This window comes from Populus euphratica, unplaced genomic scaffold, assembly GCF_000495115.2.
Source record: "Populus euphratica unplaced genomic scaffold, PopEup_1.0 scaffold241.1, whole genome shotgun sequence".
NCBI lineage: Eukaryota > Viridiplantae > Streptophyta > Magnoliopsida > Malpighiales > Salicaceae > Populus > Populus euphratica.
In genome coordinates this window covers 210,801-282,889 of record NW_011500067.1, presented here as the reverse complement: position 1 = coordinate 282,889, position 72,089 = coordinate 210,801, and the positions used below count along the sequence as shown (strand labels likewise).

The 72,089-nt window shown below is 31.3% G+C and overlaps 3 protein-coding genes and 2 non-coding genes across 13 annotated transcripts in view; 1 reads left to right on the top strand and 4 right to left on the bottom strand.

The window, feature by feature from the left end:
* The window catches only part of LOC105108270 (uncharacterized), a 5,856-nt gene extending 3,580 nt beyond the window's left edge, over nt 1–2,276 (bottom strand). For all 8 annotated transcript variants that reach the window (XR_839013.1, XR_839015.1, XR_839014.1 and 5 more), the window contains exons 1-3: nt 1,368–2,276; nt 734–836; nt 1–637 (exon numbers count right to left, since the gene is read on the bottom strand). The exon at nt 1–637 is cut by the window's left edge and continues 381 nt beyond it. Coding sequence is in view for 1 of the 8 variants with exons in the window: in XM_011002519.1 (XP_011000821.1) it covers nt 1–637; nt 734–836; nt 1,368–1,879 (1,252 nt within the window). In the remaining 7 variants the exon portion in view is untranslated. The remainder of the gene's footprint in view (nt 638–733; nt 837–1,367) is intronic.
* Nucleotides 2,277–8,662: 6,386 nt separating this feature from the next.
* TRNAR-CCU (transfer RNA arginine (anticodon CCU)) lies at nt 8,663–8,735 on the bottom strand. The gene has a single exon. It is a non-coding gene; the product is annotated as a tRNA-Arg (tRNA).
* A 10,732-nt stretch (nt 8,736–19,467) lies between these two features.
* On the bottom strand, nt 19,468–25,887 carry LOC105108269 (uncharacterized). Of its 2 annotated transcripts, none has more exons than XM_011002517.1 (12): nt 25,642–25,887; nt 25,035–25,240; nt 24,819–24,907; nt 24,634–24,736; nt 24,308–24,513; nt 23,454–24,223; nt 23,161–23,373; nt 22,985–23,072; nt 21,921–22,030; nt 20,765–20,873; nt 20,544–20,651; nt 19,468–19,947 (listed from the first exon to the last, which is right to left on the bottom strand). In XM_011002517.1, exons 1-12 carry the CDS (start codon nt 25,771–25,773, stop codon nt 19,820–19,822), a joined length of 2,262 nt encoding a protein of 753 aa, XP_011000819.1. In that variant the 5' UTR covers nt 25,774–25,887; the 3' UTR covers nt 19,468–19,819. The 2 variants fall into 2 exon arrangements, with proteins under 2 accessions (XP_011000819.1, XP_011000820.1); XM_011002518.1 differs by having other exon boundaries at nt 24,335–24,513; nt 25,642–25,886.
* Nucleotides 25,888–25,992: 105 nt separating this feature from the next.
* Nucleotides 25,993–26,074, bottom strand: TRNAS-AGA (transfer RNA serine (anticodon AGA)). Its single transcript has one exon. It is a non-coding gene; the product is annotated as a tRNA-Ser (tRNA).
* Nucleotides 26,075–40,571: 14,497 nt separating this feature from the next.
* Nucleotides 40,572–54,109, top strand: LOC105108268 (N-alpha-acetyltransferase 16, NatA auxiliary subunit-like). Its single transcript, XM_011002516.1, has 26 exons — nt 40,572–40,951; nt 41,760–41,838; nt 42,695–42,777; nt 42,876–43,025; nt 44,248–44,363; nt 44,626–44,731; nt 45,269–45,340; nt 45,430–45,545; nt 46,721–46,850; nt 47,449–47,526; nt 47,610–47,663; nt 47,774–47,844; nt 48,487–48,541; nt 48,632–48,727; nt 49,209–49,337; nt 49,448–49,530; nt 49,619–49,849; nt 50,835–50,967; nt 51,052–51,159; nt 51,303–51,434; nt 51,776–51,832; nt 52,001–52,098; nt 52,207–52,265; nt 52,347–52,458; nt 52,607–52,707; nt 53,340–54,109. Exons 1-26 carry the CDS (start codon nt 40,901–40,903, stop codon nt 53,540–53,542), a joined length of 2,703 nt encoding a protein of 900 aa, XP_011000818.1. The 5' UTR covers nt 40,572–40,900; the 3' UTR covers nt 53,543–54,109.
* Nucleotides 54,110–72,089: the final 17,980 nt, after the last annotated feature.

Genomic DNA, 72,089 nt, shown 5'->3' with positions numbered 1-72,089 from the left:
TCATCTGGCTTGACATAGCTGCACTCCTTCCTTGAGCCCTAGATTGTGAAGATGTAATAGAATTGACCACAGAAGATCCAGAAGGTGGCATTTGCATATTGCTCAAAGGCTTTCCTGCTGTCGGAGTGATGGAATCATCAATATAAAGCTTGTCAATTGAAACAGAGTTGGCTATATTCTTCCCCCGCACCAATGCACTGTGTTGTTGCGTAGGAAAATTCTCATCCATAACAGGAGTGCGAAGATTCTTGCTTGTGCTTGCACCGTGTATATCCCTTTTTTGACTTGAAGTGATGTCTTTATTTGAAGATCCGGAAGGATAAAAGGGAGGAGAAGCAGAGCTCAAGCTTGAATGTTTTCTAGCGGGCAATTCATCAGATTCTGTATTTGAACTACCATGTGAATGTTTCTCAAGGGGTTTCCCAGGCTGTTTGTTTTGCACTGGAGGCCTCTCTCTGCGACTCTTGAAAGTAGATTCAAACTTTCTGGGTCCTCTCCCTCTCACAACTTTTGGTGCCTGGTTCTGATTGTTACCATCGCTGAATGATTTAGACCTGTTGCGTCTGGCATATCCCCATTCTGGACCTCGACTTTTACCACCACGGGCCCGAAAATTACCTTTAGCAGTCCTCCTTCCCTGAATTATTATTAGTATAGTTTCAGTAAGGAACAACAGAGAAAAAAGAAGAAAACAGATGCTCTCATAAAATACATTTTTGTATAAAATGATCACCTGTTCATAATGCCTTTCCTGCAATGTCATCTCTTCAAACTTGTCATGCCCCCATTTCCTATCATCTTTGGACTCCCATAAATTCCTTCCACCAAAGGTTCGCCTAAACCAAGTACAGGTTAATCTTAGAATTACTTATTTTAGCAAGTGAAAGGAGGCGGCACACTTTCATTCAGAAATGCACAGTAACATGACGTATTGGAAATGCTGCCATATGGATATAAAAGGCAAAAAGAAAAGGTGCAGAAAGCTAGATGTGAAAAACAACTCCTTATCCAACATTTTTCCTGGTTTTTCTGTATAAACCAGGTAAGGCTAATCTACCTGAACAGTGGTCTAGAATTATAAAGCAAAAGGAATTGCACACCAGGATATAAGAACAATGGATCCCTAGTTAAAGGAAATATAGATACGTGTTTAAGCATACACTACAAAACCACAAAGAAGAAAAGGAACTGACTATTAAAGTTTAGAGGCTTTTGCATGCCAGCATATAATACTACTCTGAACAAGCTCTACACTAGAAATTAAGCAAAGCTACCATTAATCAACTACAGCTGAATAAAAGAAAAACAAAGGTGTTTAAACAAAACAAATATCTTGTACCGTAAAACTACACCAATGTCAGTTATACCTGTGCCGACCACCAGCACTGTCCCTAAACCTGTCGTCGTGCATGTAAAAAGCCCCAGCAGTAGGCACCGCAAAAGGCTGGTTCCCCTTCTTCCCCTCTTCCCCTTCCTCCCCCTCCACTTTCTCCTCTCCTCCCACCTGCTCCTTCCTCCCCTCGATTTCCTTCTCCCTAACCTCAACCCCAGCATTGCCGTTGCCTCCTACTCCCTCCTTATTCCCTTCTTTCCCTTCGTCTTCCTCATAAACCTCTTCTTCCTCTTCATCTTCAAAAACACCATCTTCATCTTCCTCTTCATTTAATGCCTCTTCTTCGTCTTCGTCATAGTCTGCAGCGCCACCCTGATCGTCAGATTCATCGGAGTGAATTGGAGCCCTCCGATTATTTCTAGGCTTCTCTTCTCCTTCACCTTCCTCGTCGTCGCTCGCAGCTTCTCTTCTTCTCCTTACAAGCAATCGCTTCTCTTCCTCGGGATCACTCTCATATACAATTTCCTCCTCGCCAACCTTAGTCATTATAACAAAAAACTAAAATTTCAAATTTTCACGATGTAGTCCGTCAATCAAAAACACGACAACAAAAAGATACTCTCAGTTGAATCAAATCCCTAAACGCCGCAAAGAAAACAGAAAATCTTTCCAGAGAAGAAAAAAACTTCCGAATTAAGGAATTGAGAGTCAAACAGAACAAGCGAAGCCCTAATCTGCGAACCAAAAGCAAATTCGTGGAATATCAAAGGAAACCGCAACTCTTAGAACCCTAAATTTTGAAAGGGGGGCTAGAGTTTTACTGGATTTGGATCCAGGTGCTCTGAATTTGAAAACCCTAGATTCTGAGAAAAGAGGGATTTGGGGGATTCATTAGTGTAATTTGGGTAATAAATAAATATAAATTCAATAAACAGAGGGAGTGGAGGGACTATCACACCAGTTATGGCCCAGCCTAGCGACTTAGGCCCCTTCGCAGCAGATCAAGTAGTTTTTCTTTAAATTTTGATTTTTTTTAATAATTTTTTTTTTAGTTTTTTTTAGAATATTTTAATTGACTAATATAAAAAATATATTATTTTAATATATTTTAAAATAAAAAATATTTTCAAAACCAACATCAACCCCACTTTTAAATATGTTTTGAAAATATAGTTTGTTAAATAATTAATTTATGATCCTTTAAACTTTTTCTACTTGTTTTCTAAACTTTATAATAACTTCAACAATATATTCCAATGCTTTATAAAAATAACTACAAGCCTTTCAAATATTCAAATTACATGATGATAGTAAAATACATTTAACTATTCTATATTTTTCAATTTAACAAAGACTCTATAATAGATAATAATATATTATACTAAACCATTATTTATAGTAATGACTTTAAAGTATAAGAAAATTTTACATGGTATTAAAGTCGCTCATAAGACCACAGTCCCCTTTTTTTTTTTTTTTTTTTCTGATCCACAATAGTCTCTTCATCCAAAAATTTTCAATCTTTTCATTACCATTAATGTCAAACTTAATTCTTTAAATTATCTTGTTTGGAAATCACAAGGTTCTACCCTATTTCAAAGGTCAAGATATTTTTGGCTACCTCAATAGTATTATACCACCATTACCTTATGAATCTATTATTTCTTTTTCTATTGACAATACTATTTTTACCACTCATAACTCTTTTTGTAATTAATGGTTGCACCAAGTTTTTGTGATTCTAGCTACCATTAACTATTTTCTCACTAAAGATGTCCTCATTAAAATTTTATCCTGTACAACTTCTTGCGAGGTATGATTTGCCTTTAAATATTATTTCTCCTCTTTTTTCTATCTTGCAAAAACCATCTAAGTTCATATACAACTTGCTAATATAAAGAAATGTGTAATGTATGTTTACTCTTATTTTCTTCATATCAAATGTTTGTTAGATAAACTTGCTTTCGCTGGATAACCCTTTACCTGTGATGATATCTTCATTTATTTCCTTGCTAGCCTTAATCAGGAATATGATTCCTTAGCTTTAACGATCTCCTTTTGTCTTGATCCTATTACATTGGAGGAATTTTATTCCTTGCTTCTTCTTTGTGAGTCATGTATCACTCATAATAATCAACCTGTAACATTTAATGCCTCAGTCCATCTTGTTTCTAGACAACCTTTAGTGTATTCTCCATCTCAATTTTAATCATCTTTTGCTATGCATATTCATAACCATATCTTTATTGTGGTCAAGAATGAGGTGCTCGACTTTCCTACAGAGATATTCGTTCATTTTTATTTTCTATTATGTATGTTTTATACAAGGCCATATTGCCAGTAAATATTATCATCATTTTAATTTATATCAATATCAGTAACCTCGTCAACCTCAAGCCATAATTGCTGCTTAATTTCCATTTAATGAAAAATATTGGTATCCCGACACATGAGCCACCCATTACCTTACCAATGATGATAACAATCTTTATATTTCCATGAATAACTATGATGACTAGGATTATATTCAGGTGTCTAATAGTGCAAATCTAAAAATAGTAAGGAATGTCACTTCCATTCTTTCTTATCTTTCCAAATCTTTTGTTCTTAATCAGCAACTTTTTGTGCCTAAAATTCATAAAATATTATTTTTGTTGATCGTTTTTATCTTGAAAATAATGTTTTTTTTAATGTCATGTTTTTTTTCTTCCTTGTAAAGTATTACTTGAGGAATATCCCTATCATTAACCACTTAGTAATGATCTTTATAACTTTTCTACTTTCCTTGCATATCTTCAGCCACAAGATTTATCTAGTGTTCGTGTGTTTGTTTCTTTTTAGCTTTACTATCTTAGTCATGTCTCTTTTCCTGTCATCAATAAAGCTATTTATTTATCTATAAGAAATAATATTTCTTCCATTTGTTTTTATTGTCAATTGGCCAAGAGTCATGCTTTGCCTTTTAAACTTATGCACAAGTCTATTTCAAAACATTTGAAGTTAATTTATTCTGATGTTTGGGGATCAATCCCTTTCTTATTTACTTTTAGTGCATGTTATTAAATTAACATTTTAGATGTTGTTACTAAATTTCTATGGTTGTTTAATTTAAAACTCAAATTTGATGCTTATTAGATATTTAATTTTTTTTCAATTAGCTGTGGAAAATCAATTTAATAGCAAAATTAAAGCACTCTAATTTGATTGGGGTGATGAGTTTCGCAATCTTAACACATATTTACACCATCAGGGCATTCAACATAGAATCATTTATCATTATATGCATCAACATGCTGATGTCATTAAAAGAGGTCACAAGCAAATTATTGAGATAGATCTTACATCACTTGTTCATTCTCATCTACCCTAATTTTTTTGAGAAGATGCATTTCACTCTGCTATTTTTATTATTAACAGACTACCAACCCTAATGCTTCATGATAAATCCCTTTATGAAATGGTCCATCATTATAAACCATATTACATTTTTTAAAAACTTTTGGATGTGCCTGCTAGTTTTATTTACATCTTTATAATTAACACAAAATGAATATTTGTTCAAAAAGTTGCATATTTATTGGTTATAGCATTGACCATTATTGTTACAAATGTTTTAAAGTTTCTATTGATAAAATGTATGTCTCTTGTCATGTCATCTTTGATGAATATATTTTTCCTTACCAAACTCCTACATTAGTCCAATATCCTCATCAGACTCCTTCTATTACTCTTCCTTATCAGTTAAATATATCTTGGTAGTGCACTTTTTATAGGTATTACACCTTCCTCGACATATTCATGCCCTCTCTTTATGAATTCATTATCATGTCTAAATAATTCTATTCATATTATTATGTTTTCCCCTATTAGAGATGTTGCTACTGCAATACAATTCAAAGATCAACGTTCACTTTCATTATCCTTCTCCTAAATTTAAATGACTCGCAATGTCTATTTTATGATAATTCACAGCAAAAACAACATTCACAAACCTAAATTGATTTCTAACTTCTACATTCGCTATCTTATTCTCAAAGTTCTTATGTCTATATTTTAGTCTAATGACCTAAAACCTTTTTGCCACTCTGAAGCTGTCAAACATCCATATTGACTAGAGACCATGGACAAGGATTGTGATGCCTTATTATCCAATGGCACTTGGATTTTGGTTCTTAAACCATATAATGCCAATATCATTGACTGTAAGTGAGTGTACAAATTAAATGCAAAATTGATGGAACAATTGACAAGCACAAGACCAAGTTGGTTGCTAAAGAGTTTCATCAATAAAAGGGCATTGATTTTAGCGAGAATTTCAGCCTTATTGTCAAACCAACAACAATCTAATTGATTCTTTCCTTGGCAATCTCATGTGGTTGGCATATAATGCAAACTGATGAGCAAAATACCTCTTGCATGGTATTCTCAATAAAATTATCTACATGGCTCAATCTTTAGGTTTCATTGAGCCTTAGTTGCCTAATCATGTTTGCAAATTAAATAAGTCCTTATATGGACTTTGTTAGGCCCAAGGGCTTGGTTCTCTAGGTTAACTAGTAAACTGCAAGCCATTGGCTTTACTGGCACAAAGACTGATTATTCACTTTATGTCTATCATTATAGATCTATCACTATTTATTTATTAATTTATGTTGATGACATGTGTTAACTGACTCTAGTGTTTATTCTATTAACAATGTTATTTTTTTATTATAGCAAAATTTTGTTGTAAAAGATATAGGTGTGTTGAGTTTCTTCCCAGATATTGAAGCCATATAAGAGGATCATGGCATGTTTATATCTAAAAAATATTATTTATTGGATCTTTTTTTCCGCAATAAAATGGACAAGGAAAGCCATGCATTACCCCAATATCCCCATCATAGTCTGACATCAGTTTTGCTAACAATTCATTTTCATAACTTACAGTTGTATTGCAATGATGTTCATGGCCTATAGTACTTGTCATTTACCTGACTTGATCTTACATTTACTATCCATAAAGTGAGAAAATATATGCATCATCCTATGAAGATGCATTGGGCCACATTCAAATCAATTATGTTTTATTTAAAGCACATTATGCATCATGTTTTGTTGATCTAACCATCATTTACTCTTTAGCTTTAGGCTTTTAATAATATCGATTCAATATTAGATCGTAACAACAGATGATCCATTGGAGCTTATTGTATCCATCTAAGCTCTAACTTGATTTCTTAAAGTTGAAAACAGCAACACCTAATTGTTTGATGTAGCACAAAGACAGAACACAAAGCTCTTGTTAAAACTATTCTAAAAATTCAATGGCTAAAGTTTGTGTTAATTGATCTTCATGTTTCAATTCCTCCCTCTTTGATTCTATGATGTGAAAATTATTCAATGACTAAAGTCTCTAATTTTATAATCTTTAAGGAAGGGAAAGATTCATTAGAAAAATTATTCAGATAGAAAGCTTTGAGTGGTTGGATTTTAGAAACTAGTGACTTTAATCTCGATATCTATAAATTTATTTTTGAGAAAGGAACTTAGTAGAGGAGATTTGCACCTTGAATGATGTCAAAAAATAGACCATAACTCAATATTTTTTTTTAAAACCAAATAGTTGGATTTTGAGATTTTAGGGTGATTAGCATGTGTTTTATAGTTGAAAAAAGGTTATATAGGTTCATGGGATGTTTTACTTTTCATTTTTTAGATGAAGAAATAGTTGAAATCTAGATTATTATAGTATGAAAGCTTGGATCTTGATTTTCTAGTCACCAAAATTATTTCTGGTAACTGTAAAACTATGGTAGATAAACATCACATCATTTTTGTTGGTTAGCAGTGTGTTGTTTATAATTTTTTTAAAATAAAAACAGAGCAAACAACATATTATCCATCTTTTAAAATTAAAAAAAATATAGATTTCTAGGTCTTGAGATGGGTTAGGCATGCATGTCTAACTTATGGGTATTTGGTTCATTAATATTTTTAATCATATTTTTCTCACTTTTTATTTTTCACATTTTATATTTGAATAAGTGTTAAATAACTTTATTTAAATGATTTTTGAATAATTATTTAAATATTTTTTTATTTTTAAATAATATTAGTGTGTTAGAGATTTTATTTTTTTTAATAATTATATATGAATTCAATATGCATAGTTTTATAAAAGAAAATGAAATATCTGTTTTAAAAGTTTTATTTGTAATTTTTTTATATGATTCTTATCAACATTATTATTTTTCAATATATTCATGTCAAAATTATGAATGAATTATTTTTTTGTCTAATTAAAAATTGCTTCTAAGATTATTAGATGTTTTTTTTAAAAAAAAACTTCCAATAAGAAATATTTAAAAAAAATAACATGATAAGAGAAAGAGTCATTGATTAAAAAATATGTGTTTTTATCCTAATTTTAAATTGCTAGAATGTTTTGGATATATGTAATAAACAACATAGCTAAAGGGAATTATATATATATATATATATATATATATATATATATATATATATATATATATATATATATATATATATATATATATATATATATATATATATTTTAAAAAGAATACATTAACAAGAAAAATTATATTAACTATTATATTTTTTCAACAACATTTAAATTATTACAAATTATTACATATGTTTTGAAACTCCATCCTTACAGTCATATAATTAAATGAATAAAATTTTTAAAAGAACATCTTGCATAATGAGATCAACGATTATTGCATGTATCTGTCCTTTTAATCCCACTTTTTATTCTTTAATTAAAGTTAACAATTTGTTCATCTTATAATTTTTGCTTTATTTTATTAAACGCATGAAATAAATTTTCAATTTTCAATTAATTTTTTATGCAAAGAATGCAATTTATAATACGAACATTTAAAAAAAAATTAAAAACTAATTTAGAATCTCATCCGTACCTCTTGTTACTGGGTAGTTGATGGCTACGGAGTCTCATTATTCCAAATGCATCAAAACCGAAAATTGATTAGCAAAAAGAAGGCCACCTTCGACATGTAGAGCGGGAGGGGCTCCAGCCTTGTTAAAGATATTGCTATCCTGCAGCCTGCATTCATCGAAGAAATTATAGTCTCCATAATGCTATCTATGGTATGGTATGATATTTAACTCTTGTTTGAAATTGCGTATTAAATGGGAGTTGGGTAAATTTTAAAAGAAAATTTATTTTATTATATTTTTAATTTATTTTAATATATTAATATTAAAAATAATTTTTTAAAAATAAATACATGAGATAAAGAATATCTTCCTTCCAGGTTTCAGCAAAGCATGAAGCCCATCCGGACAAAAAGAAGAAATACACGCGCCAGGTAGGGGTCGAACCTACGACTTTCTGCTTAGGAACCAGACGCTCTATCCACTGAGCTACAGGCGCTTGATACAATTGCTACCCTCACTTTATATATTTATTTATCTATAACCGAGGATTACCTTCGAGCAGTGACTGTGAAGCCATGTCAGATTGTTAAACAATTAGCTGTGACTGTGAAGCCATGTTAAATAATGATTTGAAATAATTCTTAAAAAACAATATCTCTTTTATAAAAACCTATTTCTCTTATTAATGCATTTTTTAAGACAATTTTTTTTTTATCAAAACTTCTATTTTCTTAAATAAAAACTAATCATAATCTTAAAATAAAAATTTAATTAAAAAAAATACTGAACTAATAATTTTGATATGAACCTATTTAAAAGATATAACAAAAATAATATTGAAAAAAATTATATATAAAATTAAAAATAAAAATTTCAAAAATATATATTTTATATGTATTTAGAAGATTATGCATAGTAGATTCATATATACCTATTTAAAACTCAATTGCTAATATTACCATAAAATATGATAATGTTATTTAAAAATAATGAGATAATTGAATAATTATTAAATAATTATATTTTAAAATAATTAAATTAAAATTTAAAAAAAAAATAAGATAAAAATTAAAGGTTAAATTGATATAGGCTGACATAAGCTTGACCTGACATAAAAATTCCAAGTCTATGAAATTGTTTTTTATCATTTGTTTTTTACGGTCTAGGTGCATGGAATAATTTTTGTTTTTTTTGTTCCTAACCAAAAAAACACATTTTGATTGTCCTGAAAAAGCAAAATAAAATAAAATAGAATAAATTTCTTGCACACTAATCTTTTTTTTTTTTATGGTATCATTAAATGTGAAAACAACCTTTATTAAGTTCCAATCTCAAATGAAAATTTATATATATTAAAATTGAAGTTATTGGTGGCTAAAATCTGGCAACTCAAAAACTTTCTCTTCTTTTAAATTTTTTAGCGACTTTCTTTCTACTATCTAAAGTTTTAAGATCTAAAATGTAAAACAAATGAACTTTGGAATTTAAACAAACATTTCGAAACCATAAGGGACAAAAGTTTAAAAAATCAAAATTAAGGGATTAAACTATAGATTTATGCATCTTTTAATACTAAACATGGAAATAAGTTTTTGTTTTTTTCAAATATCAATTTTGATCCCTTTTCTCTTAATCTTGTTTTCTGTAATAATTAAAAATCCTTTCATGTAAAATCAACATGCCATTCAACATCGAAACAATCTCAAAACCCTAGTTAACTTGATAAAAAACAATAAAAGGAGTATGAAAAAATTTAGAATAAAAATAAAAGAATATTTGAGAATTAAATTGAAAAAAACTAAAATTGAATGATTAAATTGAATAAAAACAATCAAAGGACTGAGTTTAAAAATTTGCATAGTAAATAATGTTATGCATATTTTTTTTAAGAGAACAAACAAGAAGGTTTAAACTCTTTTAGTTGCTTTTAATAAACTAAAACATAATGATATTTTACTATTTATAAAGTAGTCTTTGCATTCTTAATTTTTCATAGCCATGTCACTATTCATTTTAGAGTGAATACAATGTTTTTACCTTTCAATCCTTGTATTTCATTACATTTATTATTTGGTTATAAAAATTCAATTGTTTTTACATGTCAATCTCTAATTGTTGGGATAGAAGAGAGAATTGCTGAAAAAGGAAAGAGAGAAAACATTTTGATTAGCCATAATTAAAATAAATATTAATATTGGTATCAATTGATTCATTTTGTTGTGAGAAACTCATTAAAGGTTGTTCAAAGCTCTAATTATATTGAAAAAATATAAATCAAATAAAAAAATTTGATTTGACTTGATTTTAGTTTTTAGATAAATTAAAGCATGTTTTATACCTAGCAGTAGAGTTATTGAGTTCTAATAAGAATGACTATGAATATCTATGGGTTGAGTTTTATAATATTCATAACCTAACCTAGAATTTTTACCATAACTTAATTGGGTACAAACTAAACCTGACATAATCGGGTTTTGGAAATTCATAGTTATCTATGAGGTATTCAATAGCTTGAATCTCCAATTAGTTTTTCGAATATAAACAACTATGCTAATGATTAGCCATGTTGAAACAAAGGTTAGAACTAAAACAATTAGCAACTTTTGTCCAAGAAAACCATATGATTTTCTTACATTCTTAGTTGCATGAGAATGATAAGAACATAAAATCCAAAAAGCTTATGTTTTGGTTGGTAATTTAACTAAAGCAAAACAATGTCAATTATTTTAGGGGAAAAAAGACCCTCCCTTCACTAACTTTTTTAATGAAAAGTTAGTGTATCTTAAATCTAAACAATAGTGTACTACTTATTGCAAAATTTAGAGCCAAACAAAAACATATTGCAAAATTTAGAGCCAAACAAAAACATAGTATACTATGATTTGTCATTCATATCACAACTTTTCTCCATATATGACTTCTTCCTCCAACAAACTTAATCTCCCTTTCCAACAATCATAAATTGCCAAAAAAAAAAAAACTCAACAAAAATCAACATTTTCCTTTTCCTCCAACAAACCGAATATTCTTTTCTAACAATCATAAAACACCACAAACAATTCAAAAAAAATCAACCTTTTTTTCCATTTCTTCTTGACACTAATATAACCCCTCCCAATCACAGCTTCACCTTAAAAAAATCTAAAAACCCTAATCCATAACTATCATATATCAATCTTATAGTAACCCAAAATAACAACAAATCGATCTAATAACCTCTTCACCAAAATCACAACTTGAATTCCTTCTAAATATAGATGAAAACTCATCCAAAACCAACATGGAAGGAATTCAAGTTAACCAAAATATGACTTAAACTCATTCCAACCTCTACCTTTCATGAGAAATATAATATCCTTAAAAAAAAAGGAGATTGGAGAACAAAAAACCCAACATCCAACCTTTATTTAATGGTTTAATTTGTGAAAAAAAAAGAGAGAAAAAAGGCTAAAAGAGAAGAACAAGAAGTGGCTATAGAGGCTATGACACCAATATGTAAAAAGACTAACTTTTTTTATTTATTTATTTATGCTTGGTACAAATGTAAAATTCTCAAACATTAAAGCCTTTTATGTAATTTGGATTGCGTTAGGTCTCAATTCGAGCAAAGCAATATTCATAACCCTACTTAAACCCGAGTTTTTGACTTCGAGTATCATTAGAACTCGAATATGAAAAACATTCCTACCCATTTAGGTTATTTCTGGTCGATTCAGGTGAAATTGTCATCCCTAGATTCTAATAAAATTTTCTGGGTGTATTATAAAAAAATAAAAAGGATGAAAAATTATTTTGGAGATTCAAAAACTTATGCTTGATTTTATGGTCACTAAAGGTGATTGAAAATCATTGTTGTGGATGATTTATTGCTTACTCTTACAACAAAAACTAAGTGCATAAGCCTGACACAAACTTCTTTCTAAAATATAGGTATGTCTAACCATTTTTTTTTAAATCCAAGTGCACGAGCTCGGTCTTGAAAGCCACTCTTATAATATCTCGTTTAAGGCATAATTGTTTTCTATTAATTATTGGTTTACAAAGTTCAAAAGATTTTTTACTATATAACATAAGAGTTTGTACTTTACCAATTCCTCCAATTATAATATTTTCAAATTAAGATCCCCAATAACCAATCATCTTTTAGAGCTTTTCCTAGATTATTAATCAAGTTTTAAATCAAAGATTGATATGTGGTAATTATATCACAAGTATCTTTTACTTAAAAAATACTTATGAACAAAAAACCATTTCCTTAACTCATTGATTATGATATGAAAAGGTTAGAATGTTAATGAGATTACTGCTTTAATTTTTTTTATTCATAACTATAATTATTAATAGTGTATATGCTCTGTAGCCAATCAGTTGGTTAATATGAGATTGACTTTGTCCATATAAATATATTTAATTTATTAATAGAGACTTATTTATCTTTAGTATGTCTCAAATATCTTATTAATGCATTAAATATTTGATTAATAATTCTAGAGTAAAGATAAAGTACTTGGGACAACAATGTTTTACAAAGAAAATTATAAAGTTGTTATAATTATGAGATTCCTATTACATTACAATATTGTATATAAAATGTTTTTGCTTAATGCTTTATCAAGATTGGATCTTAATTAGAGCTATTGAAACTGGTATTGTAACACTTCGGAATTTCTATAACCTTTTGATTCCTAAAACTCGAGAAAAATAGGGTAATTTTTTTACACATTTTGAAATATTCATTTAGACATTACCAAAATTTTTACTGAAATTTTAGTAATGTTTGTTTTATATTCAGGACATCCCAAGTTATTGATAAACATCCATTCATTTCCATAACAACTTTTTAACTCTTTAATCAAATCATGTCAGATCATATCTCATCATTATTTCATCAACATATTCACATTTTCTTTCCATTATGACATCTTTTTTAGCATTAAAAACAATTATTAATAGAATAAATAAAACAACATTTAAACTATAATAAAATCATAAACATTAACAATTTGAATAACCTGAGTTAGCTTTATCCTTTATAAGGATAAGAAGATCAAAACTTTTAGATCACATGTTATAAATTCATAATTTATTTAGTTACAAACCCAAATGATATAAAATTCCTTAATATTTATAATCATTACCTATAGCTAAAAGGAAAGTTTATAGTATCTAGCTATTACTTGTGGTATATTGGAGTTGAACCTGAAATACAACTAACATTGCAATATAATCAATTAACATTATAGTCATTAAAAGATTTTTATCACAAAAATCAATAATTTCTTTGATTTCCTATCTTTTTAACTAATTATTTCCAAACTTAAACTTATTGATTAATCAATTCAATCCTTATTCTTACAATCAATTCGATTATAGCCTTATAAGTATCTATATTTCATTTATTCCACTCAAACATGAATTCATCTTTTCATTCCATTACATACCTTACCTTTGTCAATCTAAGTATAGCGATTTTCATGCCATGATTTTCACTAGTCATATCAATTCAAGTGTATAGTCCTATAATTTCTAGCCAACTTAAATCAATATTTTAATATAATCTCAATAAATTCCTAATTTATTATAAAAACTCCAAATATAACTCAGATACAAATCATATCAACTTTTGTTTTATTCTCTACTATTATTCTAAAACAATCATTAACTTTATATCTTGTGACATATTTCTTATTCATTGTACAAAATAAAAGTGGATCCCTTTATGGAGCCTCCACCCTCTAGTTGTCAATGAGGCAAGTGTCCTAATGTATACTCTCATGCAATCTTTCAATAGTTTTGGTTCGTATTTCTAGTCTCTAATTGTATGTCCTAATCTCCTCACAATCATCTTAAACTCAATTAATCTAGAATTTCACACCTTATACTATCATTAAGGCTTAAAAATCCTTCTATGTGAACTTCCATAAAAAAAATTTTCCTATTCTTACACCATGATTGATTAGTACTTAAAAGTGCATTTTTATCATGGTTTTATATCATCATTTTGCACTTGAAATATCAATAACTCCTTAACTAAAATATGTTTTATAATAATGTATCTAATAATATAAGATACCTATAATTTGTGGTAAATATCTATTTTTAATGCAGGCCTATCACATAAATGAAAGGATTGATTGATGACTTGAAGAACTTAAATTGCAAGGATAAAGAGATGGCCAAACTTAGAAAAGAGATGTCGGTGCAATCCAAACCGGAACACTGTTCGGTAATTGGGTCATATCTGGAGCTACAGATCTCAGATTTAGGTCCAATTTATATGGATGGAAAGGTAAGACATAGGCCTACAACTTTCATATGGAGCCCAAGATCTAAAAAGGCCATTATCAAGTCCAAATTGTAGCAACAACAAAGAAGCCCGAATCTGTCTTCCAGCCCGAGCACTGTTCGGTATTTTGGCCATATCTAGAGTTCTAGAAGTCCAAATGAGCTGAAATTTTTACACAAGAAAGCTGAGACAATTGCCTACAACTTTCATGTTTACAACTGGCTCCAATTTTGACGTTATCAATGACGTTTTGGGCAGACAAGAGAAGATAAGGATTGTCACCAAGTCAAAAGTTGGTCACCCACTTATCAATTAGTCATCAAATCAATAGTTCCCATTTTTGGCCTATAAAAGGAGGCATTTGCCATGCATTTAGGCATCTTGATTTCCAGATCAAGATCATGCTCTTCCTTTCTCTCTTTGTATTTTTTATGCTTTGTTTTCATTAATATTAAGTTTATGCCTTTCATTTCCTTTCCTTTACTTAGTTAACTTTTATGTTCTTATTTTGTTTATCTATTTTGCTTTCTTTCATTATGTCTAGCTAAGTTAATTATGTCAAGGTGAAAAGGTTACACTAATGGTGTAAGAATAAGTATAATGTAAACTTAATATGGACTTTAATGTTTGATACTAACATGTTTTATATTTGCTATCTTGTTCACTCTTTAATACTTTGCTTGTTAAATGACTAATCTTGATTTATGTTACATAACACTTGGTACAACAAATGTTTGGCACTTTCATAGCCCATAATGTATTTGTTGTATTTTTTTTATTTATAATTTGTACAAATAACCTCCCTGTGGTTCGACCCCGGTCTTGCCGGGTTATTTATTACTTCGACACTTCTGCACTTGGGAGAAGACATCAATCTTTTTTGGATTAAACTCAATTAATCTAGAATTTCACACCTTATACTATCATTAAGGCTTAAAAATCCTTCTATGTGAACTTCCATAAAAAAAATTTTCCTATTCTTACACCATGATTGATTAGTACTTAAAAGTGCATTCATAAAATTTTTTTTCCTATTCTTACACCATGATCTAGCTTTCCTAATAGCCTATAAACAAAACATATTTAGTCAATCTCGATAATTCAACTTGACATCACACACATACACACACTTGTTATTATCTCATTTTTTATCCACTTTACTTGTATTATTGTCATCACTCGTAGTATATTTAAACATCACTTTTATTTCATATATAAATTCTAAGAACAATGGTCATTCACTCATTATATGTATTGGCCTATACTAATTCATCTTCTTTTAATTTGACTATTAACATCATTATTCATTACTTTATCACGGGATTCATAAGATGCATTTGTTGTCTTAACCATCTTATCTTCCTTTTATGTCTCACCTTAGTCTTTTTCTATAAGTTTTCTAAACAAATCAACCCTCTCCCTTAAATACACACAATATCCATTTGAATTTATTTCTTTATCATAAACCCTTACTCCGTTATCCTCATAGCCTATCATGAGTTTTTCTTCATTAATGACTTTTCCACACTTTTTGGTTATTAAACAAACTTCATTAATGACTTTTCCACACTTTTTGGCTATTAAACAATCTCCTTCTTAATTTTAAGCCTGTTATTTATGTCACATTATTTTGGTCATCCTTACAATGATACCAATCAAATATGATCATCAACTAAAGGATGCCAACAAATATGGCCATCCACACAAGGATCTTAAACAAATCTGCCCATCTTGCCATCCATATAAGGATGTTAAGCCAATCAAATTCGGCCATCCATACAAATACATTAATCAAATTTGATTATCCATACAAGGACACCAATCAAATCAAATTTGGTCATCTATATAAGGATGCCAATCAAATTTAACCATCCATATAAGGATGCATGTTCAGTCATCTACACAAAGATGCCTATCAAATTCGACCACCCATACAAGGATGTCAATTCAATCATCCACACAAAGATGTCAATTAAATATGACCACCTATGCAAGGATGCCAATCAAATCTAGTCATCCATACAAGATGCCAATCAAATTTGGTCATCCATATAAGGATACCAATCTAGTCATCCATACAAAGAAGCTAATCAGATATGTTCATCCACATAAGATGTAAATCAAGTATGGTCATCTAAATAAGGATGCTAATCAATTTATCTTAGTTCTTTCACTTTATTCATTTTTTATGTGTGTGTGTGTGTGAGTGTGTGTGTTTGTGTGTATATATTTTCAACATAAAGAGTTCGAATATGCATTTAAAGAATTCACTGTTATAGAATTAATAAAACTTTAAAAGTAATTATGAGGTGTCAAACACCTACCTAATGCCTTTATAATGATATGTTCCTCCAACTCCAAGTTCGTTCTTTAAAAGTCCCTAATGAATTTTAATAAGTATCTCATATCGATGTTAAAACTTATTATTACTCACATTATCATCTATGATTGAAATTAACTTTCAAACACATGATAAATATTAGTTCAATGTATCTATTTTTAGATGTTCCATATATCTATCCTTATTAATCACACTAACAAATATTTTTATATAATAACTTAATCCCATCATATTTTGAGAATTGATTTAACATCTATAATGCACATTTGCTTTCTTTTGATTATAACAGTTATACATGTTCACAATTTTATCACAGCTCATATATACACGTATTTTTCATGTTCATAGTTATTCTTATCAATTTAAATATTAGAAACTTTAATCAACATCAATTCTAAGCAACAATTCAAAATTTATTAGTCCTAGTTGGTTTGGTTCATCTAACACTTTATAATTTTTAGTTTTTTATTCATAAATAAAGTTTCAGAATTAGGTTTTAAGCATGATTTATCTCTATGAAAAGCTAAGACATAAATATACAACTTTAATGAAGAAAAGAAAACCTCATTCTTCCATCAACACACCTAAAACTACTTATTATAGTATACGCAATTTGACCAGAAAGATTCAGTTTGACCTTCCTTTTGTTTTCTATCTATATTTGGAGCTTTACATCTCCAAATAAATCAAATTCAATTCCATTTAAAAGTTAACATCTCTAACAACTTTTAAAAGAAATATATTTCAAATTCCTTCATTTATTAGTTCTAATTCCAGCTAAAATACATGTAATAAAACTACTAGATTTTTAATTTGTATGTTTGATTCACAACAATGTATTTTCATACATTTCTTCACCATTCAAGGCAATTATTTCCATTCAATACATCTTTTAGTATCATTTACGTAAGTCTTTAAATAATTAACTTAATTACACAACACTAATCATTTATTAATAACTAGACAATTTTGCTTACATCTTTCCAAACATATTATTAATGCATCATTACACGTTAAACACACACAATTACACAACACAATCATTCCTCCAATTATTGTATTTTGGTTGAATTTTTCCCAATAAAAATGGGTATATTTTTCTTCCAACTTCTCAATTCACACTAACTCATTTGTCATTCATGTCCAAGAACATGCTTTTAAACCAAAATTATCATTACAACAACAACTCAATCCCATAAAATTCAACATTCTATAATAATTCATTCAACACTTTAAAATTCAATTCATGCCAAAACAAAAATCAAACATAAGAAAGATGGTTCTTACCTTCTAATCATAGGCTATTAAAAGAAATTTACAAAGGAAATCAAGTTTTCCTTCACCCTCTCTTCCTCATCTTTTTAACTTATACTTTTCTTCTTTCTCCCAAGCTTAAATAAACCTTATTCTATCTCAATTTCCTCTACTCCCTTTTAAGGCATTTATTATCTTAATTTTATAATTTTCTCTCATCAATTTAATGGAAAGGGAATAAAAAACCCTAACCTCTAATTTCTTATCTCTTTCTTATTTTCCAGCAGTTCACGCCAGCTTTAAAGAGAAGAAGAAGCTGGATTTTATTGCTAAATCATTGTTTGACCCCTCCCTTACCTCTATTTTTTTTTTTTTTACCCAACTGTCCACATTCTTTCAAGACCTTCCTGAACTTTGATTTCTCAAAAACATTAATCCAAGGTAAAATAATATATCAGGTTACTCCATATCAAATTTCAACCCAATGCAACTGTATATACATGCACAATCCAGGAAAACATCAAGGATACCAAGTGCTCATGATCCTATTTTACAAACTAAAGCATCATCCTGTTTCTACTCTTACGTTTATTTTCTTCGAATTTGCGGGAAAGCTTTTATTATTAGAGAAAGATCGCAGGGGTAACGGCTGAAAGAGGTTTTGGCAAATCAATTGAATAGCATCATGGTGATTTTACCGGCTAAATAACTAGCACCTAAACACGCATATAATTCAAGAAATGTAAAAAATGATTGCAAAAACAGTGCCAGATGCATCATATGTTTAACTCCAAGACATCGCCAGTGTCTCGGATTGTGTGAAGACGACAGTCAGGCTCCATAGAGGATACGAGTAATGGAGAAAATAACATCTAGTAGCGGGTTAAATGGGCTCTTAATAACACGAATAAAACCCAGTTTTGGTCACCCAAAAGCGTAAAACATTCTGCTACGCAAATTAACTGATGTCGCTTGTTCTTACAAAAACATGTCTTGCCTACCAGATGTTCACGCGAAGCATCAGCACGTCACACAAGTGTTGTGACAGTAGAGTTCGATCAGATTGCAGCATGCTCTGAATCCAAGAAATCTCATTTTGGTCTAGAATCATTGCAGAATAGGCCACAAGCTGCGATTTAATACAAACGGCTTGGACTCCTAGTATGCACAGGCCACTCGTTCTTGTGAGACGATCATTTCAATGGAATGCGGTGTTCCATGTGTGAGAATATGCCCTCGGCCAAATCACACATCTCGCACATAATCCATATTGCAGAATTGCAATAGTATACTTGCTGCCTCGTCACACTATTCAAATATTGTGACAGTTGATACCTCTCGCACTCAAAACTGAAAGCACGTCTAGATAGAAGGGTCACTTCAAAATTGAACATGATATAATCCCGCGGACTACATATCATCAAAGTTAATGCCTGGTACTACATCGTGCAGCTTTATATAGAAAATGCGATTCACTAATAAAAACAAAAATTACACAAGATGTGTACGATATCCTTCAACACCAACATCATGAACATTCATGCTAGCCATGTAATTGGGAGGTATATTAGCAGGGTAATAAGGAAGTGATGAAACAGAATCAATAGCAGCGTGGACAAGTTTCATAGAAGCATGGCCTTGCCAATGATTTTTCCTATAAAAGTTATCCTTACAGGCCATAATACCTGATCAAACTATCTCAATGCAGAGCAGCTAGTTCAACCAAATCCTTGTATTCATCAGAGACATAAGACTTCACCTTCAGAGCACGTTTTCCTTTATCATTTCCTGGAGACTCGTACTTGATCCCAATTACAGTAGCCAAACCTGCAATATATATTGATCAACAAATTATGAGAGACACCATGGTAGTTTTGTATGAAAAGGATTCTGAAGAAATCAAACAAAGTTTCACTGTCCATTTCTTTTTTAACAGCTCATGCAGCTGTAACTTTCTATTAAAGAAGCAAAACGTCTTCAAAAATAATTACAAGTCTATAAATCAGTTATCATGTCATGCTAAAAGAAATTGCATCATCGTAACCAATATGTTTATTATCCCTTGAAAAAAAGTCACTTTCTCAGCAGACGATGATTTATAATGATGGCCTACAAAATTAATGAATTATTAGTTCATTTTTGGATAGTGGGCTTGGCTGAAGTGCTTCCATTGAAATTCTTTATCAAAGACAGGCGATGTTTCTTCATACATTAGAAAGCCATCAAAACACAATCCATCAAAGAAACAATTTGTTGAACAAATTAGCACTAAATAGCTTTCAATACAGTCCATCTAGAGAAACAATTTGTTAAACAGATTACCACTAAAAGCTTTCACTACAGTCCAACTAAATGCGACACTATATCATGTCAAAACAAATTCCTTGCAAATCCAAATGCACATAAGAAGGTATGGTACTCACTCCCATGAATGCGGCCATATAAAAACCTTTCCCCTTTCCAATACTCCAAAGGTCTTGATCTAATCCTGGTGCTTCGCCTCAGTCCTGTTTCCCATGATGTACCAGAAGCTATGCAAACAACATATATCAAGTTATCAACACAATAACTTTGAGATTTAAAAAAGAAAAAAGAAAAAAAAGAGAGAGCCCAATGATGGAAAGTTTGACGCAATAGCGAGCACCTGCAAGGCTATGCCTCTTAGAGAGGGATCCATTCTTGCGTCCTTTGGCTCTATGAGATCTTGCTCTGGCTTGTTTATTTAATGATACCACAGCAGGTTCCTCAACTGTCTGCTCCACAAGATAAATAACAAATTTCAAGAGAAACTTCAAGCAGAAGAACATGAGCCCTTCCCTAATCGTTAAAATACCACCAGGACCTATATAATGATTATGTGTGTGTGTGTTGGGGGGGGAGGGGGGGTGCAGGCCTGGGTGAGTAGTCTGGTGTCAGTGTTCCTGTTCAAAAGAGAGTATGAATGATTCCCAAACCGCATGATTCATTTCATTGACCAGAACTTGAACTACTACCTATGGATTTCTTCAATTAACAGAAGCTTTTATTGTTCACAAGCTTCTATAGTTGCTTAAACATTAATAAACATATCTGTATAGTTTAAGCTAAGGCAGATCTTCCACACACGTGATATGATAGTATGACATCAATAAGTACAGTATTTTAGTCACATGCAAAAAAATGTCAGACAGCTCGTCATATGGACATAACAATATCTCAATCATTAGAATTTCATTCTTCTAGAACATACAGGACTATATTGAGTAACACATTCAAATGTTGCTCGTCAGTTTAGACCACTTCTGCTAATAGACCAGATGCTGATGAACTTCAACCTTAAACCATCAATGCATGCCAATTTGATACCCACTATGAGCTGAAGATTGACCATCAGTGCCAAACATGTTTTAAATAATTGCCACTGTGGACTAGAGATTGAGAAGCATGCTTTACCTATGTAAATCCAACCCTGAATTTCCTTTATTAGACATCAATAACATTACCTAATTGCAGAATTAAACCTGAAAATTGGAACATTAGTTCACACTATTTGAAACTTTTCATTTCAAAGACACATCTTTAGGACACCATAAAGAGTTCTTTCATAAAAATAGATGGTACAAATTAACCACAAAGAATAAAGGACAAGAATAAAACACTACAGAAGGCAAAATAAGAAATAAAAAGAACAAGTGCTCTTCCTGCTATGTTAAACCATAATCTCTAGATCAATTAATGTCATGGATGCATGACATAACCAAAATCTTAAACAAGCAAGAGCAGCAAATTAAATAAAATGATGAACAAGAAGAAATATAAACCTCATCCTGATGCTCTGGACAATTGTCTTTGGTTTGTTCTAGGCCACTGTCTTGGGTTTCGGGGCAACCATCCATTGCATGGTCTTCAACAACTGCAGGACTTAATTGTTCTGCCATAAAAATAGGATAAAAAAAATGAATGGACACAATAAGTTACAGTAATCGATCATGTAAATGACAAGAGAAAGAAATCAGCCTCCTAACAGTTTTTTGGTTTGGTGCTAACACATCTCAAACTAGGGTCCCTAGTAGCATTGAAACTTGTGAAATCTTAGTAAATATCTAATCAATTGATAACTCAAGTAAGCAGGGATTCATTTAGCAAACATTTTTATTTTTCTTCACAAGTGAAAAATATATTTATCATTTTAAATCTTCCTTCTGTTCCAGGTAATCTGAAATGCAAATCATTTGCCTTAAACTAACTGAAATGGTGTTATATATAACTAATTTGCATCTCCATAGTTAAGAACATAATGCAGTTGTTTGATTGTTCAAAGATATGGTGAATTTAATCTTCACTCACTCCTAGTATATGACACACACATACGCACGCATGCATGCAAAAAGAAAAAAAAGCACAAGTGTAGGATTCTAGGGTAGGGTAAAACAATCACACATGATTGTCATTGAATAAACCAGCAATTGAAAATATGACCTGGATGGCCTTCAAGGAGCCATTCAGGGGCCTTGAGGAAGAATACAATTGTGAAATATGCGCTCGGATTGTATGATTGTGCCTTTTTATAGGGTAGACAAAGGATGAAGTTATAAAAGACACTAATTTAAGTGGTGCATGCTTCGAAACACATTTAAATGTTTTTGCTTTCTTATAACCATTAAGAAGCATGTCTACTTTTCAGAACAGGCGCTTCATGCAAAATCATAAGGAAAGGCTATATCCAAATCCCTCTGGAAGCCGACTTCAAATGTGGCATAAACAGATAATAATCTTATGGCCTCAGATATAAACTAACACCAACCTACACTTTAAGCAATTATTATTTTGCCAGTTGCATCTGACCAGTAAATTTCACATAGAAAACAGAAAGAAATTGCCATACCAAACTGATCCTGTGCTTTGTTCAAAAATTCCATGGTTGTGTCATCAGGCTGGGTAGAATCCACAGCTTTCTGCTGAATATCTTCCACCTAAATTGCAGAACCTCAGAAAGTGAGATCCTGATAGTTTTACGAAAAAGAAAATGGAAAAACATAAACTAGAAAAGAGGAAACTCACCATGTCCTCCAGTTCATTTGGCCTGTTTGTTTGAATATCCGCATCACCACCAAGCTGACTTAAATTATTATCTATTACCCCATTATCCACACCAGGGTTGCCACTCTCCACCTCAGCACTAGATTTGCTACAGAAAACATCACTACTAGGACCAAGACTAATCAAATTGTCATTCAGAGATTTATCTACTGTTTTATGCTGCATATCCTCCACCTGCATTGCAGATCCTCACAAGGTAAGATCCTGATCAAGAGTATTAAGATAATGCAAATGCTATTGACGAGGAAACTCACCATGTCCTCCACTGCATTTGGCTCTTTTGTTTGAATATCCATATCACCACCAAGCTGACTTGAATTCTCATCTATGATGACCTTATCCGCACCAACATCTCTATTCTCCACCTCAGCACTAGACCTGCTAGGACAACCATCACTAGCAGAAACAGGACTAGTCAAGTTGTCATTTAGAGATTTGTCTATTTGAGTTCCAGAATCTCCACTAGCCACGTGAGCTGGTCTAGTATTACCAGCTGTAGTGTCATCTTCTTCAATTATTAGAGACTTCAACAGGCTCAGGTCATTTTCAATGTCAACTGGATCAGAGGAATTGTTGATATTTTTAAGTGAAGAAGCATTTGTTTCTGGTGACTGATCAACATCAAAAACTGAAAATGGATCAGTTGGTGGATTTGACTGCAGTATGCGTTTCCTCAATAATGCTAGTGAAGCCAATGGACTTTTTGGTGGAGTGGGCGAACCAAAACTACAAGAAGAATTTCCTGTGATTTGTTGCCTCATAGGAGTTATAGTCCTTCTCGGTAAATTATGTATGTCTGATAATACATTCCTAGGCTTTGGCAAATTCCCCCCCAAAGCATTCAAACTGGTCTTTTGCACATTCAGCAATTCAGGGAGGCTCAACTTCTCTAGGTCAAGTGACTTGACCTGCAAGCAGTCCCGTAACAAAGTGACTGCTCCATCCCCATCAAGCTCTTCATAATCACGAGAAAGCAACTCATCTAGAAGTTTATCAACCCTTTTCTCAGCCTTGGCCATTGAACCTACATGGGAATAAAGAATGCAGGATTTTGTATTGTAGATCATAACTTCAAAGACAAGAGAGAATCAATCTAGAGTTGATCAACCTTGTTCCTCAACAAGAAGCCACTCACCAGCTATTCCTGATTCTTCTGGGGCAAGATTTGTTGATTCCCTTAGTTCTGATGCAACATCTGGACTGAATGTTTCTTGTTGTGATCCAGGATTAGCTGGACTATGAATCTTCTCCATAAAGGTTTCCTGGGAGGACATGGTTGGATAAAGATGTTGATATTTAGCTGTCCTAGATCTCCTGAAATGTAGAAAAAAATTGTGTGATATGGCCAAGCTAAAAATAAAAATTGAATACAAACAGAAATGGTGAGGCAATAGAATGCTGTTTATATAACCAAGAAATAACAATTACTCTCACCCAGGCATTCCAGGTCGACGATGGCGTGGAGCCATTGATGGCCTAGATTGATTCGAACCAATTGAAACACGACCTGTCTGCTTTGCCATTTCTTTTTTAGCATCTGAACAACAATCATCATGTCATGAGCTATTCTTCCAATACAACAACAACTACAACAACAACAAAAAAAATGCGCTGGTGACCTTCAAGCCTTTCAAAAGCCAAGAAAAATTGCTCCGGGTCTTTCAGGCTATCAATATCCAAAGTTGGTTCCAAATTCACAGTAGGTTGACTGTCAAATCAGGACATAATAATTATATTTAGTACTGAGTAAAACCACCTCTAATGTAAATTAAAAACCATCAATAAGATCCTTCTACTTTTCACTCTATATTCTTAGAGATGTATACAGGCCTTACCTTGAATTAGGAAACAAGGAAAACCGAGCACGCTTGCGCCCTAAACCTGGCCTTCGTGCCCGGGGACTTTCTGCATCCTTCTGAGCAACAACTTCACTTTTATCTTCAGGCATTACCCCACTTGGCAAGTCGGCATTGGTAGGTTCTGGAGTAGCATCTAAAATACTTCTCGCCTGCTCTATAAGTTTATCCGGATTTTTGACCGGCTGCAAATCAACCGTGTCATCATTAAGTTAGTGAACCTTCAAGCTTATAAAATAAAAATAAAAATAAAAATGGAGGAAATAATGAAAATCAAACTTCAAAATCATAAAACCCTAGAACCTGAGGCTAGAAATCTTTTTTATGTGAAAAGTGAAAAGGAAGATAGCATGAAGAAAAATAATCAATTAAATAAAGAAGCCACGTCTCTTTGGGCTAAAAAATGAAGAAAACCTTATACACAGGCGCGTTCACTTCAAACTCAAACGAGTAGTACAAGAAGAACAATTTGTAAAAATAGAGGACAGATTGTTTAAAAAACAAACGTGAAACGGTAAAAAATGAGCTAAATATTCAGAGGAAAGTGAAGAAAAATCCCTTGGAAAAAGGGGAAAGAGGGGGATACCAGGGATTTGAGGAGATTGTGGGCGGAGAGAAGATCATCGGGATCATGAGTAGGCTTAGGAAGAGAGCCTAATGTTCTTCGGAAGAGAGACAATCCGCTGTATCCCTGCAGCGGATCCTCCAATTCCATCATTTAAAAAAAAATGAAATAGCAGAGAGTAGAGGAAGAAACGGGGAAAAAACCGGCTGTTGTTTTAAGTTGGGGGATTCGAAAAAACGCAGCGAGCGGGATGGATGGATTGGGTGTTTATACCACGGCACTGTAGCCTTTTCGTTTTAGGCAAAATAAAATTATCTTAAAAAGACACGTGTCCCAAGAATTTTGGTTAAAGCAAAAGAGAAATATAAAATCCGTGAACGGCAGGATTCGAACCTGCGCGGGCAGAGCCCACATGATTTCTAGTCATGCCCGATAACCACTCCGGCACGCCCACTGCACCACGTCTGATCTAAATTAAATAATAATAAGCTAAACGAACTGAACTTCATTGCCCGCCTTTACGTCTAAATTAAATAATAATAACCTAAACGAACTGAACTTCATTGCCCGCCTTGCATATCCTGAATGTGTCGTTTTTGGCATGCTGCAGGCATAGCTTGTTTCGCTCCATCCCTCTGTGCTTTACTGAATATTTGATCATATATCTGGGTTTGTTTATAGTTTTCTTTCTGTTAAGAACTGCAGGAATCATCTTAAGAATACTAGTTACTCCTGCTGTCTTTACTGGATTAGAAATATCAGTGCTTGATTTGATTCCTTATCAGTTCCTGAGGGTTATGACTCGTTTCTGGTTATAGACATACAGGGTGTTTTAAGTGGGGAAAGTGAAAAGGAGCTTAAGACGATGAAAAGAGGCCAATATTAGGTACATTTATTCAAGAAAATTACAGGGTAAGGTGTTTTGGGGTGCTTTTTAAAAGTACTTTTTAAAACAAAAATTGAATTTATTTTTAAATTAATATATTTTTGATGTTTTTAAATTATTTTAATATATTAATCTAAAAATATTTTAAAAAAAATTATTAACATACTTTTTTGAAAAATTAAAAAAAAAATTATTAACATACTTTTTTGAATAAAAAATATTTTAAAAAATAATTACAATTATACTTTCAAACACACTATAATATAAAAAATTACTTTTAATAGATCAATTATATAAATTATTCTAGATTAATTTTCATGATAAACTCTTTATCTAATCAAAATCAATCAACTCAACAAACCTAGTTAAAAGACTTTTCTTAACTTTTAAAACAAAATAAGTTTTAATTATTATTTTTTAAATGAAAATATTGAAATAAAATCTTTTTAATTGACCAATTTACACTCCTATAAGAGGTACGTAAAAAGCATATTCCAGGAACATAAATAATAGTTTTATTATAATAATAATAATAATGGTTTTTTAAAACGTTCTATCTCCATCTTTTAATTAATTTGATAACTTCACAACAATTAATTTCAACCATTGGCTTTCAATAAAAACAAAAACATCATAAAAATAAGAGAAATATAGAGAAAGAGAGTATAGAGGATTTTAATCAAATGGAATCCGTTCACAAAATCAACTAAGATTGCCATCAAATGTAAGCACTTGTGGGGAGTTAATAGATATAAAAAATACACAACTTTTATCGAAGAACTTGCGAGATATATGAATTTGAAATTTTAGATCTTAAAACTAGAAAATTGATTTTTTATTTTGTTTGGTTGTTTTTCATGTATCTTTGCATCCAAAACTAGCCTAAAAATGATTTGACCTGGTGGCTAATGTACAAAGCCAAATTTCATATGGATCGCGGAAAATAAAAACAGATAATATATTATTTATATAAATGACATTGTATTTGCCTCTTTAGATCTATGTATTGAGGTTGCATCTTAGACAAGCAAATGAGTTTGGTTATAAACCCAAGTTTTATCATTATTATTATTATTATTATCATCATTATCATCATTAATAATTTTATTTTTAATAAAATGTTATTTATCACTCCATCAAATATAAATCTAATGAAATTTAAAGAACCCCTTTTTGCCCATTTTCCCATCAATTATTAGTGTTATATTTTTTTAGAAAACGATGATGATTTTCTTTCTTATATATGCATTTTGCTTCTATCTTGTGAAACGATGTAGTTTTGTGGGGTTTTTTTGGCTTCAATTCTTGCTATTGTTCTCTTCACTACTACAAGGTAAATAACAAAGTGAGTAATTATTGGTTTTGTGAGGATTTTTTTTTTTAAGTTTTAGTTTTATCATGACATGTGCAATTACACAATGAGAGACTAGATAAATGACTCGGGTTTCGTTGGTTTTTTTTTTTTTTTGAGAATTGATGAAGCTTTATTAAGAAAAAATCAAGTCAAATAACACCCCTTAATAGAGCAAACGTAGATTTGAAGTTTTGAGGTGGGCAAAGAGAAGGCAAATTAAATATTACAGTACACTGGGGTGAAAATTAAGCATGAGAGTGCATGTAACATGAGAAGCTAGTTAAGTGCAATTTAGAAAGGGCAAAATTGTGGTCAAGGATTAAAGAGATAAGTGTTGGTTGTGGCTGCCTGAAAATTCCATCGTAAAAGTATGTGGCGCACGAGAAAATATAGATTTAAAGTTAAGAAAAGTCACCCCATAGTGGAATGAGCTATTGAAGCGTGAACTTGATATTTATAAGTGGGCATATATGTGAGCAAAACAAGTCGGCAAACATGGAAGAGAAACACTTTTTACAGTAAAAAGAAGAAGAGAAACTGGCCTATGGTGTGCTGGTTCAGTATTAAACATCAGTTTCCGTCTTGCTTTGGCTGGTAGGATATGTTGGTGAATTGGCTAGATCTCTGATGAAGGCGTAGCAATTGAGCCAGGAGTTGTTGCATGTTGTGGGACAATGTTCAATGGAGTGAAAGGGCGGGGCGCAGGTGGTGTTGCAGAGCTTTATGAGGCAACAGTAATGTCTAATGTGACGTGTTTCAGATGTTTTTGCTGTCGGGGAAGCTCGTTGATGTCATCTTCGAAGACATCATTGAATATGTTTGAGATGACTATTTCGTATTAATTATTGCAAGCTCTGAATGAACCACATCTCAGCTGAAATCCAGGTTTTGTTGAGCTTGGCTGCCATCGAAGGGGTAATGGTAGAAGGATCTTTGAATCCTCTATCGTGCACATAATGATGCGTCATTGAACCAAATAAATTTTCAGCAGCTTTACCAACTTGCAGGTTGGACACCTTGGATAGCATCACCCCTTGAATATATCAAAATCAGCAATGGTTGCTCTACAGGTGAAACTCTCATTCTGCTTAATGATGCGTCATTGAACCAAAGAAATCTTCAGCAGCTTTACCAACCAGAAGAAAGTTAGCCACACCCTCCCTATTTGTAACAGCACATTCCCCATTCGAAACCTATATGAATGTATAGATAATTAGTGAGGAAGAAAAGGCTAGTCGACATGAAATATAATCAAATGAATCAAGCAATATGTAATGCAAGAGGTTGCTCACCGTAGGACTGGACTGGCAAAGAAGTTATAGCATTGTGCTCAATGCACATGTAAATTTTGACTCGACCACTTAGTTTTTAATTGCAGGTTTGACAACTTGGATAGCATCATCCCTTGAATATATCAAAATCAACAATGGTTGTTGCTCTACGGGTGAACCTCTCATCCTACTTGATGCAAGAAGATGTTAATTCCTTGTCTGATAAAATCAGTAAGGAAATTGGCAAAGCGTAAGCAACTTGACCTGAGAAGTAAAAACATATATACATATGTTCATAGGGATTAATGCACAGGATATCCCTGATTGTTCCCCAATTCTCATTAATCTGCACCCCAAGCGGTAGGACAACATTTGAAGATTAAGGGAGCTGATGTCTTTCAATAGGGATTTTAACACGAAACAAATAGAAGAACAAGTAGACAAACAAAAGCAACAACATGAATGCAGAAGCCAATCACCAGAACAATTGCCTAGAGGAAGCCAAAAACACAGTAAAAAAACCAGAGGAAAAAAGGAAAGGCTACAAATGACAAATAAGAGGAAATCCGAGGGGAAAAAATGCTATATACTAGCTCACCAAAAGACACCCATTGTTTCCCAGCGTAGCATAAAGATTAATTTGGAGAAGACACCAACCCAATAACCCAGACCACAAATGTCCCCATCACTGGAGGCAAGTAAGTGATGGTAAAAGCCAAGGAACCAGTAATTGGAATAGGAATAGGAAAGCCAACCAAACCAGAAATGAAAAGAACCCTCAACGACTGGTAATATCCAAACGAAACCAGAATTTGGGCAAAAGAGGACAGGAAACAAATAGCCAAGCCAACTCATCCCAGAACAACGACATGTCTAATCCCAGGAAACCAAAGCATGATCACCTAGCAAATAGAACAAAGCATGACCACACCACAAGTGGGGTGGGCATTAAATGTACAATGATGGCACACACACTAACCAAATAAGGATGAGGCCCACCAGATCCTCATAATTTACAGACACATGCCTTGGACACCCAGAAACAGGCGCGCCATAGAGACTGCAACAGACAGAACCAATTAACGCCGAGGAGCAAGCCACGATAGCACCCGATCGAAGACTTCTGCCAAGCATCAACGCCGAGGAGCAAGCCACGATAGCACCAATTAACGCGAGATAAATGCTGATAAAGGAAGAACAACGAAAAGCACTGCTTGAATCCACAGTGGATTCACTCACAAGCCACTTAGTTTTTTTTTTTTAAATGCATAAAGTCATGTAAAAGAGAAAATATGATAAAAGAGATGAAGTAGACTTATCAAACATCTTAAGAATTTCACACGCATAACAAACTAATAATGGGCTCTTCATCCAAATGAGTAGTGATTCAAGGGATGTTTGCAAGGATTCGCCTTTATTTATTTTAGTTATATATATAGTCATAAAATCTTGTTTAATATCTTAAGAAATTAAACATTATAAAAATTTTAAAAAAAACTTATTTGTGGTTACAAAATTCTAGATAACTATTTAGTTTTCATTTATCAAAATACAATAATAATTTACTCATCATAGAAAAAATTCAAATAAAAATATAATTAAGAATTGATTATTAAAAAAGTAATTCTTCTACCAAGACAACAATAATAAAGCATCAAATTATATGAAACCTTGATAACTTTTAAAAAAATTCAATTGAAAGTTGTAAGATAAAAATATACAACTTAGACACTATAATAAAATTTAACTTAAAATGAAATTTAAGGTGAATTAACCTATTATTGATCTTTTTTTTATTTTTCAAAAAATCTTAATAAAAATATACTATATCATCTTAAACTGAAACCTAAAAAATGAGATTTCTTTTGATTTAATTTAAAATATATAACTTACTTTAATTACTAGATAATTTTATACATTACAACGTGATATTTATAATTTGTTGCTAGTTTGTCACTAATGTTTGTCACCTATATTATGCTGAGGTGAATTTTTTTTTTAACCTTCAAAAAAATATAAAAGTATTAGAAAGTTAAAATTTTAATAAATATTAACCAAAATACTTTAAAAATACTTAAGTTGTGACATATTGGATGCCATACTTTTTTTACATATAAAAAAAATATATTGAGAAAGCGGCATGTTGAATCAACTTAGACCAATCTGGTTAGCTTGCAACACCTGTATTATGAAATGTGAAATTATGATAAAATTATAAAAATCATATCAAAACAAGTTAGAAAACTCAATTAACACTCCTAAAAAAAATCTATTAGAAATTACCTAGTTCATTGCAGATAAAACTAAAATATATTGCTAATAAAAATCAATAATAGAATTAGCAATCAATAACATCAAAGCAAATTGTAGATGTTAATTGCTCAACAACATGTTATCAAGTGTTGATTTTTTAGCAATAACTTGTTTATTGTGGAAATTACATTGCTAATTGGATAAATCAATAACGAATTTTCATTGCAGATCAACAACTATAATTTTATTGATGATATGTTGTTAATCAGCAATGTAAAATTTGTTGTTAATCAGCAATAGAAATTTTGTTGCTAATCCATTGTTGATTTGTTCAATAAATATTTTTTAAAACATGAATTTTTTAAATTATTTTTTCCTATTTATTGAATTTTTTATAATTATGCTTGGATATTTAAAAAAATAGTAGAAAATATATAAGAGCATAAATTAATACTAGAAATTATTTTATCAATAATAATAAGTGAAATAAAAATAAATTTCATAATAAATTCCAAAACCATGTTAAACTTACATCAATATAGATAAAGTCACAATTTAATAAATATGTTATATCATAGAGGTGGTGATGGAAGCAAATTAAGACAATGTTGATTATCATAAGGTAAGACCAGTATATGATGATCAAGACCTAAATCAATAAACTGGTATAAACAGGAGATACATGAGTGTCATCATTAGTGGAGCCACATGTAATGGCATAAATAAAACCACAGGTGTTGACATATCTTGGTCTATAATTGATGCTCAAGATTGATATCCCATGTTACTAAAAAAAATTTTTGATAAAAATCATCTCTTATTGTCATGATAAAATATAATCATCTCTTTTTTTTTAATTTTTTTTTCAATGCCTAAATTAATGAACTAAAAGGTGATGATTCCGTTATGTAGGATTGTGATAAAGTACTCGTATTAACTATGGATTTTGTCATACTAGGTAATTTTTTTTTCAATGCCTGAATTAATGAACTAAAAGGTGATGATTCGTTATGTAGGATTGTGATAAAGCACTTGTATTAACTATGGATTTTGTCATACTAGGTGCATCATATATTCTATTATTTGTAATTCCTTATATAGCTACACACCAAGTTGTTCCATCAAATGAAGGATAATTTTATTGATCAGTTCCATATATGAAAATCATCTTCTTTTTTATAATTCTATTGCAATAAAATTAAATATAATAATAAATTTATTTTAACTTTAAATAATAATTAAATTATATAAAAAATTACTAGCAACAACTTTTTTAGACTTCTTATCTATAAAGGTTTCAAGTTACCTGACACTCTGATGCAACACTGAAAACATATCATCTCATTTAAGTTCTTTTCCACCTGTCTTTTTTTGCTATCAATCAAAAATTATATATTAGAAAATATAAACATAAAAATTTCAAGTCCATTATAACAAATAAAAAAAATCCTTACCAGGCTAGCTCAATATGATGCTAATGATATTGTACCTCTAGAATGAGTGCTTATTTTATCATATGTTTCAATTAGCTTATTATTCCTTACACATTTTAATCGCTTTTAAAATTATAGGGTGAGCCGCATATATTTAATCATTTGATTCCAATTATCATTATTTATCCAAACTGAATCTTTATTAATGCAATTAATAATATTCATTGTATTTTTATTCAGTATAGCTCTCTTACAAGCTCGTGTTAACTATTAGTTCAAAGCAATTCTAATATTATCTTCTCAAATCTTACGAATAATTGGTTTATCATCCTTATAAAAATGTATATTTTTTCCACCAAAGAAACAAAGAAAAAGCTTAACATGGTTATTAACTAGCCTTTACAATTACAATACATAGACAAACAGTAGCTAAAAAGATGAACAAAAAATATTGTTAAAATAATAACTTTTTAACTACATCAAAAATAATTACAGATGATTACGATAGTAGAAGGATAAGTTACAATGACGAACTTGAAGGATCCAATATGTATAATCCAAAAACTTGGCAAATAAGTAATGTGATATAAAGGGTTCAAAAACTTGAAATTAAAAAAAAAACACGATGAGTAAGAGTATTAGTGTTAAAAAATTAAAACAATAAATTAATAATATTACTTTAACTAGAAGGAAGATACATAGTAATAAATAAATAATAGAAGTAAATATCAGATTGCAACCTTAAATTTAAGATTTTTCTTGATATGCTCTAACAAGTACAAACTACAAATCATAAATTGAGTGCTATCATTTTGTTTTAGGGAATTTCAAAATCCAATAATTGATTTATTAATATTTAATGCCTATTAGAATTAGTACCGAGTAAAATGATTCAACAAGTATAGATCTTTCTTTGTTATTATATGCAATTATGTCTACTAAGACAATAGCTGAACATATATTTATATGTAAACAATGTGCCTTTTATAAGCCTATAAATTATCTTCAGATTTGAGGTTTTAACATTGCGACCACAAATTCAAAACATTATAGGGTGTATATCTCCAAAACTTAAAAAAATTATAAATGTATATTGAAGTTTCATCATTTACAATCTCAAATCACTAAATAAAGTATGTATTTCTGATCTTAATATATAATAAGTTGAGAAGAGTAATAAATGGGCTTTCATTATAAAATTCATATGAAGTGTAAAAAATTCTTCATGCTTTTCATTTATAAGGTTGATATTATTAGTTTCTACATCAAAAACTTTGAAAAACATTAGAGATGCAAATGCCTATTGTTGGTACACAAATTCATTAGTTATCTATCTTGTTGATATAATAATCATTGCATGCAATTATAATTAGAAATTTAAATTCTCAATTTTCTTTATTTGTTGGAGCATGTAAATTACATAAGTCAAACTATAACTATGAAATTAACTATTATAAACATTAGTAAACTAAGTTACACTTTTTCACTACTTTATCTATATCAGCATCAAATACTAATCATCCAACTTTTATTTTTCCATTCAACACAAAGCCCACCTCTCTATCTTTATATATTTGTTTTTCACCAACCCCACTTCAACTCTAGCTAGTGAATGAGCTTAATATAAAATACATCATTTATCTACCTTGTTTTAGACTTTTGTTAGCTAATAAAACTTACAAAGATAAAGGACATTACATTAAGAATTAAAAACATTAGCATGTGACAACAACTATATTTAACAAACAATTTGCAATATATCAACAAAATTATTCTTGTCATCGATAAAATTAGTTAATAAAACAATATATATTCTCTCTAAATTACAAACACAATCTCTCAAACATGAGTTTCTAGTTATACCTGCTATCTTGTTGCACTAAATTTGTTCCTTATAAGATGAAACCTTTGGAAGCACATATTCACCGGAGAAGAAATTAAAAAAAAAACAAATAATATTTTTTAAAAAGAACATCTTGGGAGCACATATTCACAAAGAAGAAATTAAGAAAGTGAAAAACAGAGAAGAAATTAAAAAAAAAGACAGATAATGTTTTTAAAAAAGAACGTCTTGGGAGCACACAAAGAAGAAATTAAGAAAGTGAAAAAGATAGGGTTTTTGGAGAAGAAAGAAAGGGACATATATGAGGTTTAGAGTTTTTTAAGAGAATAAAAGGTTTTTCTCATGAGATTGATACATGTCTACGTGAGTTTTTTTTTCAAGGTATACATGCACTAATTCATTATTAACACGTTGTTATTATTATTATTATTATTATTTACGTGAGTTTTTTTTTCAAGGTATACATGCACCAATTCATTATTAACACGTTATTATTATTATTATTATTATTATTATTAGTATTATAAAAGTGTAATTCTAATCTTTTCTTTTTTAAAAACAATGAATTTTTTCATTATAAATTTCATGTTATCATGTTAGCAATAGAAAATTCGTTGTTGATTCATAATATATTAATTTTTCTTAGTAGTTGATTTTACATTGCTAACATTTAACATATATATAATATGTTACTAATTTATTGCTAAATCAACATCTGAAAGATTTTGTTGCTAACATCTAATGTTAGTGACCCTTATTTTGGTAATGTATAGTGAACCAAATATTAAAGATTGAAATAAAAAAAATTTAAAAGGTGTAAAAACAACTACCAACATCTTTTTTTTTAATTATTATTAATATTAATTAAAAGATCAAATTGCTTCTAAGACCAATGATTATAATTAAAAAACCAATATAAAATTACAAATAGGTTTATGAAGTCAAACTTTAAAAGTTTTTATTTCAGGGACAATAGAATAACTACACGGTGCGTGCTTTGAAAAGTGAAATTTCAAATAAAAAGGACAATAGAATAACTACACGGTGCTTTGAAAAGTGAAATTTCAAATAAAAAAACACCAAAATATAAAACTTGAATAGTAGCTTTCTAGTATTGGCAATAATTTGATTGTAACACAAAAGTTCCAATAAAAATACCATGGCTTCTGATAATTTTGTTCAACCTTCCATTCCATTATTTGATGGTTATTATGATTATTTGAGCATGTTAATGAAAAAATTTTAAAATCAAAGGAGTATTGATAAATTATTTCTCAAGAAATAATTGAACCATTATTTGGATCAATAATAACGGATGTGCAGAGAATAGAAGGAAAGTGAAATAATTGAAAGGTTTCATAATAGATAATATCTTTTCCAATCAATTGACTAATCAATCTTGAAAACCATTATTAATAAAGAAACCTCCAAGACTATTTGTTGTTTAATGAGAAAAAAAGTACTAATGAATAACTAGAGTAAAGATGTAGTAGCTTTAAACACTTTAAACAAAATCTGAATTGCTTAGGATGAATACGAGAGAGTTAGTCACATATTATTTTTAAGAATGATAACAATCATTAATAAAATACAAACTCATGACAATAAAATGGATAATATTACCATCATTACGAAGATTCAAATATTCTTGACACTAAAATATCATTTTATTTTTGATGAGCATGAGAGCAATACATCAAAATTTGTACCCACCTATCATCTTAATGAGAATTGTCTTTTAAAGTTAATGTGTTTTTTTTTTATAATCATGTTTACAATACATATAATATAATGCTTATACACTGAAAACAAAGAAATTTATAGTGATGACAAACCAAAAACATTATAATAAATATAGCAATTTGCCTTGTCTATAATTTATTTGTGTGAAGGGTATTTTAAAGGTATTGCTTCTAGTTAGGAAAGAAAGCGATAGATATTAAAATCTAGATGTGAGTATAAGTCATGTATTGCTTGTAAGGGTACCAAAGAAGTATATAAAGTGAATTTATATTGAGCATGGTTACTCATTAATTGAGCTTATTTAGAGAAACTTCATCACCTTAAGATGAAAGATACCCTAAACTAATAAAAATGTTCTTGGTTTTATGGTATATACCTATATAAAAGTAAAGAAAGCTTATCATTTTGTTATAAATAAAAATGGGGGTGCACAAAGTGTAGATTTCACATATTAAGATCATCATAATTTATTACAAGAACATAGAAAAAGTTTGAGTGGAAAAGATGCTTAAGGTGTTGAATTACCTTGAAAGTATGCAAGCACAATATTCATATTTTATATATTTTTTTTATGTTATCTCAATAGATAAAGATGATTTTTTAATGAATTTGTTTTAAAAGAATAAGATATCAAGATTATATTATGAAGTTTTTGATGATATGCTACTATTTGAAACAACATTTACACAAATAAACGTAACATGATTTGTGCACTATGTGTAGGTATAAATCACTGATGAAATAATATATTTTTTGAATATGTATTTTTGTATAATGAAACTTAGATTTTTAGATGGTACACCTTGTTTGAATTAACTAATGAGAAAAGATTTTGTTATGTTGAATGTTGTTGTTATGATGAAATATCTTAAAGATGTGTTATAATATTTTGGTTAATGTCAAGGTCTAAATTACAAGGTTACAAAATTCTTCAATTGAATATGATTATGATTATGGGATTGAGAAAATAGATTTATTAGCCACTTTGATCCATTTGGTATTAGTAATGAAAAATTGATTATTGATATTACAAATAGATGGTCATACGAATAAAAAAACTCTTGACTTAAGTCTCAAAATGAGAAGAAAAGTAAAAAAAATTATATATATAAAAAAATATGATGACAACACCATTATCATACTTATAACTATAAGAAACATTTGATATCTTGTCAACAATCATAAATGATAAGAAAAAACCTTGAGATAAATATATTACCTAACTTAATTATTTATTTTATATTATTCTAAATTAAAAAAAATATGATGACAACACCATTATCACACTTATAACTATAAGAAACATTTGATGTCTTTTCAACAATCATAAATGATAAGAAGAAACCTTGAGATAAATATATTACCTATCTTAATTATTTATTTTATATTATTCTAAACAAATAATGATATAATTGTTTTTTATCGGATTCATCTAATGATTGTTTAAGATAAAATCCATTAGTCAAAATTTAAAGGACTTGTTTCATAGAAAACAAGAGTTAATCGATGAACAATAAATATTTTATTAAATATTCCATTGTGAATACATATTTTATTTGTAATACCTTAAAATATAAGGTAGCTCTAAAAATATTATTTTGTTGGTTTTGATTATATAATATCATGATGTTTTAATATTTTTTTTTTTAAATAAAAGGTAGATTTTTTAGAATTAAAAGTTGTAAAACTCTAGTCCTTTCTTGCTTAATAACAAAGGAAGTGAAAACTAATGTTAGATGTTCGGTCAAGTAAAGCTTTAGAGAATCAAGTCATGCCTATTTTTTCTAAAAAAAAATGTCATGTTTGAAAAAGATTTTTAGCTTGGTCATGTAAAGCTTTATAGACTCAAGTCCTGCCTACTTTTTTAAAAGAAAAATGTTATGTTTGTAAAAAAAATTTAGCTAAAAACAACATTAAAGACATGTCACATCTTATTATCTAGTTTAGAAAAACATCTAACTATACATAATAAACTTTCTAGTGTATGTGCAGGGATGACAATGATTATCCATAAATCGAGTTTTGTACTTTTTATATCTAAATTTAAACTCAAAATTACTATCTATATCCACTTCAAAACTTAACAAATATGTATTTTGAAAACCTAAACCCAACCCAATCAAGTTTTTATCATTCATCATCTATTCATAACTCAAATGTAACTAAACAACATACCATAAAATTAGTGATCCTTGATAATAACAATATGAAATCTAGCTACCACTATTTCTCTTTTTATAAAATAACTCATTCTAATATAAAGATTGAAATCTTGATTATACAACCATTCCATGTCTTATAACTTTTCGAACAATAATAATAAAAAAGATAAAAAACAACTAATGCTCTCATCAATTTAATAAAACAAAAAAACTAATATTAATTGATCATCAAAAGAGCCAACACACATCTGTATGTGTACCGTGAAGGTATGAAAATCACAAAATTACATGTTACTCACATAAATAATAATTCTCGCTCACCATTCTAAGTCACAAAACCAAAAAGATATAGAAACAAATAACAAACTTACCATCTTAAAAATATAAATCAAATTATGATTTTAGAGATAAATAAGCTTATTACTTGATATTGAGGTGAAAGGCCAAATAAAAAAACTCTAAATTCATATTTTTTCAAAAGACCTTAATACATGATTTGAGATTATATATTTGGAATAACTCTTCAAGTTTATGAAAACACTAAGATAATACGATTAAGATCCAAATAAATTACTAGACAATTATTAATTATCACAAGTTCTTAATTTATTAGAAATACAAAACACAAATAAATACACAAAAAAATTAAAAATTAAACAACATAACTTTATATAGAAACTCAAGTGGATGCATGAGTGGATAATGATATTTATTTAATTTAAAAATTAAACAACATAAGAAACTCAAGTGAATGCATGAGTGGATAATGATATTTATTTAATATTATGATAGCAATTATTTTTAAAAATATTTTTTTATTAATAAATATATTAAAATAATATATTGTTTAAATTCATTTTAACTTTAATATATTAAAATAACTTAAAAATAAAAAAAATAATTTTTAACAAACAGGCGCCCATCACGTTGCTAAACACTGCCAATCTGGAAAAATCACATTATAAACTTAAGCCATGGGTATATTTATTTATTTATTTATTTTCCATGTAAAGAAAAGATGAAGATTCGGGCTCAAAATCCGTAAATAACAGCAAGAAGTTCACCCATTTGCTATACTGAATTCAACTAGCCCCACATCAAAAGAAAGGAAAAATCATATCATATTCCTGGGTCCCACACACACACAATACACGCAGCAACTACATGAATATAGGAACCATGGGTATATATTCTTTCCTATCTAAGCTACATGAATAAACCATGGGTATATATTCTTTCCTATCTATTATTGATCTCAAATCCTAAAACAGATCCCCAGCTCCATACAGCACTAGAATTGATATCCTTTGATCCTTGAAATCTTTTCACAAATGACGTAAGTTATTTGTTCTTAATCAACAGTCTTATTTAATGCCATAAAGATCCGCGTGTAAGCCTAATTCGATATAAATTCACAATAAATTCTCTTTATATGTGAATTCAAAGTCAACACACCAAAACAACCATTTCTTTTTAAAATATTTTTTATTTAAAAATATATTAAAATAATATATTTTTTATTTTTTAAAAATTATTTTTAATATTAATACATTAAAATAATTTTAAAATGTTAAAAAATATTAATTTTAAAAAATAAAATATTTTTAAAACATAAAAATAAACAGACATTGAAACTTGCAAACAAAGAAACAATTTTTTTACTTTAAAATAAGATAGTAAATTAAAACATGAGTCAAAGGCATTACATGAAAAAAAAATATTTACGGGTAACTTTTTAACCGCAACTCAAAATGATGCTCATAATACGAAACCGTCTATGGTAAAAAAAATTCAAGAGAGTTCAACCTTATTTTATAACTTAATTTGAGGAGGAAATATTAGATTGATATCTACTAAAAAAAAATACTTGCAATAATTCTAATTCCCATCCATAAAAAAAATAAAATAATTAAAGTAGAAAAAGGGCTGCAATTTCATGGAAAATAAAGAATATTATTGGTTAGATTACGGAAAAACCCTCAAGACTACACGGTGGTGTCCTTTCCCTTTACTACTAGGCAGCCGTGTTCGAGTGGTTCACTCGTTTTTCAGTCTTTTCCGTTTTCTATTTCTTTTTTTAATCTTCTCTCTCACAGTAGGGTTGCCTTTGCCTCGCAGTCGCAGTCGCAGTCGCAGCAGATAAACGCCACCACCTCTGAACCTTTCTCCGTCTCCCATTTCCCGGTTATCGGCTCTCTCCACTCCAGCAATAACTATAGCAAGAAAAAACAAAAACAGAACGACGTCAAACCCTATCCCCCCAATCTCTCACTCTTGATTCTATCCTATCTCTGTAAAACCCTATCTCTCTCTCACTCATAGACAAGAAAAAAAAATGGGAGCTTCTCTGCCTCCCAAAGAGGCTAACCTCTTCAAGCTCATCGTCGTAAGCCTCCGATTCCCTCTCTCATTCACTGTATCTATTTGTGCACTCTTGGTTTACTTTATCCTTCTAATTACTACAAATAACTGTACGATCGTAATCGAATTACAATATTGATGCATTTGTTTCTTACTGTAGATTGATCATGGACTGTTTTTTTTGTTTAATTTAGGGCTTTTTTTTGTTTTTTAATAAATGAGAAACAGATTCCATTTCTGCCGATTGAAGTTCAATTCCGAGTTAGTGTATTTGTTGTATTAAGGAATGCGAATGATTTCAAGTTTCTTGTTTCATGAGTTTTGGTGGCTTGTGTCAATGCTTGAGAAGTTGAATTTTTTTTCCTCCTGTGCTTCAGTTCGTTAATGCTGTTTGTTTTTATCTACAAAAAAAGTGACTACTCGTGGATGTAAAACACTCACTAATTGTTAATGCATTAACTTCAATAAACTGAAAATATAAACTTGATGCTAATTCGTTCTGAGTTGAAGAGTTCCATTTTGATGGTGATCTGATTGCCTTCTTAATCCTTTTCTTTTTGTGAAAAAATGCTTTTTATTTGAATCTAAATATCTTAATCGTCATGTGGTATTTGTATTCTATGTGGTGTCTTGTCTTTTGCACCAACTATGTTAAGCTTTAAACCACGATCTTGCATCTGTGGTGGCAATGGTGGAGTAAATCACAGTGGCCTTCATTGACTTCGTGTTAGAAGCTGGATTATTAAATGATCAAAGTTTTCTAGTTGCCAGGAGTATCATGTGATGGATTCATTTATTTAAAAACATTACCGCATTCCTTTCATTTGTTGCAGAAATCATATGAAAGTAAACAGTACAAGAAGGGACTGAAGGCAGCAGATACTATCTTGAAGAAGTTTCCAGACCATGGAGGTATTGTTAGCTTCTCATGTTTGAAAAGTTGTGCTTTTGAAAGTCAAATTTCTCTAGCATATCCTTCGATGAATGAATCTTACGAGTTTTGAAAAACGTGATGATTATTTAAGGAGAAAAAAAGTTGAAGATGTGAATCCAAGAAATTTTATTTTTTGTTTCCAGCAGGGCACAGAAAAATTATTTTAATTTTTATGATGAATTAATTTTTTATCTTCTGTAGTGTTGGGAGTGCGTTGCTGGGTGCTCACAGGTTTTTCGCCTAGTTAAAATGACCAGGAAAACAAAGATGAGATTCTAGGGTTCTGAAAAATTGCACCAATTTTGAATAGAAACAATTGAAATGGAAATTAGAGGCTACTAGCATCCTCCCTGTAGGGTTCATGTTCTTAGGAATCTCAGTTTAAGATTCATTTCATCATGCAGTTACTGAGAATAAATTGCTTATATTTGCTGTGACCAAAGAATTGAGAACTCTTGCCTTTGCAACCAGCAAAGACTTGGTTCTCATTTGTTCTTGATTAGATAGTACTCTTTATGGTTGGTTTGCTATTAAACCTCTCTATGAAATGCTTCAAGACAAATCTGGGACTTGGTTGCATTCAAATTCATAATATAAGGTGTCCTAATTATAAACAAGGATATGGAAGTGGTAAAGATGTAGTTATGGTCAACATGAACCTAGGAACCGGAAATATTGTTGTTCACCTCTTTTATATTCTCACAATGCACGTAATTTTTATTCCACTACAAAATCCACCCTCTGAATTTTCACTCCAATTTTTAACCACTTATGAGCTTTCAGTCCATTATTTAATTTTAACTTTTTTCGAATTTTGTTTCTCTTGGTTTCCAGAAACTTTATCCATGAAGGGTTTGACATTAAATTGCATGGATCGTAAATCTGAAGCATACGAACTTGTCCGACTTGGCCTAAAGGTTGATATGCTCCATTTTGTATAACATTTATTATTTTTTCTTTTTTCATCTCACCTTTGTAAGGTAATGTTGTGTTTTGGTTTGTTTCTTTAATGCAGAATGACCTTAAAAGTCATGTTTGCTGGCATGTTTATGGCCTTCTTTACCGCTCTGACCGAGAGTATAGGGAGGCCATCAAATGCTATCGAAATGCATTGAGAATAGATCCAGACAATATTGAAATACTGAGGGACTTGTCGCTCTTACAGGTATAACTTGACTTTGTCTGCCCCTTCCAAATGACCTTTTTGTCTTTATGTGGTCCTTGCTTGACTAGAATTTTGGGACTATATAATCAAGAGCTATTGATACTTACACTGATTTTGCTGCCTCTTTTAAATTGATGGATGCCCTAAAAAGCCAAGCTATAATTCAAATTGTGCTAGATATATGGTGTTTCCCTTCCTACATGTTTCTCTGTTCCCTGGTTGGTTTTGATGTCCAAATGTTGCCGAGCTTTCATTTCTTTTAACTGTTGCTGATATCTAATAAACCATGTCTGGGTACCGAAGTTGATTTTCTGAGGTCAATGATATTCTTGTGCTTATTAAGTATCAACTCACATATGGTATAGTTCAAGTCTTTGGAAACCTCTAGCACCTACACGGCATGCTTGTATGCCACAGAAAATCAATAGTTGTTTTACCTATGCAACTTGTTATCCATGCTTTGTAAATGGCATGATAATTAATCTTTTGGTCTCATGCTACTGGAAGTGATAGATGCTTCCCTGTAGTTCACAAATGGAAAATTACAGGTAGAACTCATGTTTTTATTGCAATGAAAAAGTCCTGTTGGGACCTTAACATGAACATGGGATCTTTGTGGTCATCAGTTCTTTCACTTACCCATCACGACCAAGCTAAGTAAATAGGGAATTTTTGGCAAATTATTTCTATTTTGTGATGTACTGTTTTTCTAGATAGAGCAAGATTGCACCAACCAAGGTCCTGGAAGTATCTATAGAAATGCTTAAGCAGGTGAGTGAGAGAAAAAGGACAAAAAAATTAAAATTAAAATATGGCTCTTAGAAGCGAAGTCTTAATAAAGGTTAAAGAGGATCCAAGAGAAACTGAAAGTTAAGCTCATGCATTGAAAGTTTATTGCTATCAGAAGAATGCTCAATGTGGCAGAGTTGATAGCATGTTGAGAGGATGGTTTAGGGAGCATAGATGCAGGAGATGGTAAAAGATGGTCCACCCTGATGTCCCATACTTTCACATTCAAGGACATTTTTCACATTACCGTTTTACATCCAATATAGCCAATGTAGGTACTCCTATAAACGAAATACTTTAATAAGCAGCTAACCTGGTGCCATGGTATCTGCCTAAGTCTTGCCTTTTCTCTGCTCTTTTCAGCATGCTGTCTGGTTTTTGCTGACATAAAAATTGTTTGACATGAAGTTGAAATTTTCCTTTTGTGTTGCAGGCTCAAATGCGGGACCTTACAGGCTTTGTTGAGACTAGACAGAAACTTCTATCCCTGAAACCAAATCATCGCATGAACTGGATTGGCTTTGCTGTTGCCCACCATCTGAACTCAGAGTATGACTTTATCATGATACCCAAAGTTTGTTTTGAACTTAAAGCTTATTTATTCATTACAGGAGGTTATTAAGGATCTTTATGAATGTGGAATATTGCAGATAATTTTTTGTCAGTTGAATGTTATAATCTCATCAAATTGTCTCTGAACTTCTTCTTTGCCTGTCTTCCTCTATGTGAATTGGAAGTAGCAGTGTAAAGTAATCTTGTATGATCTACACTTTAAGTCTTCCCCTTGTGCTTTATTTTACTTTTTTACCAGTGGTTCGAAAGCAGTTGAAATTCTTGAAGCATATGAAGGGACACTAGAAGATGATTATCCTCCAGATAATGAACGATGTGAGCATGGTGAAATGCTTTTGTATAAGGTAACACTGTTGATTTCATATATACAGCTCTATTCTGTCTTAGATCTTTTCAATTGTTAGGTCCTTGATGTTTTGCTTCTTTCTATGTGTTTGCTGTGCCATATATGTGCAAAACTGAATATGCTGTTACTCCGTTGATAGTTTATGCTGGCAATAATTGTATTTACAATGATTTTTGGGCTATGGGTTGTTGTGCTTCAAGATGATTAGCCAAGTGCAACTAAATCAGTATAAGTTGGGAGCTTTGCTTTGATGGTGAAGTTTAACATTTATTGTTTTCTCAATTAAGTGCAAGACAGATTAGTGGCTGAATGTGATGGTGACATTGTTGCTGGATGGATGAGTCTCAGGGGCTAATTAGGGTTGTGATGATATAGCTTTTTTTCTTCTGCTGCTTCTTTTTGGTTAGAAGTGACTGCATGAGCTAGTCTCATGATTGTCATTAAACTTTTTTAGAACTTGCATTCTGAGTTGTGATATTTCTAGATCTCTCAGCAGTTTTGATGGCTATATGCCGGTGATTTATTGTCCTTCCAGATCTCTTTGTTAGAGGAATGTGGTTCTCTTGAGAGAGCTATTGAGGAGTTGCGTAAGAAAGAGTCAAAAATTGTAAGTGTACACTTCATTTGACACTAGGGTAACTACTTGGTGGGTCTTCTTGAGTTTGAGTTAAATATTTACAACTGAAAGTTCTCCAGGTTGATAAATTGACCTATAAAGAACAAGAGGTTTCTCTATTAGTGAAGCTTGGTCGTCTTGAAGAAGGTGCTGAATTGTACAAGGAATTACTTTCTATTAACCCTGACAACTACAGGTGATTTAATTTGCTTAACATTTCTGAGAAGAAAGAGAATGTCCATCTAACAGAAATGACAGGATTGCTAGTAAATTTAGCAATTTATGTTTTTGTGATTCCAACTATGAATTTAGCCACTTGTGTCTTTTGCTTGTCTTTTTTCTTCTTGTCTAAAAACAAATTTGGTAATTTGAATTTGATAGCTTCATTGTAGATGTCTACCACATATATTTGGTTACTACAACTTTTGATGTGTTATATTGTTTGGTGTTACGAGATCTGTCTTGACATTCATAATGAATCAGAATGTATTATTTTCTGAAAAATTGTTGAAATATGTTTCTGCCAGTGGACAATGAGGATGAGGATAGAAATCTGTGTTTGATGTTTTATTCATCTCTCAGGTGCCTTCAAATGTCGACATCAATTCCTGTGTTCAATTGCAAACATAATTAACTATAGCTTTGTTGTGTTAGTAAATGCAGTGTCTGAACGTGTGATGAACCAATTTTTTGTTTTTGTAATGCAATATGGCCTTTTATTTGAAAAGTTTTGATTACAAAAGGAGCAAGTGCCCAAAATAAGGTGTGCTATTTGCTGTTGTTGTTTTTTAGCTACCTAGCTCTGAAATAACCTCATCACTTTTACCTTTAGGCAAATCACAAAATTTTGCTGGTCCTTTCATTTGATTTTGTTTGTTTATTGTTGTAGACAATATTTTTCTTTTCCATATTGCTGTAAATTTACCAGAACTAACCATTTTCTTTAACATGTATTTCTTGTAAGATGCCATCACTCCTATTGAACATCTAAAATTGATTTCTTGTGAAATTCTTCTTGCACAAACTGATCAAGTTGCTGTATAGATTTTCTCACCTGATTGTGAAGAGTCTGCCAGACCTGCATATATTTGACTTATGATCCTTAAATTGTTGATTATCAATGGTTTTGTTTGCCTTGTTCCTATCTTTCTTATAGTTGTCGTATTGTTGAAAATCAGATTTTGAATTGACAGATTACTGCTGTCTGAAATCTAAGCTACAGATGTTGGAATGGTGACCATAAGAGTAAATTATAAAATTAACGCAAGTGTTGCCTGTTTCTTAGTCTTTCTCTGGTGTTCAGTGAATCTTGGTTTGCTTTTGTAGTTTTGATAAGGAATCCAATGTTGTCACTATCTTTTGTCTGTCCAGATATTATGAAGGTCTACAAAAATGTGTTGGGCTGCATGCGGAAAATGGCCTTTCTTCTTCTGATATTGATCAGTTGGATACCTTGTACAAATCACTTGGGCAGCAGTACACTTGGTCATCAGCTGTTAAGGTGAGGCATGCCCTTAGATTTTGTATCTGGAGATATTTACTGCCCTTCTCTTACCTGAGGTAGATATATCATGTATTATTCATGTTGTAAAACCTCCTTTTCCCCTCTTAGTTTGAATCATTGGTTCCACCCCCTAACCCACCCTACCCTTTACTGGTTGAGCTAAGTGCCCGTGGCATTCTATAAAGGCTATCTAACATCAGTAAATTTTGAATGCCCACCAACTTAAAAAACAGCATTTATGCTAGGCTCTACAATTGTTAAAACATTGCCCCCTTCCCTCAGCCTGCTCTGCTTTGTGTGGTATTCTTTGGATCGAAACCATGAGCATCAAGACCATGACCCCATCCAGCCACTGAACTGTCTGGGCAAAACTTTTTAGTGAAATTACTCTGTTGTATGGTATATCTGAGAAATGCTTAATATGGATTGCTGTTGGTCAGACCTTGGTTTTAGCACACTCTTTAGTATCATCTTCTATTATCGTTGTCGATGCTATTTTCTTCCCCTATCATTGTATTTTTTTGAATATAAACACTTATGTATGTGATGTTTTGCTGGGTTACTTTGTGACTACCACTCTTCCTTTTTAATTCAGAGAATACCACTTGATTTTCTCCAAGGTGAAAAGTTTCATGAAGCTGCAGATAATTACATCAGACCCCTCCTGACCAAGGTATTTGTAGTTACAGTTCAAGCAGTTCTTGCTGGCTTTTCTATTTTTGCTAGGATTATGTACAATCTTCTTCTTGTTTTTAGGGAGTTCCTTCGCTATTCTCAGATCTTTCACCACTATATGATCACCCTGGAAAGGTGAGTTTGATTTCTTGTATGTTGTTTGTGTATCTTTTTGGAGGCTTTCTGCTCATGCTATTATTTCATTGTCTGGTTAAAAGCAATCTTATATGCTTGCTCTTATTCAGGCAGATATACTGGAGAAACTTATTCTCGAATTGGAGCATTCTCTTAGGATAAGTGGGGGATACCCTGGGAGGTAATTTATGCTTTGTACCATTGTACCTCTATTCAACTTTTGTTAGTAAAATCTGATCCTTAAAACTTGAAATATAAAAGATGGAAGGGAAATTCCTTCAGGTATTCTTTGGTAACTAATAACTCTTTTGTTTATTCTATGCCTTTCGCTTATTAACTGTTGGGAATGATTTTGTTTTGAGTCCTTGATTTGTTGTTCAAACAAAAAAATAATTTGATTTTTTTATCTATGAAAATCGAAAAAACTTAAGAGGCACTGACGTTAAATTGATTGACAGGACATGTTTTGTCATTTGTGACTTACAAAAACTGTTTTCTGCAATCAAGCTATTATTACAGATTTTGGACCAGTTATTCATCATGTTAACTTATTGTGCTGCCTATTAGTATGAGTGAAGCATGAAGATGTCCATAATGGAAAAATTACATTTGGAATTTTCCTATGTTTGTTTTTTTTGCTCAGTAACTGCCTTTAGTACATTTAGGGGAGAGCTTGCTATTAATATTTTTAAAATTACAGATTTGTATCTCAATAAAGAACATCTGCGATGCTGCTGATAATTTGGTATTTCTACATCAAGTCCTGTTCTTTTTTGTTGTTTGCTCTTCTTAACATCCTTGTGTATTCCTTTCATATATGCAGGGCAGAAAAAGAGCCTCCTTCAACACTTCTGTGGACCTTGTTTTTCCTGGCTCAGGTGGAGTACCATCAAGCAAATAGTTAGCTGCTATTACTGTATCCTTTTGATGCTTTCTAATAATTTGTTCAATTTTTTGTTACACTGCAGCATTTCGACAGACGGGGACAGTATGATGTTGCTCTGAGTAAAATTGATGAGGCTATAGAACACACTCCAACTGTGATTGATTTATATTCTGTCAAGGTTGATTTACACCTATCTGTAAACTTTTATTTCCAAGGTTCTATAGACAAGTCTCATTTTGCCATCTTTATTTTATAATTTTTGAAAGCTCCCCTCTTTGTTTCCCATCTCGAAAGGAATTGTTGATTCCTTGATAGTTTCTGAGCACATCTTGAAATTTTGCAACCAATATAGCATGAACAGGCAGCATATGCTTACTGGTTTTTCTTTCCCAATTCCGTATGTTAGTTGAGATGTGTGGTTTGCCCTCATTTTTCTTGTGGGTGTGGGATTGGCACCTAGATACTTTTCTTCCTTTCTCTGTTGGATTGGTCCGATTGTCACCATTTACTGTTGTCTTTAAGGTAGAATAGTACTTAGAGAAAGGAATGAATGTGTAAAATTTTGTAGTTCTTACAAATCCTACTGCTAAATATGTTTAGAAAGTACAAACTGTTGGGTTTTGATGTTCTCACTCTGTTTTTGCATCTCTCAATCGCAGAGTCGCATTTTGAAGCATGCTGGTGATTTGGCAGCTGCTGCCACTTTGGCAGATGAAGCTAGATGTATGGATCTTGCAGATCGATATATCAACAGTGAATGTGTCAAACGAATGCTACAGGCTGATCAGGTGTGGAAGCTGCAATTTTTGTCTTAATTTTAGATTTCCTATTATTGTTGGTTTATGCTTTCTCAGATTGTTTCTGCACGTGGTGCTTTACATTGAATTCTTTCTTGAAGGTGGCTTCGGCTGAAAAAACTGCTGTTTTGTTTACGAAAGATGGGGATCAGCACAACAACCTTCATGACATGCAGTGCATGTGGTCAGTCTGTCTTATTGTTGTTACTAAGTCTTGCTTTAAGTAGATATTTTCATTAGACATCCTGAGTGTTTTATAATAATTTGGCAAGGTATGAACTTGCTTCTGGTGAGAGTTTCTTCCGTCAAGGTGATCTTGGACGGGCTTTAAAGAAGTTTTTAGCTGTGGAGAAGCACTATGCAGATATTACTGAAGACCAATTCGACTTCCATTCCTATTGTTTAAGGAAAATGACTCTACGAGCCTATGTGGCAATGCTTAAATTTCAAGATCGCTTGCATTCACATGCATATTTCCACAAAGCAGCAGCTGGAGCTATCAGGTGAAATATTTTTGCTGGAACCTAGAAAGAGATCTGAGATTTTCTTTTTTAAATCAGCATTCCTGTCCGTTTTCTTTCCTTGCACGAGTTCGAGTCAGAATGCTGCTTTACATGCTTGCCTCATCTATGCATGTGCTGTGCAGACTCTTTCTGTTGTCTGAAATGATCTGCTGTTGGTTTTCCTTGAGCAAGCTGGGGTTGGGGGGTTCTCTAGGAAGGACTGCATGTTATTAATAATGCTTAACCTTTTTTTCAATTTTCAAATCATTAAGTTGTTACTCTGAGTTTGTATTGGTTGGAGATTTTTTCACTGAATGGTATGACAAATACTGGTTATCATTGGTTCTCTAGTGAAGGAAGCAAAGTTCTTTGCATTTTGGTCCAGTTGGACAAGGAATGCCTTTTCTACTGCTTTTTTTTTTTAATCTTTTTTTTTTCCTTATCTCCAAGTTTTTCTCCTAGAGAAGGAAGCAAAGTTCTTTGCATTTTGGTTGTCATTGTTTACCCTTCTTGAAACCTTGGAGCGCTAGTACGAATACTACCATGGTGAATACCTTGCATAGGCTGCTGGATGCCATGGTCATTCTTCATGATGACAGTGGGCTTGTGTGATATTTTCAGTTGGCCCTCAATTCATTTCCTTCATTTCTTTCTTTTGGGGTTTGGTAACATGACATAAGTTAGTTGTGTATGAAACAGGTTACTAGAATATCCTGTTCACTGACTTCACCAGGGTATTCTCTGGTATATTCATGTCCATACATGGTGTTGCAGTTAACTATTGGAGCCAGAAACCTCTATGGTTTTCACATAGCATGGATTGCATCTCATTTCACAGGATTAATGTTTCATGCATTTTTCTTATTGATGTTACCATGTCATTTGTATTTTTTCACGTTGCAGCTTGCCATCTCATACTTGCAATGAACTCCTTGAATTAATATTTTTTTTTGGTTATGTTCCTGAGTATGGATTTCAAATGCAGATGTTACATAAAATTGTTTGATTTTCCTTCGAAGTCAATGGCTGAAGAAGAAGAAGAGATGTCAAAGTTGCCGCCTTCTCAGAGAAAGAAGATGAGGCAAAAACAGAAAAAGGCAGAAGCCCGAGCTAAGAAAGTATGTTAATATTATGTTTCTATGGCTTCTTGGCACGTTTCTGTTATAATGATTTTCATTCTAGTGTCTGATACTCCATTCTAGGAAGCCGAGGTGAGAAATGAAGAATCAAGTACAAGTAGTGTTTCTAGGTCAGGGAAGCGGCATGTTAAACCTGTAGATCCAGATCCAAACGGGGAAAAGTTGTTGCAGGTTACTTCTATTTCCTACTGTATTTTTTCCCTCAGATTTTATTCTTGATTGCTTCGAGGCCTCTTAGGCTACATAATACTCATCTTTCATCTCAGATGAATAGCTGTTAAATGTGGATGTTTCTTTTTTGTTTTTTTTACCAGGTTGAAGATCCATTGTTGGAAGCTACAAAGTACTTGAAGCTGCTTCAGAAACATTCGCCCAACTCTTTGGAGACACACTTGCTTTCTTTTGAAGTGAATATGAGAAAGAAGAAAATTCTGCTTGCTCTTCAGGTATTTATTGTCTGAAACATTGAACTTGGTCGCCATTTTCAGCCTTTTTCTCTTTCCTGTGTTACCATTCACAATGTCTACTTAATTGACTGTCAAGGTAATATTGGCAGGAAAACATTCTGTTATTTAGTCCAAATGCCATCGAGTAAATCGTCTTAAGATTGTTTCTCCCTCTCTGAAGAGAACAAGTGCTATGATAAGCCAACTGCTGTATTTTGTTTGGCTAAATCATTTAGTAGGTTGACAGTATGAATTTCATGATGCTTTCTAGTAAATGGTGCTTTTGTACAATTGCATTCACAACTGGTAAATTGCAGTTTTAATTTAACTTTCTTTTGTAGGCTGTAAAGCAATTGCTCAGGTTGGATGCTGAAAACCCTGATTCCCATCGCTGCTTGGTATATATCCTCTATCATGCGATAATCCTATAAACTTCTGTTTGATTTTTGATATTTCTTGTGTCCTGATACTGTTATTGCTGATTAATGTTATGCATGCACTGCTGGTTAGAGGATCAGAGACCCTTCGTTTTAATCTTTATTGATTGTGAATTTGATGTGCTGCAGGTTAGATTCTTCCATAAAGTGGGTACAATGACTGCTCCTGCGACTGATACTGAGAAACTTGTTTGGAGTGTCTTGGAAGCAGAGCGTCCATTCATTAGGTTCTCTTGCACATTTCCTTTTTCTTTATTTGTAACATGATTTGTTTTCTTCACCTTATCTATCTGTTCTAAATTACGCATTAAGGTTTGCAATGTTTATTCTTGTAGTCAATTGCATGAGAAAAATCTCACTGAAGCAAACAAGATTTTCTTTGAAAAACATAAAGGTAATCTCCCACCTTATGTGGCCCCTTTGTGCAGCTATACCTGGATAGAACTGGCTTGTTAACTATCTTTGTTTCCTGCAGGCTCTTTAATGCATAGAGCTGCAGTGGCGGAAATGCTATTTGTTTTGGAACCTAACAAGAAACATGAGGCTATCAAATTAATTGAAGATTCAACCAACAACCCTGCACCAATGTAATCCTCAGTGATCTGAGTTCTATTTTTTTTTTTCTTGGTTGATTTGTTTGTTTTACTTTCTTGCTGGTACGTGGACTTGCACATCTATATTGTTGATCCAAACTGAATGTAAATCTATATTTCCTTGTTTTATTTTTACCAAAAGAAATGGAGCACTTGGACCAGTTAAGGAATGGAAACTCAAAGACTGCATTGCAGTCCACAAGCTCCTAGGAGCAGTTCTTGATGATCCTGATGCTGCATTGAGTAAGTAAAATCTTTCATGGCCTTTTTTATTTTTAGCCAAAAAGGGAATATCTGCATTCTAGTCTATAAGCAGTTCAAACGGTGTGATAGAATTAATCATTCCTTCTCATGTTATTTTTAGTGTTTTTTTCTGCAGCATTAAAGTCTTAGGCGCATGGAGTATGCTTGGTGGTTTAGTGGGTTTTTTCCCCCAACTATTGAGAGAGGATTGGTCATATGGTCATCATTTTCCTTTTTCTCCTGTCTGCTCAGTAGCTATATGCTTGGCTACTTCTTTTTTTTTTTTTCTCATAACAATTTTAACCTGGATTCTCTCTCTATGTCCTGCTCCCTTCTAATTTGCTAGTTTCTTCTGCATATGGTGGGTTGTGTCCTTCATTAATGGGATAAGTGCATTTATTAATCTTTTGAAATCCAAATATTCAAATTCTCCTATATAATGTTATCTTTTCTGTTACATTATTTCTTTGCTCTTGAACCTGCTGAAGATGTAAGTTTCCTTTTGAATATTTATTTCTAAGAATGTTATAAATATTGGAACCAGGGACACGTTTGAAGCATGCATATAGTTTTTCATAAGATGGATGCTAAAACTTAATTTGCAGCTTGATATTGAATTCCTTCCTTTGCAGGGTGGAAAGTGCGTTGCGCTCAGTATTTCCCTTGCTCGACATACTTTGAAGGAGAGTGCAGCTCTGCCATGCCCAACTCAGTGTACAATCAGATAGCCAAGAAACCTGAGAATGGAGACTCAACCCATCCTGAAGGTGGTAATAACGCAGATTTTGTTACATTAAATGGAAAGCTGGAGGCTTTCAAGGATCTTACTGTCTGAACACAAGGCCAAATGAATGTGTGAGCTAACATGCAACTGAAATATGTATTAGCCGGTAGATGACATAACCAGGTGACAGCAGAAACGTATACTCTGGAGGATTTTCAGGTTACTGCTCGTTGAGGAGCATGCATGTGAGGTTTTGTGCTAGTCATGTCAATCCTCCACTGTTCTCTGAGATCACATTTTTTTTGTCTTCACCAGTTAATACCTTGCCTTATTATTCTGAGATGCATTTCTTTGCAAATGTGTATAACATATATTGTGTTTTCTAGGGTTGATTTCTTTTAATTCTACGCACTACTAGTGAGATCTTAGACGAGGGTGGTGGTGCTGTGGGTTTGCACCTGCATTTGGGGTTATTTGTCTCTTAGGTCAGGGAGCATTGCTGAAGTTTTTTCAGAGGACTGGTTTTAAATCTGGTCAGCATAGAACAATTTCCTGTAGAGCTGATCTGAAGAGAATGTTGTACTTATTCTATTAGCCGTTATTTGATGTATAAACGCAACATATGATGAAAAATTTTGCTGCAAGATTCATTAATAGTTCTTGATAGTTTTTGCTACTGCTTCTGGGCTTGCAAAATGTGTGTTCTCTATTGTTTCCTTGACATCTAATTATGGTTCCTTTATCCTGCTCTCCATGGTTTTAAGACCAGGCTGGACTCATGACCTGACTTGAGTCTCTGAGTTGTGGGTTGTTAGCTTAACCGGGATCGATATGCTTTATGCTACCACGGGAGAGCTAAGATGAACAAGTTTGGGACTCGTCGTAGGAGTGGTGAATTAATTACACTTCGCATGCTGAAAAATTATTTAAATTGAAGTGATTGGCATGAAGCAATTGACCATGAAGGAAAGGTTTGCATGTTGCATTCACGATTAGGATTCATGTTTTTATTAGAAAAGGGGCTATGCTTTTAGTTAGAATACATTTTGTATTTTGATTCGATGTTTAAAAATCTGTATAGGATTAGGTAGTACAACTTCTTACGCTAATATAAATACAGCCACGCATCAGCCCTAAATGATGGCCTGCCTTGCACGCATATATTTTTTCTATTTAATTTATCCTTTCTGTTTTTATTAATTTGCTCTCTTTTACAACTTGAAGAAACAAATAATCTTTTTTAGATTTGGTATTGTTAATAAATTTAGTTACTAAATATTGTATTTGATCTTCAAATGTTTAATTTTCAGGAAAATGTTTTTTTTTTTAGCTAATCAAATATAAATGAATCAATTGATAAATTAATAATGAATTAATTTGTTTAATCTAATTTTATTTAGAATAATAATTTATATTTTGAATAATTTATTAATTAATAGGTTACACATATAATATAAAAACTATTGGTCAGAAATTAAAAATTTAATAGGTTACACATATAAAAACTATTGGTCAGTAATTAAAATAATATGATTAATTAAATATGATTTCATTGTAAATAAATTTTAAAAATTAAGAACTATAAAGTAATTTATATAGAGAGTTATAATTATAAACTTAAAAAAATTAAATAAAAACTTAATTAAATAAAATTTTAAAATAATATACGTTACATTATTCAAGTAAAAATTAGCATATCCTTTTGATTTCCTTTCCAAATGCCTCCCTCCAATAGCGTTGAAAATATATGAACGAATACTGTTTTCTTCTTGTTTAGTAAGGAAACCTAGCTGGCTAGTAAGCTATTGGGTCTTGAGCTACAAAACGGAGGCAGTCCTTCCAATTCCAGAGTACTTGGGAGATTTGATATCAGGCTGATTAATGCAATTCTCCTGATGTTAATGAAAAGTGTGGTAAAATTCTAAAAAATATTTGAAAGTAAAAAAATTAGAAACTATAAATTGAAGCTTTTTAAATGTGATAACATAGAAGTATTTTAAAAACACCAAATTAGTATGGAATACTTTTTCTGCATTCATATCAGATACAACTAAAGCCAAAACAAAAATCACAACTTTTCTGTACGGACCCTACATGTGCTTATACTGTTTTGAGGGCCTTCAGAAGCGTCTGTTGAGCTCAAGAATCACTCTGATAACAATTTTCTTCGCTTGTTTTTGTCTGCGGGAGAAGGTCTGTATACTAGTCGAACTGTCCTTTTTTCTCTGAATTTGGCCTCGATCGAGCTGGGATTTTGCTGTACTGTGCGTTCGCTCTCATTTGTTTTATTGCTTTTGATGCCTCTACACGCATACATGTTGCTGGCTTATCAAGAGAAAGCACCACCCACATATGTCATCCTTAATTAATAAATAAATCTTACTTTGAAGACTCATCATGTTGTCTTTATTTCTGCAGGATACCGCACTAAACCAAGGTATATTCACATGGCTGTTGGTACAATGTTTTGGTTGAACACGAGAGAGGTGTCGACATAACCTTATATTAAATGGGTAGTGTCATCTCTGAACATAGTAGAGGATCGATATCCTTCATTGTATAATGCGATATATTTGTACCTTCTCCTTTGAATGTATCTGTTTGCTGATCTTCAAGTTTTGGGATTCTGGTGCTTCAACAGTGGTAGCAAGCTCGAGCTTCACAGTAATGATATAATGGTAGCAGTATGTAATGTGCTTTTCTTCTTCTTCTTCTTCATAATTTGGTGATGCTAAAAAATAATATAAAGTGCTTCATAACTTGGTGATGCTAAAAAATAATATAAAGTGATGGTATCAAAGTTTTAATAATTAAATGGTTAGGATTTCAAATCCTAATATCATTGTTCTCTCTAATTAATTAAATTAAATTAAGCACAAAGTATTAGTAAAATAATATGAAACCATTTCTCATAAATTTTAAGAATGAAATTATTTATTTACATATAAGAATGTTTTATATCAATTCCATCATGGTTTATTATTAGCATATGCTGACAACATTGTCATCATCCATCTTGAAAGTTATGCTCGAATGTCTTTTTAATTAGTTTACTAGAATTAATATCTAGAAATAACGAGTTCTAATATTTTTCTAATTGCAACTAATCACTCCCACATTGTCAAAAAACTACATATGAATTTGCTGTTTGTCTGCTTTGGAGATTGCTTGCATTTGGAAGTAAATCTTGAAGAAGACTATTTAACTTCGTTAATTTTAAAATGTGTTGACTTGTGGCTTAAATTGACGAGGATGCCTAGATTTGATTGAGAATTACATGATATGCTATATATTCTCTATATAAAAGAATGAAATATTGGGAATTAAGTATTTTTCGTAATTAAATAGAATTCATTTTCTAATAAAGAAAGAACCTTAATTTATGCTAGCATGAATGTGCTCCGGCAAGCTCAGATGTGTGGTAGCTTACTTTGAAGAGAGTTCCAAGACAAGTCAATAATTTATATTGCAATGCAGATTCCAACTGGAAATACCGTGCTTTACCTGCTAAACTAATATACAGGTGTAATACAATTAAAGGAACCATAAATGGATGTATCTATGCTAATTAATCTTACATTACATGAAAATTACTATTTACTTTGTTAATCTTCAATGGATGGATCAAATGTAATATATTATCAAATAATCATTTTAATTAAGAAATATAAACTACTAAATAAGACTCTGAAAATAATTTTATATTATTTTTTAACACATAATTTAAAATAAACTCTTGTGTGAAAATATAAGCTATATTAGATGAGATCGAATCAAGATAAATATTTGTATTTAATCTCACTATCATTACACTCTTTATTTTATTGTATTATATTTATTTGTGCTTGTAAGTTCATTAGCTTTACTTAATTTAATTGCTTGTTTTATTTATACAAGTACTGCTTTTATTTGTTGTGGTTTATTCATCCTTTTCCAAGACTTGACTCTTATTGCTACAATTGAGACAAATTCAGGGAGAAAAAGCTTTAAGACATGTTTGTTGTTGTTTTAGTATTTGATATCTCTCTTTAATGAAGTTGCTTTCTCTTGCAACCAAGCTCTGATAATTTTTTTATTTATTAATTTCTCACTCATACTTATACAATAGCTCTAAGAGAATGCATTGTAATAGCTTTATTAACTCGACTTTGGATACAATGAACTTACTTGAAAATGACTAACTAAAGAAGTTTGAACAGACTTTGGATATAATGAAGTTGAAAATGACTAACTAAAGAAGTTTGAATTGGCCTAAAGAACAAGTGGACAAATGAACAAGCTACTAATAGGACACATGTACATAATGCTACCAAAATCCAAATGAAAGTCTGAGACATATGGTAACTAACTTAAACTAATTTAAATGTACTAATTACTAAAACAAAAGACCATGATAGTATTGAGACAACTATTACTATTAGAAAATAAACAAATAATGACAAAATATTTTGTTGGTATATAGTTAAGAGCCTATCAGCATTAAAAACACAATGAAATTGCAGATAGAAACCATTATTGAGAAGTATCTTGTAAAGTTTTATATTTCATTGACAATCCCACCACCATTTATTCTACAACATAATTTTTCATTTACGGTCCCATTAGTATGAATGTTACTACCATTCTGTAAGTTTTACAACAAGTTTCAGAATGGGAAAGGATTTCTTATGGAAATCATGATCGAATCGTTGATGGAAAGACAATTCCAAATTCATTAGAGATTGCAATTTTTTTTTTTGTGATTCCTAAGTGAACATTTAATTGCTCAGAATAAACCCACAAACACAACAAGAACACATATTCAAAAATTGATTTATACAATTTCACAATTCATATAATTAGTTCACAACAATATACGAGATAAACAAAATTCCATACACATTTTTTTTTTTAAATTTTAGATATGAACAACACATTAAAATTTTTATTTTTAAATATTAAAATAAAATCAACAATATGAAACATGAAACCCAATACATCACATTTGAGGTGCTAAAAAAGATGGAAGTAAAGGGGGTGAAAAGATCATGAACTGGAAGGTCTAGAACATGGAGGAAAATTTATACAGATAGGTATACTTATTTAAGCCGCCGAATACATCCTATTTTCTTGTTAGAGTTCTCTTCTCATATTTTGTATCTTACCAGCTAGTTATTCGAACATTATTGAAAAAAAAATTTGGAGCTTTAGATTTGAAAACATTGAAGTTCAATTCTTTTGGATAAAAAGGCATTTCTATTGTAAATTAAGAATGAAAAATTTTCTTTTGTTTTTGTTTCTCACTACATATTAAGAAAATTTCAATTTCAGTTGAAAGTGTTGTCTAATAATCATAAAATGATTAGATGGTTAAATAAGTGGACTTATTTGTTTTGTTTATAATCATGCGATGTAATAAAAATATAGTAAAATTACAATCTTATAAAGGCTAGCATGCATATTAAAAAAATATAACATAAAAAAGATTAAACACAACTAAACAAATATAGAGTTTATACTTGAACAAAACTAACTTGTGCTTTTTGAAGCTTTTATAATATAATTAAGTTGAAACTATTGTTCTTGTTAAGGACAAATCTTTTATTATTAAAATTTTATTGCTCATCACTTTAATAAGTCTTCTAAAATTCCAACAACTCCTTCCTATTTAGATACACTCATGAATAATGTCCAACAAACTCAAAAAAATTACACTTAATATCTCTCAATAGACCAAACCTAAGTTCTAGAGTAGGATGAATGATTGAAGAACATGTCTAAGGAAAACTAACAACAAAGAAAGAAAAGAGCTCAATAAATTTTTTATGGATCATTTTCTACCTATACACTTATTTATACAACTTGAAAAATCAAAATATTAATACTTATAATTCATGAATGTTTATTAATTATGATGAATGTTCATAGTTCATGAATTATTCATAATTCATGAATATCTATAATTTATGAAACAATTCATGAATGTCTATAATTTATAAGTTTTTATAGTTCATGAATTACTTGCAATAACATTCATTCCCATCACATAATTAATGTATTAAATCATGCATTAAGATATTTTAGGGAGTAAAAAAATTACTAATCAGATAAGAATTTAACAACAAATATTTTTTCATTACCCAAACCCAAGTCCAAACTTATAAACCCACAAGTCTACTATCTAATCAACAAAGCACTTTGGATTTGAAACTTTTGCTATCCAATGGTTATTTGAAAATAATTTTTGATTCATCTTTAATTAGTTTTTAAAACATGTTAATATTTCATGTTAAAGTATTAATGTTGAATGTTGAATGATAAAATGCAACATGGTTTTAACTTAAATGTGAATGGACCTTACATATAATTTGATCTTAAAATACCCCCTTCATATTTTATAAACCAATTCTAATAGAATAAAAATAAGGCAGAGTCATGAAGAGCTATGCTTCATTATATTTTATGATTGAAAATTTTGTATTTTTTTTAGTTTAATATCTAAGATTGTATATTACTTTTGTTTTGCTCTGCATTTTGACTTAATATTTAGGTTTATCACTTATTGATAAGCATGCTCCTCACATGTTGATATGATTCATGCAAGGGTTTGACAATTAAATTTGATTTTTGGTTTAATATTTTTGATATTTTAATTTAGATAATCATTATATCAAGCTTTTCTTGATAAAATCTAATTTTAGCTGTTTTAGATTTGTCTTTTCATGTGTGTGAATTCTAGAGTTTCTATCCTCCGGATTCACATCACTTATGCTAGATCTTCTTATAAATATATTGTTTGAAAGGTGCTGTGAATTCATCAAATGGGTGATGAACACACAAATGAGGAGGGTCTAGCATTATATCCGCGTTTAACATTCTAATTAGAGGTTTGGTTTTGAATGGATAATAAAAATGGTTTGTTTTACACTTAATCAATTCTTTGGGAATGGATAATAAAAATGGGTTGTTTTACACTTAATCAATTCTTTGGGACTTCTCGTGTATTTTTATGTTTGGAAAGATTTCTATAGCATACCTTACCTATTAACCGACACTGAATTTGAGCATGTTCTTGAACTTGGACTAAACTGTCTTCTTATTATTGTTATACAAAACAAAGTCTCTAGAACTTGTTGATACAATTTCAACCTAATTTAATAAATAAATCAAATTTATAGCATGTTTTTGTTAGAAAAGTGGTTTCACATGCCTAGATTTGTTTTTTTTTTTTGAGCTAAGATTTCTGGTACGCGCCTCGTGTAAGGCTCTCTCTCTTAAAAAGTAATTGTAATTAAATTCATAATTAAAAATTAAAATCTTCCATACTTCAAATATAATAATTTTAATTTCTAGTAAAATGCATATTCAATCAATTGTGTTCAAACTAAGGGAAACGTACGGTGGTAAGGTATGTATTTGTTTTAATCTTTTAGGTTTAAATTTTGTTATTAGTATTTGCACAAGCTTATTAAATTACTATAAACAGACCTTGTTAATGTGAGGATGTATAGTTAAACTCATCAATAGATAAAAAAAAAAAACTAATTTGAATTAATACATAAAAAAATATCATTTACTGGCATATTAAAAAAAATAAAAAATAAAATCAACTGGCGTCCTTCACATGCATGTTGGCCCAGACAAATCCTGCATGTCAATGCACGAGACACCCATTTCATATCTCAATGTTCGGTCCTCGGTCATCAACGCGCTGCGCGGAGACATGAGATGAAAGGTCCACAGCAAGAAGATTTTAAATGGTTGCTGCTCTATGCTAAGAACAGTATAAATTATATTTAATAATTTAAATTATTAAATTGAGATATTATTTTTAATATAATATTAAAATTTTAATTATAATCAATTTAAATATTATAATTTTTATTTATTTAATAAAAATTAAATATAAAATAATATATATCTATATATATCTGTACAAGTTTCGAGATTAAAAAGTTTTTATTTAAAAGAATATGTTAAAAACTAATATAAATTATATTTTAAAATTTCTGTTATATATTTAAACTATTAAATTAAAATAATTTTTTTAATTATATCTGAAATCAATTAACAACAATGGCAAATGATTTGATTATCACAATCCACTAGCTAGCGAATTAGACATATTTTTATGATTATGAATTTAGTCGCCTATCGAGTCTTATGACAGTGTGATCCAGTGGTTTGCCGGTAGGAACTCAATCTCACTGTCTTGTCCAGCAAAAAGGAAATATATGCTCGGTTGTGAAGGAACATCTCCATTTTAACTTAATAGCCTTTGAATCTGTCAGCTGCGACGGCACATACATGCACTAATACACGGAATACACGCACCTTTTTTTTTTTTTAATAATCGAGATATTATTGATGTAACTAAGTCACCATTAAAATTACAATAAATTAGAATTTAAAATATTAAAAAAAATATATAAATAAAAATATTGATAAGTTTCTAGACCAAAAACACTACACTTGGATTAAGTGCAAAGATAGCAGCCGTAATAGTTACATGTTGACAAATCCAGATATTAGTACCTTGATTACTGCACCATTTTTTGTCAAGCTGTTTGCTCAACATTTACTATACGAGACTTGATTAAGATAGCCTTAGAGATGTTTTTGAAGGATTTTAATGTAATAAATCCACACATAAAATTGTGAACTATCATTAGCCATATGATAAAAGATACATGGAAGAAAATATACTTCGATCTTGAATATATACTTTTCAAAGGAAAGTTAAAAGTAAAAGATGGAGATAAAAAGTGGAAAGTTAATTAACATACCATCTCTCCTCGGAGCCCTTATAGTTTTAAAAACCTAAAGCCATATATATACATAATCTCTCTTAATGGGTCATAAAGATATTAGTTTCAATAACCTAAAGCCAACTACTAATGCTCAGTATATATACACATCTCTCTTAATGGGTCATACCATCTCCCCTCGGACCCCTTATAGTTTCAAAAACCTAAAGCCAACTACTAATGCTCAGTATATATACACAGTCTCTCTTAATGGGTCATAAAGATATTGGTTTCAATAACCTAAAGCCAACTACTAATGCTTAGTATATATACACAGTCTCTCTTAATGGGTCATAAAGACACTGATTAGGTCAGATAGGGTTGGTTTCTTTCATTTGTCACTATGCATAACTCTTCCAATTATGGGGTGCCAATAACTATTAAGATCCAGCAATACCATATATCAGGTTGGAATTTAAGAGGAAGTTTCAAAAAATCTCTTTTCTTTTCTTTTCACTGATGAATGCAGTAATTAAAGTATGGATGACCTATTTAACGTCCAACCAAGTCACGGTAGCAACAAATGAGCCATGTAATTGTATAATCCGAGAATTAAATGGAAAAGCAAGAGTATGTTCTAGTGTGCTTCAAATACTAGTAGAAGCCGGATAATCAATCACAAGATGAAGGACATTCGTAGACCATTTGATTACAACAATGAGTTGCTTGGTGAGGAGTTTTTCATTTTCCAATTTGGTCCTCTTCCTTCCACAATTACATTAGATCACTAAAATTAAATGCATTTTTTTAATACTAGCAGAAGCCGGATAATCAATCACAAGATGAAGGACATTCGTAGACCATTTGATTAAAACAATGAGTTGCTTGGTGAGAAGTTTTTCATTTTCCAATTTGGTCCTCTTCCTTCCATAATTACATTAGATCACTAAAATTAAATGTATTTTTTTTTTTTATAAATTTTAAATTCTTTGGAAAAGATGCTGAAAATGACATGAATATGTTAAGAGCATATTTTTTTTAGGTTTTTGTTGTTTTTTGTTTTGTTATTTTTGAATTTTTTCAAAAGATAGAGTAAAAAATTAAGTAGCAACAAATACCCCCTCTTTACAATACTTATGAAGCAAAGACTTATTAAGTACTTTACACAGTAAGTTTGTAAAGACAAACAAATTATTTTTTCAAAACTAACCTTTTTAAAACTTTTAGTTCAGTTGACTTGAAACTTTATTTTTGCAACTGTTCCTTTTAACCAGAACTACGATCAGATTGTGTACAACTTGGTTATCCTAAAATCCCAATATGATGATTTTCTTTAACCAGAACCAAAAGTTGCATTCAACTTGGTCAACATGAAATCTCAATCTAGAGACTCCTTTTAATCAAAACCAATAGCTTGTTCAATCTGAGATCCCAATTTGGCAATCCTATTTAACTAAACCTAAAATATGAAAAACAACTTGGCTAACTTAAAATCCAATTTTCTTTAACCCAAACCAATAGCTTAGTTAACTTGAGATACCATCTGGCAATCCCTTTAAACCATAATCAAAATGTTGCATTCAGCTCGGTTAACCTGAAATCTTAATCTATAGACCCTTTTTAAGCAAAACCTTGGTCTTTTTTTTAAGCTTGGTCAACTTCTAATCCCATCTAGCAATCAACTTTAACCAGAACCAAAATATTTTTTTAAGCTCGGTTAACCTAAAATCTCAATTTAGAGACCCCTTTAACCAGAATCTTAGTCTTTGTTTTCAACTCGGTTAACCTAAAATCCCATATATTGATCCCCTTTAACTAGAACCAGAATGTTACGTTTAGCTCAATTAATCTGAGATCCCATTTGATGATCCCTTTTAACCAGAACCTTGCTTTTAGCTAAGTTAACCTGAGATCTCCATTTAACACCCTTTAACCAGAACCTTGATTTTTATCTTCAACTCGGTCAACCTGAGATCCCATCTAGTTATCCTATTTAAGGAGAACTAATTTTTTTTTTATTTTTTTGATCATGGGGTTTTGAAAACTCAGTGCTCCCTAAAGATTCTTCCTAATGATAGGGTTGGTCTTCTATTTTTTTTTGAGAATTTTCAAATAAAAGGGTTCTCATTTTTCTTTTTAATTGCAGGGTTGAATTTCTTGGTGTTTTCTGATTATAGGTTAACTTGAAATTTCTTGCTCATGGGGTTTGAAAACTTGATGCTTCCTGATTGCAGGGTTTACCTAGAGATTCTTCATGATGACAATATAGATCTTCTTCTTTTCTTGAGAATTTTCTCATTATTAGGTTCATCTCCTTTCCTTCTTAGTTGCAGGGTTAAATTTTCCAATCGTGGGGTTTAAAAACTTGATGCTTTCTAATTGTATGGTTCACCTGATACTTCTCGATAGCAGGGTTTGAAAACTTGATGTTTCCTGATTGTAAGGTTTTTTATTACAGGGTTGACCTGATACTTCTCGATATTGGGGTTTGAACTTTAGCGCTTCTTGATTGAAGGGTGACCTGATATTTCCTGGTAGTGGGGTTTGAACTTGGTGCTTCCTAATAGTAGGATTGACTTGAAGATTCTTCATAATAATAGGGATGATCTTCTCCTTTGAGAATTTCCTAATAATAGTGTTCTCCTCACTTTTTTATTTCCTAATTATAGGGTTTAACTAATATTTTATAATTATAGGTTTTATATTTAACTAATATTATGGGGATTGAACTTGGATTCTTTGTAATCAAGGATTCTTTCTTTGTCAACTCTGATTCATCAAAATCTTGCTAGATTTCAATGAGGATTTTCCTGAAAAATTCAAAAACATATAAGCAATGATTTGGAGTTAGATGACATGCATACATTCTTACCTGGTTTGAAATATAGGCATTCTCTTTGATGCTCCATTTTTACAAGGTATGTTTATTTATTATCTAAAGCCTTCTTTGTTTTTCTAATTCATCGGCTTAATTACCTTATGCCAATCCTTCACTTAAATATAAGTGCAGTGCCTCCAAGTGTGGTATTACCTATTTTATCATGAAGGGTTTAACAAATCATTTTGCTTATCAGATTCTCTTAAGAATTGTCCTTTGATTATCTGTGTGCATCTTACTAACAATCATTAAAAGATTTTCTAATTTCGACCTTTTCTTGGATTGTCAATTAGCTACAAAGTTGCCTTCAATTGAACCATGCTCTTTGACACGATCAAAAGATTGATGTCTTCTTCCAAGTGTAGGAGTGTTGAAGTAATAAATAACCCAGCAAAACTGAGGTCGAACCACAAGTAGGTTAACTATATAAATTATAAATAATGATGATAATGATGATGAATTGAAGAAGACTTTGAGATGTAAGATTAATGTAAGGATTAAACAAGAATAAAATAATTGTTAAGGTTAGAGGATCCACTAATGGTATTTTAAACAAGTATATTATAAATTTTTTTTATTACTCAATTGGAAACCACATATAAAGGAGGTTCCAATCGGATTATAAATTGTTAACATGATTACATTTGTTATCTTATTTGAATAATACAACTACTTGTAAATGTTATCAGATATTCATAATTATAACTTACGTTAATAACAAATCAAGTTCCTTTCACAACACAAGTGTCGGTTATACCATACGGTTGGATTATAAAAGTGTTAAGTATTTGTTGTATCAAGTGTTATACAACACAAATCTAAATTAATCATTTAACAAGCAAATTTAAAAGTAAACAAGATAACAAATACAAAACATGTTAGTATCAAACATTAAGGTCCATGCTGAGTTTATACTATACTTATTCTTACACCATTTGGTAACCTTTTCACCTTGACATAATAAACTTAACTAAACGTAATAAAAGAGAGAAACATGAATAAACAAGATAAGAAAATAAGATAAAAGTTAACTAATTAAAGGAAAGAAAATGAGAAGCACAAACAAAAGATTAATATAAGCAAAACTTAAGTATTACAATAAAGAGAGAGCAATAACATGATCTTGATATGAAAATCAAGATGCCTAAATTATGACAAATGCCTTCTTTTACATGCCAAAATTAAAAACTATTGATTTGTTGACTAATTGTTGAGTGGATGACCACATCTTGACTTAATGACAATCCTTATCTTCTTGTTTAAACAAAACGTTATTGCTAACATCAAAATTTGAATAGACTTGATTCATGAAAGTTCTAGAAAATTGTCTCAACTTTCTAATAAAAAAAAATTAATATCATTTGGACTTATAGAACTAGAGATATGGGCTAAACACTGAATAGTGCCTAGGTTGCAGGATAGATTTTGACTTATCCGTTGTTGCTAAGATTTAGACCTCCAAATAGTAGAATTGAGTCTTGCATTCCCATGAATGTTTTATACTTATGTCTTAGCTTTCTAGCCATATAAACCAAATTGAAATCCAAGATCTACAACTCTAGATATGACCCAATGACTGAATAGTGTTCTAGTTTGGACTGAACCTATATTTATATGATGAAATGCACCTTGAATCGATAAGTTTCAAAGCTGATTGTCCCAGACTAGTCTAGGCAGCATGTTTCTTTCCAATATTTTTCCAATTGTACTCGTGTGATAACATCTCTTAGGAGTCATAACCATATTTTAAAGGATAAACCAAGATTTCAAACATGAAGATATCATTTAAGTGCAATATTACTCTTAATTGTTGTTGGAGTTCATTAAATCATTAGTTGTCTTTGAGCAATTTTGCCCTTAGTTGAGCAATATCATCAAAAGGTCCTTTCATTGTTAGATCCACAATGACCCGAGCTTGAGTTGACTAGATGGAGGGAAAGGGAATAAAATACTGCTCAATTATTGAGTCTGCCCCCAAGTTCTAAGATGTATGAGGGACATGGGCTGATGGTGCTTTCATGAGAGGTTATGTAGATGTTCTTTTTCTATTCTTGAAACTTAGCACTTGTTTGACCAGATTTATGAGTTCGTCTACTTCACCTTTGATTCTCTTAATTTTCTTTTGATAATGAGCCTCTATTTGAGCTTTTTCTTTATTTTTCATCTTTTCTCTCAGTCAAGTGTAGTTAACCTTTGGTGGGGGACCTACATTTCAACATGTGAGCATTCATGTTAAATGTATGAGTATTCTTTTATATGATGAACTCGTCATTCAAGGGGCAACATATGGTTGTAACTTATGCATAATGAATAAGAATTTTGATTTTTTTTCCAAACTCTACAATGAAAATTTTCTAAGTGACAACCAATGTCACATTTGAGTCCTAAACTCGAGATGGGCTTGCCTTGATCTATCTTAAAAGCAGGTTCCTTGACTTGTTGTTAGAACAAAGAAGGTGATACTACAATGAACATAGAGGTCATGGTGCATTTGTTTTAATTAAGGGCTGCTGGATTTTCACAATGCTGAGTTGATGTTGGATTGAGAAAAGAAAGTTGCTAGTGTTGGAAGATCATGAGCAACTATTTCAATGAAGAGCTGCTAGATTTTCACGGTGCTGAGTTGGTGTTATACCAAGATGAAAAAAAGTTGTGTTGGAAGATCACGAATAACTACTTCAATGAAGAAACACTGGATGTTCACGGTGTTGTGGAGGAAAGCAGTAGGCGCAAGACTAGGAAGAGATGTGCAACCATTGCTGGTGGAGGCTAATGGGGCAAGGGAAGTGCTGGGAAATAGGTGTTGCTTACAGTTGAATCAAGCTATGACGGTTGTTGATTAGTACTTAACAACGTATTTTTATCAAGGTTTTATATCATCATTTTGCACTTGAAGTATCAATAACTCCTTAACTAAATCAAGTTTTATAATAACATATTTAATAATATAAGATACCTTTTATTTGTGGTAAATATTTGTTTTAAATGAAAGGATTGATTGATGAATTTAAGAACTGAAATTAAAAGGACAAAAAGATGGCCAAACTTAGAAAAGAGATGTTGATGCAGTCCAAATCAGAACACTATTTGGTAATTAAGTCATATCTAGAGTTGTACCTAAATGCATGGCAAATGCCTCCTTTTATAGGCCAAAAATGGGAACTATTGATTTGATGACTAATTGATAAGTGGGTGACCAACTTTTGACTTGGTGACAATCCTTATCTTCTCTTGTCTGCCCAAAACGTCATTGATAACGTCAAAATTGGAGCCAGTTGTAAACATGAAAGTTGTAGGCAATTGTCTCAGCTTTCTTGTGTAAAAATTTCAGCTCATTTGGACTTCTAGAACTCCAGATATGGCCAAAATACCGAATAGTGCTCGGGCTGGAAGACAGATTCGGGCTTCTTTGTTGTTGCTACAATTTGGACTTGATAATGGCCTTTTTAGATCTTGGGCTCCATATGAAAGTTGTAGGCCTATGTCTTACCTTTCCATCCATATAAATTGGACCTAAATCTGAGATCTGTAGCTCCAGATATGACCCAATTACCGAACAGTGTTCCGGTTTGGATTGCACCGACATCTCTTTTCTAAGTTTGGCCATCTCTTTATCCTTGCAATTTAAGTTCTTCAAGTCATCAATCAATCCTTTCATTTATGTGATAGGCCTGCATTAAAAATAGACATTTACCATAAATTATAGGTATCTTATATTATTAGATACATTATTATAAAACATATTTTAGTTAAGGAGTTATTGATACTTCAAGTGCAAAATGATGATATAAAACCATGATAAAAATGCACTTTTAAGTACTAATCACACCCCCCAACCAGCTTATTACTAGTCCCTAGTAATCAAAGCGTTAAAATAGAAAACAAATTTGCAAATTTCACAAAGCAAGGTATTCATCATTTAACTTCCATTAGTCTATCCAGATAAACAAACTCTCATTAAATTTATATATCTGCTCAATACCTCTTAACAAGATATTAATAAACCTTTCTTTTGTGCTCAATGTATCAACACATAATTATGGGGCTTTTCTTGGAAGAAAACAAAATTTTTGTTCTAATGTTTAAGGTTAACTTCCTTGGGTTGGGATTACTATTTTTGTCTTTTTTTTTTTAACTCTATATACATATACTTTAAAAACATCATGCATCTTTAACCCATGTAACGAGCTTTCAGCTAATGACTCCCAGACCAGTTGGTCTTAGGGCATTAGGTGTTAAGACACCCCTACGAGCTTAGTAACTCGGGTCGCAGATACTGATATGTAGATAGTGCAATGTTTGATTTCTTTAAGTTTTTCTCCTCAACCCATGTAACAAGCGTTGGGCCAATAGCTCCCAAGTCAGTTGACTTTAGGGTATTAGGTGTTAAAACACCCCTTCGGGCTTAATTGCTTAGGTTAGGGAGGCTACGAAACCAAACTTATCTACATTTTTATTATCATCATTTTTTTTTCTTTTTTTCTTTTTTTTTTCTTTTTTCTTTTTTTTTATGTTTTTTTTTTAATTATATACAATCTTTTTCTTTTTTAATTATATACAATCCCTTTCCCTTAGTTGTTACCTTTAACAAAAGAACTCCTTTACTCTGTCATCCTAGTAACAACCATTATGCATATGCTTTATGAAATGAAAAACAATTTTTTTTTTTTTTTCTTTTTCGTTTTTAATTATATACAATCCCTTACCCTTAGTTGTTACCTTTAACCAAAGAACATAAATAAGGTAATAATCCAATAGGCAACCCACAATCATATGTTACAGTGTGTGTGTGAAAATTAAGGTTTAAAAATACATGTTAAATAAGTATATGAGCAGAATTAAGTGGTAACAATACGAGAGTTTGTAAACCTGAATATTTCAGGAAGTATTATAATAGACCTTGTTAAGAATGGTTACTAAGATGCGTCTCAAGAGTCACTTTAACAAAAGAACTCCTTTACTCTGCCATCCTAGTAACAACAATTATATGCTTTATGAAATGAAAAACAATTTTTTTTTTTTTTATCAACTACTACCCTCTCCCCCCAACCAAAATGAGACATTGTCCTCAATGTTCTAAGGTAGAAAGATAGAGTATAGAAGATATCACCTGAAATAAAGAACACTGACAAAACCTGAAACACACTGAAACAATAATAAGAAATAACAAAACACAATAATAAAACCAAAAGACACAAAAATTCACAAATGAAGGCTCAAATCCAATCTAAGTTGTTTACGGCTTTCCTTAGATGACCAATTTATGCGACTCATGGAAGGATCAATCACAGGAATGAAAGATTGTAGTTGGTCAATCAATTGTTCAGCAGTAGCAGCAGAGATTATGATTTGTCGTGCAGAAGATGTTAGAAATTCCTGTTCCACAGCATGATCAAGAAAAGACAACAACTTATCATAATAACCATTAACATTTAACAAACCTATGGGTTTATGGTGAATGTGCAATTGAGCCCAAGAGGAAATATGAAAGATCTCTTCCAATGTGCCTAGACCACCTGGTAAAGCAATGAAAGCATCAGCATGGTTAAACATTGCATTCATTCGAGCCGACATTGTGGAGACTTGAAGTTCCTCTCCAATTGTTTTTCCAATGATGTCCCCTTGTGCCAAAGCTTCAGGGACGACCCCTAAAACTTGACTACCTCCTAAAAATGCAGTTATTGACACACCTCCCATTAACCCAAGACTGCCTCCCCCATACACTAAATGAATCTTTCTCTCAGCTAGCACCTGACCAAGATGATTTGCTGATTCTAAAAACTCTTTTTCTTTCCTAGGACTAGAGCCACCGAAAACACAAATATTTCTTATTTGATGATTTGAGGAACTTGCCATTTCTACACACTTCTGTATTTGTTGAATGTATGGGTTGAGTAAAAATGAAAGGAAGGAAAAGAGGGTTTTATAGATGAGAAAGTAGAAAGGCAATCATAACATCTATATGTAGGCCAGCTAGAGTCTCACACACTCTCTCTCTCTCTCTTTATTTATTTATTTATTTACTTTTGAAAAAAAACATGTGTATGTACAGGTAGTTGTGATTGTGGCTCACATCTTCCCTTGGTTTTACGTCCAAGAACGGCTTAAACGCCCTCTATGGGTCGGGGATAGGCTTCCCATCCAGTTTTCTTAAAAACTGGCAAACAGGGTCTTTTTTAGTTAGATTCCCAAGACTAAGTCGATCATGTTCTTTATGAAATAGTGGCCATAAATCATGAATTGCACGATGCACATCTCCACTAAGATGCGTCTCAAGAGTCAATAGAAGATTATCTAAAGACTCCTTACTCAGGCCATCCTTAATGAATTGTATTTTATCTTCACGGTTTATAGATACCATTCCTAAAGAACGACATTGTGTATTACAAGTCCATCTAGCACATCGATGACAGACTTCTAGTCGTTTTGCACGACGAGCACATCGATGACAGACATCCAGTCGTTTTGCACGACGCTTCTTTGCAAAAGTGCTTTTACTTGTTCTAGGCATGTGTGAAATGAAGTTAGAGGACTCACCTGATAATCGGACCTTTGCTTCAATCAACCAGCGAATATCTTTAGGAATTCCATAATTCATTAACAATCTCAATCTTGCACATCTAGCACGGTAAATTTTTGTAATCGCATTCTGAGGCAGAGCGGGAAAATATTTTTTCAATTTTTCAAGATTAGTGTCCATTTTCAAATGAGAATTGGAAGAGAGATTCAAAGAATTGCACAAATATATACACAAATATCAGTAATTGTGGGAAACTGAAAGAACCGACTTAAGTCACGGAGTACCGTTATCCGCCATTTGACCGGGGTGAGAGAAACTAGCAAAAATCACTCAAAAAGAAACATAAAAAAAAATGTGAGAAAAACAAAATAATCAACCTTTATCTACAAGATCATTCAAACCAGCTGATTCATTTTCACTAGGAAAATTATCAAAGTAAGCTTTCAAACGATGTCCGTTTTCCTTAAAATCATTGTCATTCATTGAATTCTCAATATCACAGGCCCCATAAGGATTGGTCCATCTTAATCTTAG

What these genes read in the sequence shown, in the direction of transcription:
- LOC105108268 (XM_011002516.1), top strand. Translation starts at nt 40,901, where the DNA reads ATGGGAGCTTCTCTGCCTCCCAAAGAGGCTAACCTCTTCAAGCTCATC. An exon ending in GGGACTTGTCGCTCTTACAG is followed by an intron (nt 43,026 to 44,247) that starts GTATAACTTGAC and finishes TTTGTGTTGCAG; the next exon opens with GCTCAAATGCGGGACCTTAC. An exon ending in GCCCACCATCTGAACTCAGA is followed by an intron (nt 44,364 to 44,625) that starts GTATGACTTTAT and finishes CTTTTTTACCAG; the next exon opens with TGGTTCGAAAGCAGTTGAAA.
- LOC105108269 (XM_011002517.1), bottom strand. Translation starts at nt 25,773, where the DNA reads ATGATGGAATTGGAGGATCCGCTGCAGGGATACAGCGGATTGTCTCTC. An exon ending in ACAATCTCCTCAAATCCCTG is followed by an intron (nt 25,241 to 25,641) that starts GTATCCCCCTCT and finishes GTTGATTTGCAG; the next exon opens with CCGGTCAAAAATCCGGATAA. An exon ending in ATATGGCCGCATTCATGGGA is followed by an intron (nt 19,948 to 20,543) that starts GTGAGTACCATA and finishes TATATATTGCAG; the next exon opens with GTTTGGCTACTGTAATTGGG.